We start from the raw sequence: 72,089 nt of genomic DNA, 5'->3' as shown, positions 1-72,089 counted from the left end.
ACATAGTTAGAAATTAGCATTTAAAAAACCTTTGAAATTCCCTGAAAAAACCAAAGGTTTCAGGCACGTTATAGTTAGGAATTAGCATTTAAAAAACCTTGGAAATTCACTGGAAAAACCATAGGTTTCAGGGGCATTATAGTTAGCTGGACTTTTCACTCATACAAAACCATTGAAATTCCCCCGTTATAGTTAGTTCAGCTAACTATAACTCGCGCGCCCGCAATGCCCTACTGATGACGTCACATATTACATCAGTCATGACATGGTTAGTGACATCACTCATGGCATCACTGATGACATCACTGATGACATCATCCTTGTGATAGAGTGGCAGACCTCCTCTCCCCCAATATAACCTTTGATACACACATTCAAAAATAGAAACTAAAATTTTCAAAACAATGGACATACCAATACCAGTTACAACAACCTATTCAGTAATTCTAAAATCCACATACACATCCACTTATTCACCAACAGTCCTATACAGTCACTCATACATATCACACACATAGTTACTCATGCTAATAAAGAATAAAACATCTATTTTAGGATTTTAGTCTCTATTTTTGAATGTGTGTATCAAAGGTTATATTAGGGGGAGAGGGAGAGTCTGCCACTCTATCACAAGGATGATGTCATCAGTGATGTCATTTGAGATGTCATGAGTGATGTCATGAGTGATGTCACTGACCATGTCAGGAGTCATGTAATATGTGACGTCATCAGCAGTGCATTGCGGGCGCGCGAGTTATAGTTAGCTGAACTAACTATAACGGGGGAATTTCAATAGTTTTGTACGAGTGAAAAGTCCAGCTAAATATAACGCCGCTGAAACCTATGGTTTTTTCTGTGAATTTCTAAGGTTTTTTAAATGCTAATTCCTAACTATAACATGCCTGAAACCTATGGTTTTTCAGTGAATTTCAAAGGTTTTTTAAATGCTAATTTCTAACTATGACTACAGAGATAGGACATGTGAAGAAAGAAGTAAAAACGCACAGAAAGAAAAAAAAGAAAGGCAGAAAGAAGCAACAGAAGTCCTCAAAGACGAAGAAAAGTGCAGGAAGAAGGATAAAGTGCAGAAAGAACAAACAGAAGAGCAGAAAGAAGCCTTGTTGCAAAATCATCCTGTACCCTCAACTTTTTCAGACGGATACTGGTGGTAACTGAGTCTGACTAACCAGTCCTAGAGCCAGTGCTATATTAAAAGACACTCAGAATACAGTGAAAACACCTACATGCACTAGGGAACACTATGCGTTGGGGTCCCCCTGTGATCAGCATGACCTCCTCTGTAAGCCCCTAGTATATACTAGGGCAGGGGATTAAATCTAACTCTTAAAACGTGCCACAGGGTGTGTTTGCACACGTCACCTCAGGCCCCGTCCCCTCACTTCCCCACTGTGTAAACACACCCTGTGGCCGTTTTAAGTTGGGAGATTAAGTCCCCTTGAATCCTGAGGGTTCCTAGGGTCCAACTAGACCACTAGGTACCTCCAGTAAGTGCCACAGAGCTGCGTTGCAGAGAGATGTAAAAAGGGGCACGGCCTAGACCACCTCTCTGCAACGCAGCGCAGTGGCGCTTACTGGGAGCACCTGGTGGGCTAGTTGGGCCCCAGGGTCCCTCAGGATTGAAGGGGAATTATTTCCCCAACTTAAAACGCGCCACAGGGCTTGTTTGCACACGTTAACTCAAGCCCTGTCCCATCACTTCATCACTGTGTAAACACGCCCTGTGGCCGTTTTTAGTTGGGAGATTACGTTCATTTGAATCCTGAGGGTCCCTAGGGTCCAACTAGCCCACTTGGTACCTCCAGTAAGCGCCACAGAGCTGCATTGCAGAGAGGTGTAAAAAGTGGCACGGCCTGGACCACCTCTCTGCAACGCAGCTCAGTGGCACTTACTGGAAGCACCTGGTGGGCTAGTTAGCCCCCAGGGGCCCTCAGGATTGAAGGGGAATTATTTCCCCAACTTAAAACATGCCATAGGGCGTGTTTGCACACGTCACCTCAGGCCCCGTCCCCTCCCTTCCACACTGTGTAAACACGCCCTGTGGCCGTTTTTTAAGTTGGGAGATTAAGTCCCCTTGAATCCTGAGGATCCCTAGGGGCAAAATAGCCCACTAGGTACGTCCAGTAAGCGCCATTGCAGAGAGGTGTAAAAAGGGGCATGGCCTGCACCACCTCTCTGCAACGCAGAGCAGTGGCGCTTACTGGAAGCACCTGGTGGGCTAGTTGGCCCCCAGGGTCCCTCAGGATTGAAAGGGGATTATTTCCCCAACTTAAAACATGCCACAGGGCGTTTTTGCACACGTCACCTCAGGCCCCGTCCCCTCCCTTCACCACTGTGTAAACGCGCCCTGTGGCCGTTCTAAGTTGAGAGATTAAGTCCCCTTGAATCCTAAGGGTCTCTAGGGTCAAACTAGCCAACTAGGTACCTCCAGTAAGCACCACAGAGCTGAGTTGCATAGAGGTGTAAAAAGGGGCGTGGCCTCAGAACACCTGTCTGCAACGCAGCTCCCTGGCGCATACTGGAGATACCTGTTGGGCTTGTTGTCCCTCAGGGACCCTCAGTATTGAAGGGGAATTAATTCCCCAACTTACAACTGGCCAGGGGGCGCGTTTGCAGAGTGCTGCAAGGAGGGGGCGTGGCCTCTGGCGCAATGCCGGTCTTTTATTTATTTTATTTTTTTTAAGAAGGAGGGCTGTGTGGCCCCCTTCTTTTTCTAATTTACTGGCCCTGGGAACCCCATCCCCCAGGGCCTGCACCCTAATTTTTTTTGTTGAAAAAAATACATTTGGCCCACCCAAGGCCTTAATCGGCCACGGGGATCCCAACCCCGGGTCATGGCCTTTTTTTTTTTTTATTCTTTAGGCGGGGGCTGCGTTGCCCCCCTCCTCAGGCCACTTATGGCCCTGGGGACCCCATCCCCCGGGGTCGGCCTTTGTTTTTTATTATTTATAGAAACACCTAGGACATGCTGGACAAACCGTACGTACCTATCACCATGACGATTTGCGTGATATTCATTATAAAGGCAACTATGCATAGAATAAATCCACATGGAATGTATTTACACCGCTAGTGAAGCTCTGACGTGTCTGATGTCCTACCGTGCCTATTCCCGGCGCCCCCCCCGGTGGGTACTCTCCAAGTAGACACCCTGGTCGTTTATTTATACAAACATGGGTAGCTATTGACGGGCACATTTAATATACATGCACACCAAGCCATTCAAAGGGGATTCGACAAAAATTCGACCAAACTATGCAAGAAACCCCCCTCACGGTTAATAAAATACTCATCCACCGCCGGATGTGTAATACTTTTTATTTTACTCTCTGGAAAGGAGACGAACCTCACTTGAGAGTCACAGCGTGCTCCTGGCTGAGCTCATTGCTGTGTTACACCCACCAGTGCCCGCTGAGTGCCTCACACCTCTGTGTTGTATTCCACCAGCTAGTGCGTATGCTATGACACTCTCTAGCCCATGTGCACTGTAACACCACCCCGTGAATATGTCATGCCACACTTGCTTCACACGGGTTATATTGCCCCATCTAACGTGCCTTCTTTCGATGCCTATGTTATAACGCACAGCGCTATGTCATACATATTACAATCTGGGATCCATATCTTTGTCACAGTGCATATGCAACGTTACACTCCCCAGCACATATTTTATATTACAACTTTAGGGACTAGTTAGGTTACACAACACTGCCATGTGCATATTACACTCCAAGGCGCATATCTCATAGCACGCGCTAGTGCCTGTGCTATCTCGCGCTCTCCAATGAATCTGTCATTGCGCACAATGTATTGCATATTATATTTCACGGCCCGGTTCATCTTATATCACACTTTTTGGTGCATAGTTTATACCATATACTATATCCAGTTTTCATTTTCAATCGTGCTCTCAGGACTATGTTCTATATAACACTGCGTCCACCTACCCTTTTCACGAGCATTACATTTTGCGATGGGGGTGGAGGGTCAGGGGGTGTTTCTGCCAAGTGAGCCCGGAGTCACAGTCACAAACGTCCTCTTCTTCCTGAATAAAAGTGAGATTATGCTGCATACTTGTTCATATTTTAAGTAGTTCGCACAGACACACATTTAAAAAACAATAAAGTTCCTAATACACACCTTCTCTAAACAGTTAGCTTGCTGCCCCATCCACCTCCTCACTATCCTCTGTTGTCTGAATCCATGGACTAGCCTCCTTCCTCCTGCCATGCATGGTCTGATGTGGTGCCACTGCCCACCATTTAGCATGATGTACCAGTCCACTCCTCCTGCCCTCCATTGCCCAATTCTATGGCCCATCATTGACCTCCTGCTTAGCCTCTGTGCTTAGCTTACTGCCCCTATTCTCCTTCCCCCTGCCCTCCGATGTCTTTGTGCATGCCCCTGCTCCATCCTTTTTGCCCACCATGTTCCATGGACCTGCCACTCCTATCTACGCTGAGTGTTCTGTTGAGCTGCCACTCCCCTCCCTCCTGCCTAGCATTGTCAGATGACTGTAACCTGTCCCTGCCACCTCCACCCTGCCTGTCCACATGCCATGCCCCTATCCCCTTCCTCCTGTCCTCCATGGTCCATTTAAGTGCCACACCCTTCTGCCCTCCCTGGTCTGTTGTGCTGCAACTGCTCCTCCTGCCTGCCCCGGGTGGTCTGTTGTGAGGCCCCTTCCCCTGAACTCTCTTGTCTGTGCCCAGGTCCTGACCCTCACTTCTATCCTCCATGGTCCTTTGTGCATGCCCCTGCACCCTCCTTCTTGGCCATCATAGCCATTGTGCTGCCACTAACCCTCCCACTTGCCATACATGGTCTTCTGTGCTGCCATGGCCCCTCCCACCTTCTCTGTGTGGTCAGCTAGCTGCCCTTGACCCCCTCCCACCTTCCCTCCATGGTCTGTGTGTATGCCATCATAGTCTCATTGTTGCTCTCCAAGTTGTGTCTTGTTTCTAGTGCCCATCCTGCCTGACCTCCATGGTCATCTTGCTGCTCCTGCCCTGCCCCCTTGTCCCCAGCCCTCTGTTTCCATGTGCAGACCCCTATTCCCTCCCTCCTGACTTGTCTGTTCCATTGTAATGCCCCTGATCCGTCCCTCCTGCCCTTTATGGTCTGTTATGCTGCAGCTTTCTCTCCTGTTTGTCCATTATGGTCAGCTAGCTACCATTGCCTCTTTCCCCTCTGTTCTCTTTTATCCATGTGCATGGTCCTGTTCCCTCCCTATTGCTTTCTATGGATTGTTGTGGTGCACTCCCGTCCCGCATGCGCTGTGTGGTGTATTGTGCTGCTTCAAACACTGATCCCTGCCCTGTAGGGACAGTTTGGTGCACCTCTCCATGTCCCTCCTGTCCTCTGTTATCCAAGGACGTTCAAAGTGGAGCGGAACTGCACTCCAGATCCAGGTGCACAGCTGAATGTCACATAATGAATGACTTTTAACATTTCTTTACCGTTTAATCCAAAATTAATCCATGTACTCCAAAGTTTTTAATTTCATTTCATTTTATTTCCTTTGATCTTTCTACACGTGATTAGCATTTACGTTCTTTTTATATAAAAGCTTCTCGTGCCGTGGATATGCACATCCATGCCTTTTTCCAGGCACGCCAAAAGACGTAAAACATCCTCAATTGCTAGTGAATATATTTCCCAATGCATTTCGGGCTTAGCAGATGCCCTTCCTCAGGGGTTCACTAAGAAATAAAAGAACGTGGCTGTTACAATTTAGTTTCAAACCTCTATACATAACATGCCAACACTGTGCTGTATATCAAATCAACCCATAAATGGCGCTTGCCCTCTAAAACAGTAGCTACGATACTGCCATGATTAAACATGAAGAACTCATTAAGCTACCCTTTTTACCGCACGTTTTAAACCCACCTTCACCTTACATAACTACCCCACTGTTTCATCGTTATTCTACTATTTTCTCTGCTTACACATTCCCTCTGATCTCCCCCAAACAAGCCTACACTCAGTGTCGTACCTTTGCAACTGAATTTTCGTTTTCTCACTCTTCACCACGTTTCCCTCTGAATGGCAGCGTTGTAATGCGCGCCATCTTTTTCACCTGATTTAACTATTCTCGAGTTGCCACACCTCCTGAGTTCAGCCTATTATTACCGCTCAATCAACCCTGATGTAATCCCTCCTACCTACAACCCCCATAATACATCTCTTCACAAATCGTCAATCCCGGTAATGGTGTTCGATCCCCATCTCATTAATCCAATCTGTTGTATCCCAATTGTATTCATGGTACCCCGGGGGGTTCAAAAATATGCCCCGTCCACCCTAAAGATGTTCTATATTGCACCATAACATTGATGTCTCCATTCGTCTAGAATATTCATTATGGGTTTTGTGTTATACATTACAGCATCTAAACTCCTATAAACATGACGACGATAGTAATGTCAATAAACTCGTTGAAACCAAACAATATATACACAGAACTTTCTTTTTCTATTTTGGACGTGCTTTTCACGTGCGTTCTCAAATCCATTGAAGTCAATTGTTCGTAATATCCGTTGGGTGCTACTTGCAGGTAGAGCAGTCTTTGAATACTGTAGAAGAATGCCGTGCACACCATTTTTAATGCTTTTACTCATCTTAAACCAATATTTCCAACTTAAGTCTGTATGCGTGCTCACTGGATAACGTGATCTGCCCTCTTATCACGTGAATATAAACAACGTTCAAAGTGGAGTGGAACTGCACTCCAGATCCAGGTGCACAGCTGAATGTCACATGATGAATGACTTTTAACATTTCTTTACCGTTTAATCCAAAATTAATCCATGTACTCCAAAGTTTTTAATTTCATTTCATTTTATTTCCTTTGATCTTTCTACACGTGATTAGCATTTACGTTCTTTTTATATAAAAGCTTCTCATGCCGTGGATATGCACATCCATGCCTTTTTCCAGGCACGCCAAAAGACGTAAAACATCCTCAATTGCTAGTGAATATATTTCCCAATGCATTTCGGGCTTAGCAGATGCCCTTCCTCAGGGGTTCACTAAGAAATAAAAGAACGTGGCTGTTACAATTTAGTTTCAAACCTCTATACATAACATGCCAACACTGTGCTGTATATCAAATCAACCCATAAATGGCGCTTGCCCTCTAAAACAGTAGCTACGATACTGCTCTCCTCTGTTCTCTTTTATCCATGTGCATGGTCCTGTCCCCTCCCTATTGCTTTTTATGGGTTGTTGTGGTGTACTCCCGTCCCGCATGCGCTGTGTGGTGTATTGTGCTGCTTCAAACACTGATCCCTGCCATGTAGGGTCAGTTTAGTGCACCTCTCCATGTCCCTCCTGTCCTCTGTTATCCAAGTCCATGTCCCTACCCCAATTCCTCCTGCCTACCATGATCCAATGTACCATACTTGCGAACATTTTGAACTTGGTAAGAGGGAGATTTTGAAAAAAACTGGGGCATTGATTTTCCCCTTTGAGTTACATTGAAAAAGAGGAGATTGTAGACAGGAGACAGATCAAATAAAGCCCATTTGTGCTTAAAAACATTGGACGTTTCCTAGCCGAAACGGGTCTGTTGGCATGTATGGTTGTACTACCACTGCCTCTTTCTTCTGCCCACAATGGTCTATTATATTGCCACAGCCTCTCTTGCCAGTTCTGTATTGTTGGTTTGTTGCCCCTGCCCCCCTTTCCACTACCCTCCAAAGTCTGTTGTTTTGCCACTGCCCTTCCTCCCTGCCCAGTGTGGTCAAATTGTTGCCTCTGCACTCTCCTACCTGCCTTCAATTTTCAGAGTCCGTGCCCCTGGCCTCTGCCTCTCAACAGTATCCCAATGAACAACTAGATTGCTAACATTCTATATTTATTACAAAAGTGTGGAATGCCTGACGTCATCTTGATGTAGTCAAAACTGTAATACCTAGAGTATTTCCTTAAGAAATTACATATATGAGAGGGTCTTATTTGCATCAAAATTATGGTTAGTGCTCTAAAAAACTAAAATGAGGACATTTTTTCTGAGTTTTCAAATAGCGACAAAGAATTTTTAAATTATTTGTAATCTTTATGTTTTTTTATCCAGTTGACCACTTGATTAAATGTTGCACCTAGGGGAGAGGATGTGGTGTTACTTCCAGAGCTGCAGACTTTGCAACTGGGGAACCAGGTTGGAGTTTTTGCTTCAGCTCAACATTCCTTTTTAAATTAAATGTTTTAAGTGTTACCAGTTTATTCCAATCAAGATGGCTTCAGATGTGCCATACTTTTGTCATAAGTAAGACAGTAAGCGCTCTAGTTGTTCTTAAGAACACTCTGGGACATTCTGTCATTGGGCTATACTTGGGCTACATCTGGGTGATATTTGGGCTACATTTGGGCTCTTTTGTCTCTGGTGGCCAGCTTGGGAGATTTATTTGTTATACAGTTTCCTAATTTCCTCATTTACTGCAGTCTCCTCAGTAGGAAATATTTTCTGTTTTTTATTTTGGTTCCATCAAGAAGACATTCAGATGTGTCACACATTTGCCATAAATTCTGAATGTTAGCACTCTAGTTGCTCATTAGATCACTGTAGTAAAACTACTGCTCACCAGGGAAGACTGCTGCTGGTATTCAAAGTGCATGTTTCAGTCTGCATGTCAGAATTTGTTTATGAAATAGAAGAGGATTTGAGAAGTCAAAATGTGCCCTAATTTTTCTTTCTGCAGAACGAATCATAATTTCTATGGCAAAATGAACCCCCTCATTTTGTTCCTTTGTAAATTAAATGTTTTAAGTGTTACCACTTTATTCCAATCAAGATGGCTTCAGGTGTGCCATACTTTTGTCATAAGTAAGACTGTTAGCGCTCTAGTTGTTCGTTATAACACTCTTGGACATTCTGTCATTGGGCTATACTCGGGCTACATCTGGGTGATATTTGGGCTACATTTGGGCTCTTTTGTCTCTGGTGGCAATCTTGGGAGATTTATTTGTTATGAAGTTTCCTAATTTCCTCATTTACTGCAGTGTCCTCAGTAGGAAATAATTTCAGTTTTTTACTTTGGTTCCATCAAGAAGGCATTCAGATGTGTCACACATTTGCCATAAATTCTGAATGTTAGCACTCTATTTGCTCATTAGATCACTGTAGTAAAGCTACTGCTCACCAGGGAAGTCTGCTGCTGGTATTCAAAGTGCATGTTTCAGTCTGCATGTCAGAAGTTTTTTTATGAAATAGAAGAGAATTTGAGAAGTCAAAATGTACCCTAATTTTTCTTTCTGCAGCACTAATCATAATTTCTATGGCAAAATGTACCCCCTCATTTCGTTCCTTTGTAAATTAAATGTTTTAAGTGTTACCACTTTATTCCAATCAAGATGGCTTAAGGTGTGCCATACTTTTGTCATAAGTAAGACTGTTAGTGCTCTAGTTATTCGTTAGAACACTCTGATACATTCTGTCATTGGGCTATACTTGGGCTACATCTGGGTGATATTTGGGCTACATTTGGGCTCTTTTGTCCATGGTGGCCATTTTGGGAGACTTATTTGTTATGATGTTTCCTAATTTCCTCATTTACTACAGTCTCCTCAGTAGGAAATACATTCCGTTTTTTACTTTGATTCCATCAAGAAGGCATTCAGATGTGTCACACATTTGCCTTACATTCAGAATGTTAGCACTCTAGTTGCTTATTAGATCACTGTAGTAAAGCTACTGCTCACCAGGGAAGTCTGCTGCTGGTATTGAAAGTGCATGTTTCAGTCTGCATGTCAGAATTTTTTAATGAAATATAAGAGGATTTGAGAAGTCACTCAAAATGTGCCCTAATGTTTCTTTCTGAAGCACTAATCATTCTTTCTATGGCAAAATGAACCCCCTCATTTTGTTCCTTTTTAAATGAAATGTTTTAAGAGGTACCACTTTATTCCAACCAAGATGGCTTCAGGTGTGCCATACATTTGTCATAAGTAGGACTGTTAGCGCTCTAGTTGTTCTTTAGAACACTCTGGGAAGCTGCAGTAGAACACAAAGGAATCAACTGACAGTCTCTGCCCTTGTTGGATGTACATGTTTTACTGAGAATGTCAGACTTCATTCTCACATGACTGAGAAAGATAATGTGAATTTACAGAAAATATGCTCTCAGTTTAGCTTATAGATCACCTTCCAAACCTCTGTGGGAAAAGCATGAGAAAATAGTTTTCTCTCAAACATGATTCATGCAATCACAGCAGAAGGCTTTTTCACATGGTAAAATCACCTTAGAACATACCACAATTCCTAAAATGAGTATGGTACCATCAACAAATGATTTATAATGTAATTAAAGTCTTAAAACCTTCTATTAACTGCAATGCTTTTTAATGAGGTGCTATCATGTATATTGGTCCCAAGATGGTTGCCAACACTTCTTGGATGAAGTGCTGACAGCCAATCAAATCTCACGTTGAGATGTGTGGTTAGGCTCTGCCCAGATATATATGTGATTTTACTTTTGATTTTCTTAGGACCTACTGAACGGATTTACACCATTTAAGCAAAAGGCACGAGTCTGAACTGAGGACTACCTCTTTGCCAAATTTGGTGTAATTCCGTTCAGCACTTCGGGCTGTAGCTGCGTCAACAGGTCCTATGGGAAAATGCATGGGGAAAACGCGTTTTTGAACCCCCCTTTTTTCTTGGCCCCCGTTTGACGAATCACCGTGAAATTTTCAGGCTAGGAGCGGACCAGAGCTGGCCAAAAGTTTGGAAACTTTCGCGAAGATTCATCAATCGACACCAACGTTATTCCAAATAGAATGTGCGGATTTCCTATGGGAAATAGGTCCTAACTATAACTACCTACTGGCGACTGCCAGTAGGTAATATGTGTATATATATATATATATATATATATATACACTGAGAAAACCATAGGTTTCAGGGACGTTATAGTTAGAAATTAGCATTTAAAAAACCTTCGAAATTCACTGAAAAAGCCATAGGTTTCAGGGTGTTATAGTTATCTGGACATTTCACTCGTACAAAACCAAGGAAATTCCACCATTATAGTTAGTTCAGCTAACTATAACTCGCGCCCCCGCAATGCACTGCTGATGATGTCACATATGACATCATTCATGACATGGTCAGTGACATCACTGATGACATCACTGATGACATCTCAATTGACATCATCCAGTGAATGTGATTTTGTTTGAAATTTAAATATGTATTATATATATACCAATCTGTATTAAAGAATAAGTGGATACATAAGTGTCTGGATGGTGGATTTAGTAGTTGTGTGATTGACTGTTTAAGTGAGTGTTTAAAAGTGTGTGAATGTCTATATCACTCTGTCTGTTGTTGTGTAACCTACTGCATCAGTTGGTCACTCTCTACATGAGTGTCTATATTAGTTATTGATTAGTTGGCTGAATATTTGTATAGGAGACTGAGTGTGTGTGTGGTTGGGTTGGGCTGGGGGTATGTGACTCGGTGCATAGATATGTAAGTTGTTGATTGACTAGGTGTATGAGGTTAAGAGTGCATGTGGAAACAGTTGTTTGGGTGAGTGAGCGTGTATATGGGTGTGTTGGTGATGAGCGAATATATGTCTCAGTGGTACATCTCCAATGAATTAGAAAAATAAAAGGCAGTGTATGTGAGAGTTGCCTTATATAAATAACTAAACATAAGAGATAGTGATTGTGAGAGTGACTGTATGGATAAGTGTATACTTGTTATAGTGATTTTATAAGACAGTAAGTATGAGTTACTATCTGTATGAATAAATGAGGTGGTGTTTGTATAACTGTGTAGGTGAGTAAATGTAAGTGTGATTGATTGTTTGCATGAGTGAGTAGGATGACTGCATAACGGACTGGGATGAGTGCTGGTGTGTCAATGTCTATTTAGGTGTCTGAGCGCATTTCATAGTGTTCTCTTGATCAGTGACTGCATGTAAGAGTAATTTTATGGTTGACTGAGTAGATGTCTGTGTAGACCCAGAAATCAGTGAGTGGGTATGTAGTAACTGGTATTGGTGTGTCAATGGTTTCTAAAATGGTAAGTGATCAAAGGTTATACTAGTCTTTGATGAGGTGCATCAGATTGTCACATGTATGATGTCATCAGTGATGTCATCAGTGATGTCATTTAAGATGTCATCAGTGATGTTATCAGTGTTGTCACTGACCATGTCATGAATGATGTAATATGTGACATCATCAGCAGTGCATTGCGGGGGTGCGAGTTATAGTTAGCTGAACTAACTATAACGGTGGAATTTCTATGGTTTTGTATGAGTGAAATGTCCAGCTAACTATAACACCCCTGAAACCTATGGTTTTCTCAGTTAATTTCTAAGGTTTTTGTAAATGCTAATTTCTAACTATAACGTCGCTGAAACCTATAGTTTTTCCAGTGAATTTCAAAGGTTTTTTTAATGCTAATTTCTAACTATAACGTCCCTGAAACCTATGTTTTTTTTCAGTGAATTTCTAAGGTTATTTAAATGATAATTTTCAAGTATAATAGTCGTTATACCTATCTTTTTTACTGAATTTCTACAGTTTTTTTTAACTGTAAAATTGTAAATATAACATTTATTAAACAATATTATATACTTTTCTGGAAATTGCAATTCTTTTTTTTTATAAAAGTGTTATATTGTATAATTATTATTATTTTTATTTTAATATAATTATGTAATGTCCTTTTTTTATTATATTTTTTCCCCCCAATTTTTTTGGAGTGGCGCACCCAAAGCACACCTAACATGGCGGGTGGGCGTGTTCTAGCTGCCATTTTGGAAAAGTCATGAAGGATCCGCCTACGGTCAGCGAAGGGTGCGTGGCTTCCAGTTAAGGTACGCGATGTTTGCACGGTGGTGGGCCCCGCGTGATGTCATATATGTGCTGAGGCGAGCTGGGTGCGCGACTCCCATAAAAGTTTTTATATTCTAAAATGATATATATGTGTCTTTAATGTACATATTAGGGCAAGAGAATATCTAAGGTATTCATAAAAATAATATATTTCTACTTGAAATAAACTTATATTATTGTTAAATATATTTTCGCAGAGTAACGTTGGGTACGTTCTTCATGAGCGCAGGGTGCGCGACTCCCATGAGACCTTAAAAAAAAGGATTTGATTGGTTCATAACATTTCCCACTGTAACTATTGAAGGACCCCACCCGTTTTAATCATTCTTGTTGGAGCACCTTCAGAGAAACATCTGTTTTCCTACTTGAACTTCTTTGGCTTTTTTTTGGTGTTTTTTTAAAACTTCCCCAAAAAATGGCATCAGGACAGCAGCAGCAGGAGCAAGTATCTTCAGATGAAGAACTGTTGGAGGAGGCACCACCTAAAACGAGACCAGAATCTGTTGTCTGGAAGTTCTTCACTTTTCCTGCAGGTGAAAAAAAAGTGAATGCAAGAAAAGTGACCTGCACGATTTGCGGCAGGGTCCTCTCAAGAGGGAGTGAGAAAAAGTATTCATGCGGCACTGCCAGCATGTACAAACATCTGCGCACTCAACATCTTCGCAATCTTGCTCGGGAGGAAATGAGGCAAGCTGCTCAAAACCCATCACCAGCTGTGGCAAGCACATCAGGAGTGTCATCAGCAGTACCTCCTATGGACATAAGAGTAAAATTTGCGTTCCTGGAGCAACACTGTGTAAAGTGTAAAAAAATCATCTGCTATGGCGAACAGTCGGTGGATGCTGTTTGTGCTGCCCAAAGAAATCACCGCTGTTAATTTTTTTGTTTGTCTTTTGTTTTTGGAATGATATTTAATTCCAAAAGTTACCTGTTTACTTTGTTCCTTTTTTTGTTCAGTTTTTTAAAAAAACACCCACAAAATACAAAATTGTTCAAAAACTACAAAAAAAACAAAAAAAAGAATACATTAGAAGTGTATGGTGAATTTATAAGTGCTTAGGTATTGGCAGAGTGATAGAATAAGAACATAGGGGCAGATTTAGAAGCCCCCTGCGCCACCAGTATGTCACTTTTTGTGATGTACTGGTGGCGCAAATCAGTCTGACCCTGTGCCTCATGGGAACAGTCCAGCCCGAACTGCCAAGCCATGTCTTCCCTGGACCGGAAACAAACATCCTGGGACCGTTTTCTGGCTAATCAGCCATCATCAGCCAGGCTAGCTTGAATCCAGTGGCAAAGTGAGCAAGGGACCTATGTCTGGGCATACCCTGCCAACTTAGGGCTGAATACCCAGAAACTGGTCTCAGGATGCTTGTTTCCGGTCCAGGGAAGACATGGCTTGGCAGTTCGGGCTGGACTGTCCCCATAAGGCACAGGGTCAGACTGATTTGCATATGGCCATGTCTGAACTGGGGTGGTGGAGTGAGCTAAAGAATGATGATGGATTAAACCCAGATCAGTTGATTGGGGTGAGTGCTTGATTTGTTCAAACGCTCCGTCCATCATCCCCCTTGGTATTGCTTTGTTTGCCCTAAGTTGGCAGGGTATGCCCAGACATGGGTCCCTTGCTCACTTTGCCTCTGGATTCAAGATAGCCTGGCTGATGAGGGTTATGAACCCAAAACCGGTCCCAGAATGCTTGTTTCCGGTCCAGGGAAGACATGGCTTGGCAGTTCGGGCTGGACTGTTCCCATGAGGCACAGGGTCAGACTGATTTGCATATGGTCATGTCTGAACTGGGGTGGTGGAGTGAGCTAAAGAATGATGATGGATTGAACCCAGATCAGTTGACTGGGGGTGAGTGTCTGATTTGTTCAAACGCTCCGTCCATCATCCCCTTTGGCATCACTTTGTTAGTTCTAAGTTGGCAGGGTATGCCCAGACGTGGGTCCCTTGCTCACTTTGCCACGGGATTCAAGATAGCCTGGATGATGAGGGTTATGAATGTAAAACCGGTCCCAGGATGCTTGTTTTCGGTCCAGGGAAGACATGGCTTGGCAGTTCGGGCTGGACTGTTCCCATGAGGCACAGCGTCAGACTGATTTGCATATGGCGATGTCTGAACTGGGGTGGTGGAGTGAGCTAAAGAATGATGATGGATTAAACCCAGATCAGTTGACTGGGGGTGAGTGTTTGATTTGTTCAACAGCTCCGTCCATCATCCCCTTTGGCATCGCTTTGTTTGTTCCAAGTTGGCAGGGTATGCCCAGAGGTGGGTCCCTTGCTCACTTTGCCACTGAATTCAAGATAGCCTGGATGATGAGGGTTATGAACCCGAAACCGGTCCCAGGATGCTTGTTTCCAGTCCAGGGAAGGGAGGGGTCTACTCAGTGAGTAAGACGCACCTCAAATAGAGAAAATAAAATAAACACGCACATTAGTGTCAGCGTAACTCAATTACATACGGTTAGATTGAACACGTAGTATTTAGTAGTTAATCAAAATTTGCCTCATGGTCTGCCGGGGTGGAGGAGCCTAAATAACCTTGACTCGGCTTGCCTCCGTCAAATTGACCTATTGGATCCCATCGGCGGACACTAATGTGCGCGTTTATTTTTCCTTTTTACTTTATCACCTTATTATAGGTCTTTGCACGGAGTGGTACACATGGGGCTGGTCCCCATGCTGTCCTGAAGAAGAGGTTTAGGGGATAACCTCGAAACATGTTGGCTTTCAATATTAGGTACTATTAGCACATTATTACCTAATTCCTCCCTTTTATTAACCCCCCTTTTTATCCTTTACCAACTAGGAGCGCGAATAAACTCATTTACGCTCACTAGCTAGGTAATTTTTAATTTAAACCCAAAGGTGGTTAGAGGTTTATATGGATAGTGCACAGGTGAATGTAGTTGTGGATGGGTAGTGTTTGGATTACTTAATCTTCCCTTTACAGTAGTAGATATCAAAATATTCTAAACATTTTTTTGCAGTTGTTTTTTTATAATTTAAATTTTAAAAAATTTCGAACTTCAGAATTAGGATCTGCAAAAGAAAAGAAAAAATACAGTTATTATATATAATATTTATATTTTGTAAACACAACATAATTTTAGCATTATATAAAGAATATAGTTTGCCTTTTTTTCTGTTGTCAGAATGTATTGAATTTCACTATGGATAGTGATTTCAATGTTACTCATCACCTAACAGCGGGCAATCAATAAGATTGTTTAAAAAAAAAAAACCTGTGTCAAAAATATTTTCAACATAGTCAACTATCTCTACACATTGCATAAAAACAACATCCTCAATAACATAGCATATAATACAAATCTCAAATATATAAAATGCTTCTTTCTAAGAGAATTTTGTCACTACAATATGAAAGTATATATATATATATTGTGTTCGATTGTTTTCCAAACACATACAATAAAATACAATCTCATAAAAAATTATCACAATATATCTAAAAACATTTGTTCACAAAAACAATCTACATTTCATATTAAACAACAGTGTAAATGTGTAATAAATCACAATTATGACCAGCATAATAGAGACAGACATATACGTAAGACAAAAAAGGTTACTGTTCTTTACGGATGCACATCCAATTGGACTTCAAAACATAGCTCCTTAATACATTGATATAATCCGTATTTAATTTCTCTATGTTGGTCCTTAGATTGTGCCTTCAACAGCGTTGACAAGGAACACAACCTTTTTTTACGATTCTCCATAATATGCTGCTGCAGATTTTCTTGAAAAAATATAACATTTACCACTACATTAGCATAGCAGTTGATACCTGAACTATTTTCTAACTGATACCCGACAATCTCTTCAATAGTGTCCTTTTTCTTTTTGGTTGGAATCTCAACATTATCTTGACTTTTTTCTTCTCTTTAACTTCAGTTCAGATATTCTCATATCTCCATTTTCGGCCTACTACACGCTTTTCATATACAGGATATTCACCTAAATTGGGAACATTCATTCTTCTAAACCGATTATACTCTCTTACACAATTTTCATCTGCACTAATCTTTCTCTCATCAAAATCAAACAAATGCAATCCAGATAAAGTTCTGACTCAAGACAAAGCAACTTAAGCCTTACCCTCTTTAAATACGGTACTTCCAATTTTTACCAAAGCACTGTCTACACTTAAACCTTGAGATTTATGAATAGTCACCGCATATGCCAAAGAAAGAGGAAAATGTTTTCTATGAACATACAAATCTTTAACAAGCAAAAAACGAGCAATTTGTTTTACTTCTTCAAGATGATCAAATTTGATTTTCAAACATTCAATTCCATCTTTTTTTTGATAATTAACAAAATCAACAACTTTTCCCATTGCTCCATTTACTAAACCTTTTTCCACATCTAAATTACACCGTAAAATAACCCGACAGTTTACACATACATATAAATTATTTTCTAATGCAGCAGTTTTAGATATAGATTTTTCTAAAGAATCCAATTTTTTTTTAATTTTTCCGTCAAAATAATAGTAATTCCTTCCTGCTCTATTTTATCAATGGCTTCCATTTTTATTATTTGTTCATTTTCCAGCTTTAAAAGTTCTTCATTGAATGTAGAACACTCTTGCAGTGTTGGCATTAGGCAGCTTATTGAATTATTTTCTGCAATTTTTTTGTATATTTTTGCAGGAACTATATTTTAATTTGGAAACAAGTTGGTAAGTAGCCGACTTTGCAAAGCTTGTTTGCCATGTTCTGTCAATACTCCAATTCTTATATCTTGAAGAATGGTTCCATAATCAACATCATTTGCCTGTCTCATATTTTTAATGAGTTCATTGTATTCAAAGTATGACCAAATGTTAATATTTCCAACACTTCCCAAAGACTTTCTGGTGTCTTCATGCACAAGCATTTTAAATACTGGTTGCCCTTTTACAGGAGTAAGTTGCAGTAGATCACCAAAAACTATCACATGTTTTCCTCCAAATAAGACATTGTATTCTGTTTTTAGAATTTGCTGCATTCTTAAATGCACAAAGGCAAGCATTAAGTTTGAGACCATGCTCACTTCTTCAATAATCAGAAGATTCATTTTCTTCAGCACTCTTGAAACTTTATAACAAGCTTCTCCAGATAGCTTGTTATATTCCAATTTATTTTCATGTTCTACAGGTAGCATTAGTAAAGAATTCCTTTAATGTTGTGTGCTGCCAACCCAGTTGGAGCAGTTACAACACAAGACAAATGTGAGTCAGTTGTTTTCCGGTCAAAACTTTAATTAAGAAACTTTTTCCTGTACCAGCTTGACCACTGACATACATTTGGATAGGTTGAAATGATGTGCATGTGCATTCTATCTTTTCATGAAGAAAACCATGGTCGATCTGTTGTCTCACTTGCTGATATATTTCTTTCTGTTCAATATTTAGTTGTTCTTCCATGTTTCCTAAGTCCTTAGTTTCCTAAGTCCATAATATCTTCTTGAGCTTGATGCATTGCTGTTTCCACTTCACTCATGGCGATTGCTGCTTTATTTTCAAGAATTGGTTGTACTAGTGGATTCTGACTCAGAGGAGAAGAACTTTGACTGTCTTGAGAACTGTCTCTAGCAATCTCAGCTGCAATAGTAGCTTCTTGATCAATTTCTTCAGTCAACATTTTGAGATCATTTGCAAAAACTGTGCATTCAATGCTATCTTTACATGCATTGAAAGACTCTTCATAGCACTGAAAATCTCCAAGTAATTCCAATTCCGTACGCCAAGGCTTAAACAGTTGCAAAAGAGCTAAATAGTAAAATTCTCTTCTATCAGGATTGTCACAACTCAGTTTCCTATGATTAATCAGATTTCCTTTACTGTGTTTCACCAAACATCCTTCTGAACCAATCTCTTCATATTTTCCTTCATTTATGTTTTCCGTAGTATTTCTCTTAAAACTGTAAAATTGCAGCACTTCATATGGACATATATTTTAAAGATGACGACTTCTATTTGGATAGTATGTATCCAACATGTTTGTTTTGACAATATCTGTACTTTCCGGTTCATTTACTGCTAAATATTCAATTTCTTGTTTAGATTTAAGTACTCGATTTCGCGTTGCAGCAAGACCTAGACTCACCAAAATGATTGCTCTTGACTTTGAATATAAACTTGCAGACGACACCCGATCTGAGCATTCGTACGCTCCAATCTCTTGATGGGATAACATCTTCAAACTAAAACTGTACAATTTCTTACTAAGACTCTTCTCGAGAGAAATTTCTTCCCACATTTCTTTCAACTCCGTCTTTTCTGATTTTGTTATGTATGATGTTACATACCAAGCAACAGCAATGGAATTATCCGCAACATACTGGATATCCATATTAGCATTCCACATCGACAGAATAGCTGGATTATAATCATTGATATACTTTGATTCTTCAGTTCTTTTCAAATTGTAAGTATTTTTGGGTGATTTTCTAGTGATGGTATGTCTCACTGCTGACATGAAACTGTTTACTCTTCCTTTGGATATTACTGGACGTGGAAATCTAAAACGACATTTGGTATAAACCTTTTCCTTCGATTTGTATTTCCGTCGACAGTATTTGCCACATCGATGACTTCGGAATCATAACACTTGTTGACTTAAGGTGTTTTCTTCTGTCCTTTTTGGTATAGCACATGTGACATAATCTTCAATAAAAGATAAAATAGTGTCACCCGAATCAGTTCAAAATTTGGGTGCATCCTTGATCCATAAAAGCATATGTGATGAAGAGCTTGATACTCCTTTCTCCAAAAGAAATCAATAACTTCTCTAAGAGGAGGATTCTTTTTTATAAAGACATCATAGCTTCAAACCTATGATTGAAATATCTGCATACATTTCAGGATACAAAGAACACAATTCTCCAGGTGTCCTGTATTAAATATTTTTAATATTTGAATTTGCTTCTCGAAGAAATTCAAGTAAATCATCCCAAGCGTATCCAGCACAGCTTAGGGTAACAAACCAAGTAGGAGTTCCTAAGTTCCTTAGCATGCATTTAAAGTTCTCCATGACGACGATACCAATACTCATTAGTACCGTGCTGACATGCCATCAAATTAATCAGTTGAGATTCGAAATGATCGTATCTCTGATGTACTTTATCCATAAACTCCTTTGCAGAAACATTTTGAAGATGTACTCCTGTTTTTAATATGTGGTTGACTGCATATGAAAGTCCAGACAAGTCACTCTCAAACAAAGGATGAAATATATATGGGATACATTGTTGAAATCTTGCATCTTCTGCATACAATCTTGTTGTCCGATATTCTGATGCAGGAATCTGTACTGATCGTTCGTCATATCGTCCACCTTTTCCAGTTGGGAACAGCTGTGGAAAACAACGAGCTTCCAAACTTTTTTCCCACTCATGGGAGTCCCCTTCACGTTCTTCATTTGGAATAATTAAATAGTATTCCCCATCACTTCTTTTGAATGAAGTGGATGTACACTATAATGTTCATAAATTTGTTCACTTTTGGACATGTTCACTTTCTCAATTTGACCACTTGACATTTCACTATCATCTCCTAAAAGAATGTCTTCTTTTTCCACATACACATTTTTGTAGTAATCATTGTTTTTTATAAGATATAATGTTGCCTTTTGCACTTTCCTGACATCCACTAATTCCTGCCAGATTTTCTTACGCTTAGGGGCCAATTCCGATTCCGGCTGCAATACGTACAGACCGACACGGGCCCGGAACGGAGACCGACCGACACGGACCGGTGCCGTACGACCCTTGCAGTACGATGCAACGCGTGTGAATTACAACCGACACATACGGAATACAAGTCGTACGACCGAGCCATAGGGAAAACAGTGATTTGGCCGGAATATGGACGCGATTCACACCGACACGTACCTGGAATGAACCTGACCGACACGTACCCACGATGTCTGATCCGTGCAGTACAATGCGTGTAAATCCAGACCGACTCGCACGGAGACCAAACCGAATGACCGACACGCACAGAAAACAGGGAGCTTAAGCAATAGAGATCTCCGCGCCCGACACGTATGAAACACAGAAGAAAGTCAGCGTGAACGAGCCGTAGAAGCCCGCACGAGCCAACATCAGCATCCGTCTTGGTCAGAACAACGTCTCCTTCATGCCTAGAAAACCTAAAGAAAAAAATACAAAAAAAGGACCAAACAAGCAATGACAAAGCCAATAAATACATTAAAAAAAATCTGGAACAAAGACACACCCACAACTCCACCTATATAAAGGACATCAATCACTACCATGATCCTTTGCAAATAGGAGACAACAGCCAGCAGAAAACACCATCACACAGCAACCACAGACACACTCACAACTCACCCATCACACAACTTTCACACCATTAGCACCTCACCAAAAGCACACACACATACAGCTAGCAAAACCAACACTAACCCACCCTCATTTGCACCCTCACACACACATGACTCACACCACCACCCATCACCATGCCCCCAAAGAAAAATCCAAGTTCACAGATGATGCTGCTAGACGAGATCATCAGAGTAGAGCCACATTTGTTTGGTCCATTGGTCCAAAGGACCCCCATGTCTCAGAAAACAAAGATGTGGGCGAGGATTGTGGACAAGGTGAATGCACAAGCACCAACTTTGCGCACAAAGGACGATATCCAGAAAAGGTGGTATGACGTGCGCAGGAGGGTCAAGAAACTCATCAAGAAAGATCACGCATTGAGTCAGCGCACCGGCGGTGGCCCTCCTGCCAAACCAGTCTACTTCAGGACCTGGGAGGAGAAGGTGCGGGACATCCTACCACCAGAGAGCGTCCATGGTCTAACAGACATACCAGAGCCTGGTGAGTACACATACTCAATATTGTGTGGCAAGGGAACAGTGAAACCATGCACCATTAGCAAAGCCACAGTAACTAATAGATAATCATCCCAAGATGTGTATGCTAGTCAGACAAACACAATACCTGTCATCTCATAGTGACTTGGAACTGCGTCATGACATGTACCAACCTACAAACAAATAGAGCAAGGCAGTGGCACAAAGCCAAATAAACACTGTCAGACAGTTTGCCAACACAAACATGCTACCTCACAGTGCAGCTGACTGACAGGAAGGAATAGTGGGTATGCAGGTGAAGTGAGTGTATCCAAAAGCATGATGGGGTTTGTAGTCAGAGATAATGCTCCCCCTCAAAATTGGCCCATCCAGACCTCTCTGAACGATGCCCACATCACAGGGAGTGGAAAATGGCTGACAAGATGGCTGACACTGAATCCTGCTGTGGGGAGCGCAAGGCCCTAGTAGGGCTTGTGCACCAATCAGAAGCAGGACACCACTGACTGACATCCTGAAAGACAACTTGCATGCCCTCCAATGGAAGCACGTTTCATGGTGGGATGTCTGGCTGGGTGGGAAGGAAGACTGACAGCTCTGACCATACTTACCAGCATGTGGAGACACACACACTCCTCAACACAAACTCCACACTACTCACCGGAAAGAATGCATTGACTCACACCGTAGTGAAATATCAGCCAAAGATACACCGTACTGGGTGCTGCTGTGTGAAGCACAGGGGCTCTCTTTGGACGTGTAGCCAAACAAACACAAGGACTTCACAGTCAGCCATCTTGCCACACTCCCTCACAAGGAAGCAGACTCTAAAGGAAGGAAGTATGGGCATGCTGGGAAGGGGGTGTAGCAAAAAGCATGATGGGAGTTGCAGTCACAGACATTCCCGTCCCAACCACATGGCCCAGCAAGCTCACACTGAACCATGTTCGCCTCACAGGGAGTGGGAATGGACTGACAAGATGTCTGACACTGGGCTCTGTTGTGGGGACAACACGGCCATGCTGGGAACTGGGCACCAACAAACACCAGGACTGCACAGGCAGCCATCTTTTCATTGCTGTCACACTCCCTCACAGGGAAGCAGAGTCAAAAGGAAGGATGTATGGGCATGCTGGGAAGGGGGGTGTAGCCAAAAGCATGATGGGAGTTGCAGTCACAGACATTCCCCACCCCACCACATGGCCCAGCAAGCTCACACTGAACCATGTTCGCCTCACTGTGAGTGGGAATGAACTGACAACATGTCTGACACTGGGCTCTGTTGTGGGGAGCACAAGGCCATACTGGGAACTGGGCACCAACAAACACCAGGTCTGCACAGGCAGCCATCTTGCCATTGCTGTCACACCCCCTCACAGGGTAGCAGAGTCAAGAGGAAGGAAAAATGGGCATGCTGGGAAAGAAGGTGTAGCCAAGAGCATGATGGGAGTTGTAGTCACAGACAATCCCCACTAGGCCTAGGCAAAAATGTCGTTCCGTTCGCGGAAATTGCGATAATTTGACATTTTTGCGTTCCGCGGAGAGCGCGAAAATGTCAAAAATTCCGGTTTCCGCAGCTTGGCGATAATTTGTTTCTTGCTCGCGCTGTAAAATGATACATTCTCGCGCGCGCGCGATCGCCTTACCTGAATCCCTGCGTTCGCCGACAAGTTTTCTTGATCCGGTCGCGTTCTCCATGAGATGTTGTATTGTTTTTAGCCATTTGCGCTGTCTCGCGACAGTTCGCGCCCGCAGTGACGTCATGCGTCGCGCGATCACGTCTTTCTTCTCGCGATCATGCACCGCGAGAACAACTCAAAACAAGATGGCCGCGCCCGCAAGCAACCACATGGGTAAGTTGGCGACCCGCAACCATGCAGAAAATCTCGCGAACATGCCGGAAAAAAACTTCCGCATCTTCGCGATATTTCTGCTTGTTTGCGATAATTTTAAACATTCTCGCGATAATTTGCGAAGGTTAATTCCGCAAATTCCGCCCACCCCTAATCCCCACCCACACACATGGCCCAGCAAGCTCACACTGAACCATGCTCGCATCACAGGGAGTGGGAAGGGACTGACAAGATGTCTGACACTGGGCCTGAGAAATGATGTGGCTGACAATCACATATATGCACTGGCCAAACAAAACACAGTCACACACACAGCCATTACAACCATATGTTCAAACTCATTGTCTGGGGATGCAGTGTCCAGGGGTGCCCCCTGGACGGGCTGGGGAGGTGTGTCTTGCAGATGACAAATGTCGAGAGCCATATATGGTACATTGCACAAAACACACAGGAACTCACATATACATCATTGACAGGGAACAACTGACAGTGAATGGAATGGACACACCAATATAGCAGACACCATAGCATGGTCTCATTCACACTCGGTGCTGTTGTGAGCTGCATTCCACTCCTACATCGTGCTGAAACACATGCATCCTTCACAGAACACACCACTCACTGACATAGACACTGTAGACACAAGGTTGAACCTGGACTGCATTGGAGTAGACATGCTTCTCACAGCAGTCAAACTGCAACACACATACCACCGGCCCTCACTGTCATGAGCATTGAAAAGCCAGAGTGCTACTTTGCCCAATCCATGTCACCATGGAGAACATTGACAAGTCAAATCACATATGCACATACAAAACTCAGCACCAGACTCATTAACAATGGTGACATCATCACTTGTATGAAATGAGATGGGAACTAGGAACACTGTAAAAAAACACTTCCTCCAAAGAGATCACAGGCATACCGGACTGTGACCATGTTGTACCAATACACCAATGTGGCACACAAAGACTAGCAAAATCTGCTACCACACATGCCCCAATACTACAACATATCCTCAGTGGAATAGCACGTATGTCCTTGTTAAAGCTCACATGTGTACAGGGATGACACACCTGTGTCAGCAACGTGATGGCCCTTGAGTAGTAATGGTCATGTACAGACAAATCTATACATGAGCTGGGCATGCACACACTTCGACATGCACATTGAAATTTTTCATTTTGGCTGGACAATGTGCAACAACAATATCAATCTCTGTCCGTGACATGCCTGGACAAAGCAGTGTACAGGCAGGCATCTGGACGCACAGTAGAAAATGTCATGTCTGTGAACCATTGATGCCTGTAGAAACCTAACTTACATTGTGTGTCTCTTCCAAACACAGGTGGTGCTGGGGACACAGCCCCAAATGGAGAGGAGTCCCAGTCCCAGACTCTGGTGGACCCCCAGCTCTCTGGTTCGAATCTGTCTCTGTCCTCTTCGGATGACGACAAACAACCTGGCACCTCCGGTGTGAGTCATCATGCAGCACCAGCAGCACCAACGTCTGCACCCCCTGTACCCACGCCTCCAGCATCTGGAAACAGACAGGGCACCCCGCCAACATGGACAGACCAAGGCCACAGCACACCGACAGCACAGGGACACAGGACCCCCAGGAAGCTACAGACAACACCACCAGCAACACCACCCAAGGGGTCCAAGTGTCACTTGTGCGTGCCGCCACTGGTCCTGCCCGTGTGGATAGGGGTGCTGGGAGGGGTGGGAAGCAGAGGGCATGCCTTGCAGAGGGGTCTGGACTGCATGATGACCCCCAACTGGCACGCATCATAGATGCGTACCAGGATAGCACCGGAGGATTTGGACAGGTAGTGGGGATCCTCAAGGACATTCAACAGGAGCAGGCTGCCCACCATGCCCGCATGGAGGCAAAGTGAGATGCACTTACTGCGGTGCATCGGGACATACTCCAATGCCTTCGCCAGATCAGCACAAACATGTCCACACCTCTATGTGTGGCCACAACATCTGTTGCAACACCACCTGCTAGTGCCACAGGGAGGGAGGATGACTCTGGTGGAGAGTCCCCTGCACCGCAGAGGCCTGCACCTGAGGATCCCCCCCCAAGAAGAAGAGGGGTTGTCCGAAGAAGGACATATGAGATGCAGATGTCCCAGCACATCCCCCAGGGTCTCTAAACCTCTTCTGAACAATGTTCTTTGTGCGCAACCCATTCACCTTGTCGTATCTGACACAGCTCGCCTACATGACATGGAGGGTTCATGTTGGTCCAATGTAGCAGATGACTAGGGACTTTACTCTGGACATTTCATCTACGAACACTTCCAACTCTACTGTGACTTTGGTTTCAAAACCCAATGTACAGCACACACTATCCTGTGCACTATCCTCACACATGTTTGTAAATAAACTCACCAGTACACCATACCTGCCTCTGTTGTGATTTCAACTTGTCATGTGTCATGGAGATATTGATCTGCTAAACAACACAGTGCATGCCAAATACTACAACAATGTGACCACCGTTATGTGAGTCATGGTGATGTGACACATGTGAGGGAGACACACCACTATGGCACCACAACACATACTCACCATGTCCATGTAACTCATCACACACAATGATGTTGACCTGAAACACATTGGTATGCACAGACACAACACCTATCCACAGTCAGTGGTAACAAGTCCACAGGTGAGGTAAGCAAATATCACTCAGATGTGGAAAGACAGACAACGCACCTAACAAAGCATAGCACAGGTTCATTACACATCAGCAACATGTTTATTACAAAAGAGTTGCAAGGAAATTGTATGTTACAGTGGACACACGGTCACAAAGTGTCTGGGAATTGAAGTCCAGGGGTGTGTGGCACATCACTTGATGGGAATTGACAACTTCCACAAAGGTGTTGGATTCTGGGTGTTGGAGGTCAGTGTTGCCCAAACAACAGGCAAAGTACCCTGGGAAGGACAGACACAAGACACAGACAAAAGCACAGCAGAACAGGAGAGAAATGCAATACACATGCATAAAACATGTCACAAGAAACCTACCCAGAAACAAGTTAGTAGTTCTGCACTATTGTGGAGTACAGACCACCTGAATGGACACATCACTGCATGCATCCAGTCAAGTGGCACACAGACACACTCAAACAGCAACAGAGCAGCCACAACACATTTCATGCTAACTCTATACATTGACATAACAACCCTGTAAACTCACATTCAGGTGAAGAAGTTGTTGATGAGCTGTGTGCGGACGTTGCCCTCATCATCATCATCACTGGCATCGTGTCCCAGGCCTGGATCCTCCACAGGTGGTGGAGGTCGGTCATCGTCATCCTGGATGAGAGGCAACTTCTTCCGCACTGCCATGTTGTGTAGTATGCAGCATAAAAGGATAATTTTGCACACCTTTGCAGGGTCAAATGGGAGGGCCCCTCCGGTCTTGTCCAGGCAGCGGAAGCGGCTTTTCAGGAGACAAAATGACCGCTCAATCACCCTCCTGCTCAGACCATGTGCCGTGCCTCATTGTAGCGCATCTCAGCTGGTGTCACAGGGTTCCTGAGGGTTGTCAGCAACCACAGCATGTTGAGGTGTCCGGAGTCACCTACACACAAACAATTGAACAATTAGCAGAGTTTTGAAGGAGGGCGGAATACAACATTGCCAAACACACACAATGGTAAACAGTCAGTACACACTGACAAGCCAGGCACGCTGGTCTGGCATCTGTGACATCAGCATTGCAATACCACTACTCCTCATGATGAAGGCATTGTGCGCAGAACCGGGGCAACATGCACACACATGTGTGATACACATGTCTGCAAGACATACCACCAGAGCATTGATGGAGTGGAAATGTTTCCTGCTCCGGTATGCCTGCTCATGTGCCTGTGGTGGTATCAGGGCCACATGTGTACCATCAATGGATCCGATGACGTTCGGCATCCTCCCCAGTGTATAAAAGGCATCCTTTATTTCAGGGAGTTGAGCTGGGCTAGGGAACTTGATGTACAGGTCAAGGAAATGCAACATCCCCTCCAAGACATCGCGTAGCACATGACTAAACATAGTTTGCGATATACCACCAGCAGTAGCCACAGTGTACTGGAAGATATCAGTAGCAAAGAAGTGCAGGGCTGCAATCACCTTCACCTCTGGGGTCAGTGCTGTAGGGTATGTCCGGCCAGTTAGCAGATGGGGCGCCAACTGCTCTGCCAACTCCTCAATCAGTGGCCTGGTGAAGGGGTACCGTCGGATGCAGTCGTATTCCTGCATGGTTTTAAGGTCTGGGAACGGTCTATGGACAGCTGGTGCCCTGTAGAACAGAGATGCACAAAGGACGATTGTCGGTTCATCCACCCATGTGGCTATGACCAAGCAAAATATCACATAATACATCATGCCAATACACAATGTACTGAGGTGTGTGCTGTTGGGCATGGAAACATATGTCGCCTACATGCCCATCACCTTACATCTCAAGACCACATGTCCACATAAGTACCATGTAGTGCAATGGCCAATCATTGGGCTGTGCCACCCTACCTATGTACTGCTGTGACGTTACAAACACACACAATAGAGTGACAAGTGAGGCCTGATGTCTCCCAGGCATCACAGATCTTTGCCATGCAGATACCCAGGGTCCCTGTATTGCCACATGGACACTGGCATGACATGGCGTATCATGTACAGGCCTCAAGGCAACCGTGAGTCCCACAGGTAGTGGCCACTGTTGTGACTGCAGGCCCTACATGTACGTCTCTTAGACACACACACAACATCAATGTTGATGCACAAACCACATGTATGTGGAGACTGTCTCCCAATGGGCACATTTGATCAGCCACATATGAGACACAACATGCACAGAGACTGTGGGTGTACATCAGAATTGTGGCTATAGGTCTCACTGTGACGTACATACCATCACCCCCAGGACTCAGGGTATATGTGACAAGTCGTAAACATATCCAACCTGAAACTGTGTCAATGACTCATGCCCATAACTTTACAGTTGCACATCACAGTGGTAATGTACACAACACACAAAGGATTCTGTCCCCATGAACACGTGAACAGCCTGGGAGTGGCTGCACAAATGTGCCACACAACAAACCAAATGTTGCCCCCCAAACACACAGGTAATGCAGCCTTACATGCCATAGGACACTGTGTGGCCAATGCTGTAGTGTGGTAGGTGTGCACCTGAGTCCCTGGCAAGTAATTGTGTGTTGAAGCCGTCAAATAGTCACACCAATGAGGTCCGACGCGGGTGACTATGCGTACACATTGCACAGTTCAGGACCGAGCCCTGCGTACGCTTAGCCATTGACTGCAATGAGGTCCGACGCGGGTGACTATGCGTATGCATTTAAAGTTCAGGACTGAACAGTGCGTACGCTTAGCCATTGACTGCAATGAGGACTGATGCGGGTGACTATGCGCACGCATTGCACAGTTCAGGACCGAGCCGTGCGAACGCTTAGCCTTTGACTGCAATGAGGACCGATGCGGGTGACTATGCGTACACATTGCACAGTTCAGGACAGAGCCGTGCGTATGCTTAGCCATTGACTGCAATGAGGACCGATGCGGGTGACTATCATGCATATGCGTCGGGCAGGCATGGTCCAAGACCGGCGTACGCCTTGGCCTTTGAATCGTATGGAGAGGGGTGCGTGTGTATTTTCCAACTACGCGTGGTACAGTCAGTTGACCGAGCCGGGCGCACCCATTGGCTCTGGACTGTCATGGAGACGGATGCAGATTCAAAACTTGTGCGAGTCGTGCGCTGGAAATTCAGTTGGATGCCTACAACAATGTTGCAATTCCTAGGGTTCTATGAAGGTGAAGATTTGAATGATGCGGAAGACGTGTACGAGTCGTACATTTCCATGGATTGGCCAGATTCATAGAATGCAACCGTGTTGGACCTAACACTTGGGACACATGGCACAGATTCTGCCTCTGCAGCACAGATATAAGGCTGGCTGACCCCCAGGGAGCTCACTTGCCTGCACTACATGCTACTGGACCACATCCCTGCAACCACTGCTGCTGTCTCTGCATCCTCTGGCTACTGCTCTGGCAAGTACGCTGGAGAGGGCTCCAGCCTTCACTGAGGAGGAGAACCAGGCCCTGCTGGACAGGCTTCTTCCACAGTACAACAAGCTGTATGGGAAACCAGGGGATCAGGTGAGTGTGCAGTCCACTGCCTTCCTAATTGTGCATGTTGTCTGACTAGCAGTAGTAGCAATGTGTACACCAGTGGCAAGCATACTCACTGAGTACTTTCATCCCCCAAAGTGCGTAGGTACATGTAATGAACAGGTGTTCTGCAGCTAAAGTGCATTTGTGCAAGCTTAAACTTCCCAGGTATTGTTAATATGTCAGACATGCAGGGCATTTGTCCTTTTCCATGGGTGCACTACCTGTGTAACTCATTTTCCTTTGTGATGACGTCATGTATATCCAACTGTGTGCAGCACAAATATGGGCCATGTGTGGTAATGGACTTTTAACTTTGTCATCCTCACAGGTTGATGCCCACCAGAAGCAGGAGATATAGCTGACCATCTCCCGGGCAGTTCGATCAGTGGGGGTCTACAAGCGCCAGATCCGCAACTGCCAGAAGAGGTGGCAGGACCTTCGGGCTGGACCCGGAGGCTCGCAAGGGTCCAGCTGAAGCTGTCGCCTCCTCGCAGGAGGGGTGGACACCGGATCCTGACCCCCCACATGCACAGGATACTGGCGGTGGTCTTCCCGGACCTGGATGGGCAGCTGAAGCCCATACAGCAGTGAGGAGGAGGTAAGTCCATTCCTAATCTGTGTACTATGTTTGACATGCTAATTGCAGTCTTTTGGCCTGGTCACACTTCCATATTACGTAGGTCTTGTAGTCCAATACTCATGTCCCTCAATTGTGTGATGCACCCTCCTCATCTGATCCACAGGTGTGGCCCCTACAGTTTGTTGCTTGTGTCACTAGGGCACTGTGTCCCCGCAGTCAACTATGCTTCAGCTTCCGGACAGCATCTGTTACCGTGACTCTGTTGTGTGTTTCATGGCTGGGTCAATTGTTTACACAATGCCCGAGATCTGACATGTGATCTGTGTGTGCCCTTGATATGTGTTACAATTGCTTGTCTGACTCGCCACATGTGGCTGGGGTATTTCAAACAAACCCATGCAGCAGGGGACGCCAATGTGTGTGCCTTAGGAGTATGTATATCAAGTGTGTCACACTTGCTTAGCCACCTGACTACTGTCCAGGGCTAAACACTGTTTCACGTAGACCTGGGCAGTTATGCCTACTCAAGGGCATTTAGAAACACTCTGTAATCCCACTCCTGTGTATCAACTTACAGGTTGTGCTTAGTGACATGTGCCTTCAGGTGTCTGCCTCTGTGTCATTGTGGTGTGGCTTTCTGTTAGGTACAACTGGGGTGTTCATGAGTTTGAGGGTCAGCAGGACAGCTGAGATGTGACTATGAGAGACAAGACCTGTGTGACATATAGGTGTGTGAGCACAATGGTGTATGCAACTGTGCACTTCAGGCAGCTGGGTTACATGCACAGCAGACTGTTATGTGCTAATGTACAGGGAGTTGTGCTCGCAGAGACTTATATGCCTGATTTGCATGATGTGGGGTCTTCTGGGTCAGGAATATTTTGTTTGCAGGGGATAGGCAAGTGTACTTGTCAGCTGCAGAGTTTGCTTTACCCCTGAGCTATGATTGTGACACTGTTGTTGTCTGGATGCCCTGCCCCTGTGACAGGAGACAGTGTTGACTGACTTTCCAGGCATGCCAGTGCCATGGCATTTAACTTGCTATGAGTGATCCTGCATTGTGTTCAAGTGTGCTCCATGCACCCCATTGTGGCATTGACTATCAGGACATGAGACCATCATAGTGTGTGTTGCTGGAATGTATCACAAGCATGTGAAATGAGTCTCTGGCCATCCCTTCATCCTGACACCTGTACTGAGTCAGTGGCAAGAGATGTGCTGTGTGTATAGTGACGTACTCCTACATGTTTACTTGCATATCCAACAAATGTGAGGCTAATGTCAGCACATTGGGGTATTAGCATCCAACATGCAACAGACATATGGTTGCAAGTCCAGGAGGGATACAAGTGCCATGGTTGATGGTGAGACTGACAATTGGCTTATTCTAAACAGTGTGAGCACTCTGAGCAGTGTTCAGCTGATGATGCCAGGGCTTGCCCTGTGATGTGATGTGCTCACTGTGGTGTGTGCAGTCAGTGCAGGTGACTGATGTTGTTCTCTTTTTTCCTAATTCTATCCAGATACATCCACGGCCACAGGAGGAGACAGCTCAACGGACCAGGAGGAGCCACAGAGCCTGACTGGGACAGAAGGTGAGGAGTCGGAGGGACCCAGTGGCACGGAGGGCGAGTGGAGCCACACCGAGGAGTCCTCAGCATCATCCACCCCAGCTGAGGGCCACAGCAGCTCGGAGGATGACTCCCTTGTGGAGGCGGGTGTCAGCAGCCACCAAACCCCAGCTAGTGAGGCTGTCCCCGCCACCGCCCCAACCACCACCATCACCACCCTCCCATCGGCTCCCATCCCAGAGGTCCGTGGAGGCTCCCGTGTTCGGGAGTATGTCTCCTTTGTTCCAGGCACTGCACCCCCTGCCCCTGTGTCCCCTGCTGCCCTGAGTGAGGAGTCTGTGGACTTGCTTAGACAGATCCATGTAGGGCAGACATCAATGCTGAGTGTCCTCCATGCACACACCAGTCTGTTGACACAACTGGTGTCGTTCATGGAGGGCATATCATCGGGCATGTCTGCCTTACAGAGGACCAATCAGTCCATGGCCTCCTCCCTGACGGCAGCAGTGTCCCTCCCCCAACAGTCCTGCACACCTCCTACTCCTGCACCACCCACGATTCCCAGCACCCTACCTGTCCCAAGCACACACACACCTGCACATTCTCACAAACCCACAGACACGGGCAGCACACAAACACCCAAACCAAGGTCTAGACGTGCACACAAGCAAGCGCAGGGGACTGATACCACACTCACAGGGGATGGTTTGCAGACACATACACAGTCATCCACAACCACTCTGCAGCACTCCGATACCTCTCCCTCCCAGCCCCCTTCCCTTACCTCACCTGCAACCCCCATCTCCACAGAAGCTCTTCCTCTGTGACCTTGGCCTCTTCCCCACCGACCCAGCAGATGCAGCTTACAAGGGGAAGAGGAAGTCCCCACACACAGAGGGGAGTGCCCCTCACACCCAGACACCCTCCCCCAGGCACAGTCAGACTGAGGCCCCCACCCGCAAGTTCCCCCAGAGCTGGAAGAGCAAGACCCCACCCCTGCCACGCAGCTCCACGGCGAAGTCTCCGTCTTCCATCCCCCAGGCCACCACTCCAGAGGTTCCCCTGCTACACCCTGCTCCAGGTTCCCCCACCCACAGATACACCATCCCCAAAATGCTGAGGCCCTCCCCCCTACCACTTGCTCTTCCACCCCCGGTCAGACAGTTAGTGCCACTGATGTGGGGACCGTGTCCCCCCTCTCTGTCCTGCCGACCTCACCTGAACCCCATTCATCTCCCATTGAGTTAGGCACTGCAGCGGTGCTCTGGAAATCTGATAACCTGCTGTTTTTTAATACTTCGAAGGTAGTTCCAGTCATAACCAACGCTAGTTGTTATAAATACTGCTGAGTGGAAACGCATTTTGTACACTTGTTTTAAATCATTTTAGATATTGCACTGTACTCACCAGTCTGTCTGTCTTTTTTCATTGCTTACTAGATAGCTGCCTCTGACCCCGGTCCGTCACGGCTTGTGCCGGTTGAACGGAGGGTCGCTCTTGGCAGTCATTGCTTCCGGTTCTATCACCGGAAGCTGTCAGTTAGCGCTCTAGCTTTTTTCCACGCCGTTACCTACTTAATCGGGTGAAGGGCGCGGACGCGCGCAGCGACGCGCTGGCGGCGCGCTGAAGGCAAGCCTGTCTGTGCCCATCCGTGCCTGACAGTCGCCAGACGCCAGAACCCCTGCATCCTTTCTCTTGTTTCTGAGCAATCTATACTTCTCGGGACATCTTTCGATCTAGAGGTAATATGGCACATATTAAATATTCAAGTAAAGAAATAAAAGACTTAAACACCCCTTTTATAGAACTTACTGATGCACTTGTAAAAGAAATATCTAGTATTCCAGAAATCAGGCGCCCAGTCAATCTCATTAGTCCTAAGAAGGCCATTACATCTTTCTGTCCAAATCAGCTCACTGCTCCCAGTCAACTCAGCGCAATCTATTTTAATGCGGGCTCCATCTCTAAACATTCAGTAGAGACATGGAGCCTTTTAGATCTAGTAGCCCCCGATATCTGCTTTGTTACGGAGACTTGGCTACATGAGCATGCCTCCCCTGATGTGCCCATTGCCTTCCCTTCGCAATACAAAGTCACTCGAATAGATAGGAAAGAGACTAGAGGGGGCGACCTATTAATTGCCTCTATACATGTTCTAAATATCACTGTCTTAGAAAGTCTCATCCATAGCCATATTGAAATAAGTATTTTTAAGATCAATGGCTTCTCTAATGGCTCCTGAGAGGGGCCTTAATTTATCAACCCCAGGAACAAAAGGGGACTTTACTGATAAATTGTTAGAAAGTATTGCACCGCATGTATTAGCCTCAGACAATTTTCTCCTAATCTGAGATTGTAATTATGTAAATGTAAATGTACAGTATTTGTAAAGAGCGAACAATTACCCGAAGGTGTCAAGGCGCTGGGGGCTGTTGGGAAGATTAAGCGAGCTATTGCCCAGAGTCACATGGTGCTGGGCAGACCCTTGCTGCCGGAGCCGGGTATCGGACCGAGATCCCCAGCATCCAGCGTCAGTCGCCCTGGCCGCTGTGCCACACCTTTTCCCTCTTTCTATCATGCAGAAAGGCTATCCAACCCTGACACTGAGAAACTATTCTCTAACATGAACACCCTTGGTCTTGATCAGCTGGTCGTAGGTCCCACACATAGCGCAGGCCATACTCTGGATCTTCTTTTTACTAATTCGTCTGGAATAACGATGGAGCCCCCAACGCCGTTATTATGGACAGCCCAATAATTATTGAAATTCACTATTCCCATAACTGCGGCTAAAACTAACTTGGGGGCATATCTACAACGCGGCGATAGAAAATTATCGCCGCTTTTGCGGACGTTTTCGGCCGAAAAGCAGCGATAATTTATCGCCTAATTTGCAAGGTCACGCTAACGCGTGAAACCTTGCATTAGCGCAGGAAATCTTAACGCCCAGCTTTGCATCTCTAATGAGATGCAAAGTGGGCGTTCCTGACCTAACATGGCAGGAGAAATGTCGCTAAGCGACATTTCTTCTATCATTAAGCCCAAGCGTCAAGAAAAGTAGCGATAACCCCGGTTATCGCTACTTTCCTTACGCCTGCTTCAGGACTGACTTAGCCATGATATCCTATGGAAGGTGGATATCATGGCTAAGTTTGTGAGGCCCTATCGACAAGCTAACGCCACATTTCGTGAGATTATCGCTGGGTTTCCAGCGATAATCTCACGTTAGGCAGTTAGCGCTAGGATTTTTATCACTTTTGATATAAGCGTTGCTAATAGCACGCTATCTCAGCGATAAAAATCCACGCTAGCCGGTGATAATTATCCTAGCGCTAAGTGTGCTTAGCGATAATTATCACCGGTTGTTGCTGACATGCCCCTTGGAGAGTGAACTCATATTGCGCAGATCATGGCGCAAAGTCACCTTGCCCCTCTTCTTAAAGCATTTCTGCCCAGAGCAGATAGACCCAGAAGCCAGCGTAAATCAAGCGGCACAACATCTTGACAAAGCTATTCTGACTGCATTAGAAAAAATTGCCCCTTTCAGTAATGTCAAGATCAAGACAAGAACTGCCCCCTGGTTTACTGATCAATTAAAAATGACAAAATTCTCATGTAGAACCGCTGAAAGACAGTGGCGCAAAAGCAAAGATCTGGCCGATCGTGAAAAATACAAGAAGCTGCATCATGGCTACATGAATGAAATAAAACTGGCAAAAAAAACATTCCTTATAGATCGGATACATAAGGCAGAAAATTCTTCTAAGGAACTTTACCAAATTTAAAAAGAATTTACAATTCCCAGTAATCAGCCATCAATGCCTGTCTCCCAAAATTGGACTGATTATCTATCTAATTTTTTTGAGGAGAAAATTACAGCCATTCACCATTCTCCTATACCTTTACACAACAGTACTTATCCTGAAGATCTGCCTTGCCCTTTACCCGATCCTCCCCATAATCTGAATGAATTTGTAAAATGTGACTGTAAGTCTGTTACCTCTGTCAGGCAAAAGATAAAGTCGGGTTCCCCTACAGACCCTGTCCCTCCCAAATTTTTCTCCATCATCGCTCCAGTATTATTGGAAAGATTAATCGGCTTATTTAAGAAGTCATTTTCAGAAGCGGACTTTACCACAATGTGGAAAGCAGCCAGAGTAAGGCCGATCTTTAAGAAACCGACGGCTGATCCAAAACTTCTCCTAAATTACCGTCCTATCTCTCTACTCCCCTATTTCGGGAAGATGCTGGAGTCCCTTGTTAACCAACAGCTTGTTGACTATCTTGAAAGCCATGGACTCTTAGACCTCTCACAGTCTCGTTTTAGGATGGCACACAGCACGGAGACAGCGCTGGACGAGGTCACTGATAACATCAGACTAGCTTTAGACAAACACCAGTCAGTCGTCCTCGTCCTGCTTGATCTGTCTGCCGCCTTTGACACCATCTCCCATAACATTTTAGAACAGCGGCTTTGGGAGATAGGTGTCAGAGGGAATGCCCTTAAATGGTTCAATAGCTACCTATCCGAACGCATAACAACTGTTCAGATGGGAAACAGCATTTCATGTGAGAGACCGGTCAAGATGGGAGTCCCGCAGGGCTCCATTTTGAGCCCAACGCTTTTTAATTTGAATGTGACCCCATTGGCTAAGGTTATCAGAACCTATGGTTTTGATGTCATATCCTACGCAGATGACACTCAGATTCTGATCACCTTATGCCCGGACCCCACTGAAACCAAGCTGCATTTCAAAAATTGTATGACTCATGTTGACAAGTGGATGAGGGCTAACTATCTCCAATTAAATTGTAGTAAGTCAGAGATTATGATCTTTGTCAAGGCAACGGAACATTGGACACATGATTGGTGGCCATCTAATTTAGGCCCTTGCCCAACCCCCAAGGATATGGTTCGTAATCTTGGTTTTTATATGAACAATCAACTGTCCATGAAAAGCCAAATAAACCATGTCATTGGCACTTGTTTTGACGTTATGCACAGTTTGCGGAAGGTTTTTAAATGGATCCCCATTAAAGCGCGGAAGCCACTAATACAGGGATTGATTATTAATTGAATGGACTATAGAAATGCCCTACTGCTCTCAATAAATGAAAATCGTTTAAATAGGCTCCAGGTTCTGCAGAATACCGCAGCCAGGTTAGTCCTTGACCTCCCGCAAAGAACTTCTTCTGCCTCCTGTTTAAAAACTCGCCACTGGCTGCCAGTGAAAAAGCAAATCCTTTTTAAAATCCTGTGCTTGACTCATAAGCATATGTATGGAAATGGTCCAAAATACTGATCGCAAAAGCTACGCTGGTATCAACCACCCAGAATGCTCAGATCCAGCAATGAGGCATTGCTTACTCCCCTTAGAATTCAAACTGCCAGGAAAGGGGGTCGATCTTTCTCCTTTCTGGCACCGGCATCCTGGAACAAAATGCCCTCACATCTGCGTAGCATTTCTGAACATAGCTGTTTCCGCAAGAAGTTGAAGACTTGGCTTTTTGAAAACTAAGCCGTTATCCTTTTTTCAGAGCCGTCTGCAAGCGCCATGAGACTCTTCTTGGAGTGATATGTGCGCGATACAAATGTCCCTGACTTGACTTGACTTGACAGTGGAGTCCACGACCACCCCATCTGACTTGGGCACTGTAGTGGGGACCCAGTCCACTCCATCTGACCTGCTCACTGCAGTTGTGCCGGCACACACCCCATCTGACTTGTGCTCCACAGTTGTGACTGCATACACTACTTCAGTCAACTCCACTGCAGTTGCCAGTGACTCTCCTGCTTCCACCACCCCTTCACTGCCTCCTTCTGCTGCACCCTGATCCTGTCCCTCCGGTGCCTGGCCGGCCCCCATGTATGCCACTCCGAGGGAATTTCCCCTGTCCTTACCAGTGCAGGCAAGCAACGTGTGACAGTTGTCACTCAAGTTAACTTCTTGTCATTTGGATATGGACTGGCCATTGGCCTTTGTTTTGAAAGGACTATGAATTTTTCATCTGCTGAATAAAGCTTTTTTCTTTATCCTTGTAATTTTGATTTAGCTGTACATTATGTTGATGATGTTTAGCATGACCTTGCAGTTGTAATGCTGGATTTCAAATGTTGAATACTGAGGTGTTGATGTGAGGTATTTCATGTGGTCCATGAATATGTATCCTATTCTGGTTGTTATTCATATCATCCTTTGCAGCTAAATGGTTGTGTCATGATTAACAATTTGTGGACACTCTGTAAACATTTCATTTGCATGGTCACGTCTGTGGCTTGCACACATGCACATATGATGTGCTTCCCATTGTCCAATTTGTCTATTTCCCTGTCTGTGGGTGCATCTCCACTGGACATGCATGTGTGGGCATCATTGGTGTAGGAGCAACTGGGTCCTCTTTGCAACTTGCTGGACATACGTATTGAGTATGTGCAGATGACTTAAGGGACCCTGCCGTACCCAGGCTGTTGTGACCAGAGCCTTCATTGAGTGGTAACTGATGGATGATTGAGTGGTAACTGATGGATGACTGACCAAGTGTTCTGCTGACATGACTGAGACCTGCTGGGGCTATGTTGGGGACAGCTGAGCTTCCACAGGAGTTGAGTCCCCTCAATTAAGTGTGTTGTTCCGTGACATTGCCTGGGCCCATGTTGTGTGTTGTGTGGGCATGTGTGTGTGTGTCCAAAATCCAAATCCATTTTCATACACAGGTAGTGTTCCCTTGATATGTTCCTGTTGTTGATGCTTGCTGAGTGGTACTGTGTTTTTCCCACAACTTTGCCATGGGCTACCAGATGTGTGGGTGCATGACACACTACTGTTAATTGGTGTTTCATCATTGGGATTTGTCTGTTCTGAGTGGTGATGATGTTGTCAGACGCAGATGGGACACAGTCAGGGGTCCTCAAGGCACTTGTTTGTTCGCAATATCATGTCATTGCCTCTAGGTGGTACCTTTCAGTGATTGAGACATGTGTGTGTAACTGCTCTCACTTGTCCAGTTCAGGGCTGTTGTTTGCAGGTGTCAGCATGTGTGCCTTGTGGTTCTCCTTGGCTTCTGCATTGTCCCGGGACTGTGGCAGGTATTCCGCAGGTTACGGGTAAGGTTGGGCGCAGTGCTCCGCTCTGCCCGCGGAGTGTGCGTAGTGCTGCCTACTTCACGCTTCGCAAAGTAGGCGTAGCAGGGGCAGACTACGCACATGCCGCGGCGGAGCAGAGTTGCTCGCCACCCGCCTCCCTCCCGCCCTCATTTTACAATTACTTAGAACCTTACATATAAAGAAAATTACTTACCTGAACTGGCGCGTCCCGGGGCTCCATCGTCCTGCTTCCTGGCTAGCTTCTTCCTCACGAATGCGCATGCATGTCCCTGTGAGTCATATCAAATCATTCTGCACATTCATCCTGGTTGTTAGGTGCCATGGAATGGGAGTTTGTGACCTGACACCTACAGTCTACACAGGTTGTTTTGATTTGTGTGTCTATATTTGTGATGGTCACTTCTGCTTTTGTGTCATTGTACACTGTATGAATTGTCAGCCCCCATGGGTGGTGCTTGTCAGCACATGGCCGAGAGTATGTTAGCTTTTCACAGCACTGTTAGCCTCACCACATCTCTGTGGATATGGGACACAACCACTACTTTGGCCCAAATGTGTTTCATGTGTTTGGACCAGAAATAATACATGCTCTTTGGCATTTCCAGCTTTGACCATGATGACACTTACCTTTTGGTCACGGTGATGAGAGGGGTTTTGGACCCCATCACCACAATGCTCAACATCTGCTGCAGTTTGGAAGCACACACTTAACTTTTGTTCTACACAGTGAGGGGGTGTTATTTTTACATTGACACAGTGCTAGTGATGCTTGCCTTGTGTAGGTCACATGTGATGGTAGTTACATTGCATGTTCGAAGTCATAATCACTGTTGTGGGCATTTATCACAGACTACACACTGTTGTCATGATGTTAGGAGGGATGTATTTTGCTGACATACCTAATGTTGGTGTATGATGGATGTGTGGCGCATCACCCATCCTATGAGTGGGGGTGGCATTAGTGATGGGCAACATAGGCCCTAAGGGTAGGGGTGGCAGTAGTGATGGGCAACATAAGCCCTATGAGTGTGGGTGGCAGTAGTGATGGGCAACATAGGCCCTATGGTTGGGGGTGGCAGGGGTGCTGGGCAACAGGCCCCCTATGGGTGGGGGTGGCAGTAGTGATGGGCAACATAGGCCCTATGAGTGGGGGTGGCAGGAGTGATGGGCAACAGGTCCCCTATGGGTGGGGGTGGCAGTAGTGATGGGCAACATAGGCCCTATGAGTGGGGGTGGCAGTAGTGATGGGCAACAGGTCCCCTATGGGTGGGTGTGGTAGTAGTGACGGGCAACAGGTCCCATATGGGTGGAGGTGGCAGTAGTGATGGGCAACATAGACCCTATGGGTGGGGGTGGCAGTAGTGCTGGGCAACAGGTCCCCTATGGGTGGGGGTGTCAGTAGTGATGGGCAACATAAGCCCTATGAGTGGGGGTGGCAGTAGTGATGGGCGACATAGGCCCTATGGGTGGTGGTGGCAGTAGCGATGGGCAACAGGTCCCCTATGGGTGGGGTGGCAGTAGTGATGGGCAACAGGTCCCATATGGGTGGGGGTGGCAGTAGTGATGGGCAACATAGGCCCTATGAGTGGGGGTGGCAGTAGTGATGGGCAACAAAGGTTCTATGGGTGGGGGTGGCAGTAGTGCTGGGAAGATTATTATGGACAGCTCTAGCAGGCATTTTATTATCGTCTAATTTGTTATAACAATATTTACAAATACGCAGTACCCAAATCAACGCAATCCTCTACCAACAAATACGTTGCAAATTCCTTCCACTTATCATTATTTTCTCTTTCACTTTTTAAATACAGATCAACAGTCCTAGTCTGATTTTTATAGTGAGTTTGTCAACAACAAATACAAGTATAATTTGGCCTCTCACACAAAATTACCTTAAACGTTGTAGTTTGTTCTTCAAAATTCTCTGTACTACTATTTTCCACATTTTCTTCAACACCTACTTCTATCAATGTCTCACATGTGATGGTAGTTACATTGTATGTTCGAAGTCATAATCACTGTTGTGGGCATTTGTCACAGACTACACACTGTTGTCATGATGTTAGGGGGGATGTATTTTGCTGACATACCTAATGTTGGTGTATGATGGATGTGTGGCGCATCACCCAACCTATGAGTGGGGGTGGCATTAGTGATGGGCAACATAGGCCCTATGGGTAGGGGTGGCAGTAGTGATGGGCAATATAAGCACTATGAGTGGGGGTGGCAGTAGTGATTGGCAACATAGGCCCTATGGGTGGGGGTGGCAGGGGTGCTGGTCAACAGGCCCCTTATGGGTGGGGGTGGCAGTAGTGATGTGCAACATAGGCCCTATGAGTGGGGGTGGCAGTAGTGATGGGAAACAAGTCCCCTATTGGTGGGGGTGGCAGTAATGATGGGCAACATAAGCCCTATGAGTGTGGGTGGCAGTAGTGATGGGCAACAGGTCCCCTATGGGTGGAGGTGGTAGTAGTGGTGGACAACAGGTCCCCTATGGGTGGAGGTGGCAGTAGTGATGGGCACCATAGGCCCTATGGGTGGGGGTGTCAGTAGTGATGGGCAACATAGGCACTATGGGTGGGGGTGTCAGTAGTGATGGGCAACATAAGCCCTATGAGTGGGGGTGGCAGTAGTGATGTGCGACATAGGCCCTATGGGTGGTAGTGGCAGTAGTGATGGGCAACAGGTCCCCTATTGGTGGGGGTGGCAGTAGTGATGGGCAACATAGGCCCTATGAGTGGGGGTGGCAGTAGTGATGGGCAACAAAGGCCCTATGGGTGGGGGTGGCAGTAGTGCTGTGAAGATTATTATGGACAGCTCTAGCAGGCATTTTATAATCGTCTAATTTGTTATAACAATATTTACAAATACGCTGATCAGTACCCAAATCAACGCAATCCTCTACCAACAAATAAGTTGCAACATTATTTTCTCTTTCACTTTTTAAATACAGATCAACAGTCCTAGTCTGATTTTTATAGTGAGTTTGTCAACAACAAATACAAGTATAATTTGGCCTCTCACACAAAATTACCTTAAACTTTGTAATTTGTTCTTCAAACTTCTCTGTACTACTATTTTCCACATTTTCTTCAACACCTACTTCTATCAATGTCTCAGTTTCTCCACTCTCTTCTTCAGGACCAAAGTAACAAAACTCTATTTCATCACAAACTTTTTTAACATCTGATACTGACCCATGCAAAAGAGCACTGTTTAAGTCATTTAAAATTATTCATGGACTTTTTGCGTAATACAATCTTCTGACTAACTTCTGCATTTGAGAATGATGTACTGCTAACATTCTAAAATTATGAAAAACACTTTGACTTACTTTTCTAGAAAGACAAGCCAGAGAATGACCTTGCAAACCAGTATTTTTTCTCACTCTGCAAGGATCCAGTCCTTGCAACATCTTAATCTTTTGTTTAACACTTTTTTTACTATACTCTCATAAGAAATTCCGTAAAATATCAATAGATTCCTGTCATATACTGCATATACTACTACAATCCCAAGTATACACTGGGGCTTTAGTACGTCTACCTAGAACTTCATCAGATATTACTTCTTCTACATTTCTGTGAATCATCTTTTCTTTTTCAATTGGACAACCGTTTTTAACCTAATAAGCACGACCAGAGGTATCAACTGCAGGCAATAAAGTGTTGGTTTGAAAATAACTCTCTCATTAAAAAAAAGCTCTGAACTTGAACTGTGTTTCCATTCACCCCAAAAAATATCACAAAAGTTAGTTCTGTTAATTACTCTCTTCTTCTTACTTTTGGCCTTCATAAAATGTATTGGCTTATCTAGTGATCGAATTCTGTTTAAAACTAAAATGAATAATTTCCTTTTTAATTCATAAGCCTTCTCAACAATAGTTTCAATCTGTTTCTTCTTTTTATAAAATGCTGATCTTCTTTTATATTTCTTTACATTTTTCAACAAATTAAAGACAACTCTATTGTAAAACATTCTCTTTCTAAATTTCTTTATACTGATTCTTTCTCCTTTTACCATACATTGTTTCTTTAGAACGTGATTTCCCATTATTTTTGTTTTTTTTCTTATTATTCATTTTTGTTGCTGAGGCATTCTTTCTACTTTCCACAATGTGCATACTGTTTGAAGCCTTAGAAAGTTTTTAAATAAATTATTTTGTTCTCTTACCGCAAGACTTTTTTTTTTTCCCACATGTTGAACTTCATCTAATTCTTGCTGTTGTGTTTTTCTTCAAATAATACTCCTATTTTTTGTTGTTTCCTCTTTTGTGTTATTCTAGTCATGGTAAGATTTTTTAATGATTATCAACAATATCTGTTAAAAAATATATATATGACATTATTAAAATAAAATTATAAAATATACTATTGTATTAGTAAACAAATACGTTGTATATAAAAACCATTTAAACACTTTGTTTTAAAATCACAATCTATGTACTGCAAGACACAGATACTAACTGGATAATTGTAGAACTGAATAAGTAGTATTTATGTATTTACAGGACTGCATCAATAGTGGATAGATGATTGTAATACTAGATGTATTAGTACGTGGGTCATTATCTAAGTACATGGATACTGACTGGAGCATTAGAGTACTGCAGCGAAAGAGAATGGTGAATTTATAAATGCTTGGATTTTCGTGCAGTGATTAGATAAGGACATGGTTCTGTCAGGATGATTGCAGGAGTAGACAGAGAGTGACAGTGTGGTTGCTGGACTACATAGCTACTACCTAGATTTTGGCAGGAGTGAATCAGTAGTCTGTAGGGAGTTAGGGGACCGCATACATTGTGCACATTTGACTGTAGCACTGCATCTCTTAATGCCTGAGGCATTGTACAAGTGCATGGACAGTGACTGGATAGGTAGAATGCTGGTAGTTGACAGCAGGGTGAGTTTAAAAGTGCTTGTGTTTCGGCACAGACATTAGATAAGCACATGGTTCTGTCAGGATGATTGCATGAGTGGACAGAGAGTGACAGTGTGATTGCTGACTTGCATGTCTACTACCTGGAATTTGGCAGGAGTGAATCAGTAGTCTGCAGGGGGTTAGAAAACCGCATAGGTTGTGGACATTTTACTGTAGCACTGTGTATCTTAATGCCTGAGTCATTGTACAAGTGCATGCACAGTGACTGGATAGTTAGAGTGCTGGTAGCTGACAACAGAGTGAGTTTATAAGTGCTTCTGTTTCGGCACAGAGATTAGATAAGGCCATGGTTCTGTCAGAATGATTGCAGGAGTGAAGAGAGAGTGATAGTGTGATTGCTGACTTGCATGTCTACTACCTGGAATTTGGCAGGAGTGAATCAGTAGTGTGCAGGGGTTTATGGGACCGCATAGGTTGTGCACCTTTGACTATAGCACTGCGTGTCTTAATGACTAACTCATTGTACAAGTGCATGAACATTGACTGAATAGGTAGAGTGCTAATAGTTGATAGCAGCGTGAGTTTAAAAGTGCATGTGTTTCAGCACAGTGATTAGATAAGGACAGGGTTCTGACAGGATGATTGCAGGGGTGCACAGAGAGTGACAGTGTAAAACTAAAGATAGCATCTCAGCAGCGTATTTGAGCCAGCCTCTGCAGCTCTCCTTAGCCCCCAGCTTCTGCCACTCTGAATTTGTCAAAGCCAGAAGGCCTTCCTAATTCCTCCTACCTTGCAATAATTCACTCTATTTTGTAAAATAATTTCTCCTTTTTAGGCGCTAAAAAAAATTATCTCTATTCCCAGATTATTAAACTACATGTACTGTGAATAATTCACAAAACGTAATAACACCCATACCAGTTTTTAGAATGAATGCTCATTGTAATCTTATGCAATGGTACACATTTCATCAACCTCAAATTAATGAACTTCTCAGTAGGCCCAGTTTAAGTTAGAACATTCAACCCTGATATTGAAACAAGCCGTTGTACTGGCACATTGACTCATTGAATCATAAGAAGGCACAACCTGTAAATATATATCAAACCTAAATGTATGTATTTACTGAAGCCTGAGACACTTTAAAAAGTACTCTGAATGAAAGAAAATGCAGTTTAAACAGTGTTTTTACCCAAATTCGACTTTGATATTTCAGGCATTAAAAACGAATATCCTACAATTTTCTTGCATAATATGCATTACCAGAATGTCTATTACATAACCCATGAGTCAGGCATTGGAAATAATAACTTATACTTTATAAAAATGAGTTTGTTTGCGCCTGCGCCAAGGGAAAATTGTACACGCGAATGCTTGTCATTTTAGTGATGCAACACAACTTAAATCAAATTTTAATGCTAGGAGGTCATAGTATGAGTATTAAGCTTTATAAATATCAAAAAACGATTTTGAAAAGCACTTATTTTTTTTAAAATAATTTTTCCATGATTAATGATTTTCTTTAAAAAAATCCCAATTATTCGTTTTTGTGATAATTCTATGTATAACAAGCAAGCTGCATCTCTTGCCTATCATTTTAGACACATTACCTCACAAGCCTAAGCGCATAAGCCCAACTTGACACCCGTCACATTTTTGCGCCACTTTCATTTAAAAGGACGGTTATGCAAAATTCCACCCGTGTTCAACTGGGAAGGTGCTGGCTGAATGAACATTTCTATCAAATATACTGCAGCTGAAAAGTTTGCCTGTGAACATCTAATACAATGCATCTAAGGAAAATGCTGTAAATTTATTTTATTTTTGCAAAAATAGATAATTTCGTTTTTGGGGCCTTATTTATATCTACTGAATGTGTTTCTAATTTTATCCTTTAAGCATTTAACGGCAGTTTTGTATATGTTAACAAACGCTCATTCTATAAATTAAAGAGCACCATATAGCTATTTTAGCACATCACATGGTTCATTTCTGGATTTCTTTTCTAAGTTTCTACTTGATATTAATTAACCAGCAATTTACTTAACAGACTGAAAACATCAGAAGACCCACAAACACACATTGAGCTAATTTCAGACATAAACGGAAAGGGGGTCAAACAGACAATACAGCGCGCTTTAGCGATTTTTCATAAATAGCGCCGTCGCAATTTACTTACAGAAGTTGCACTAATGAGAAAACCACATAGACATTTAAACACACAGTTGACTTACAAACCAATACGCATGACAGAAAGAAAGAACAGCTCACAGACTATACTTGAACCAAACCATTTGCAAATACTAGTTGTAAGTCATATTTACAAGAAACGCTTCTCAATAGTATTCCAAAAGGCTGCATAAACAGCCCAACAGACAGATGTATGTCCAAGAAGTAGTGAATGCGCTCAATTCACTAGCTTTGCCTAGCAGAACACCACACAAAATCGTTCTGCATATTTTTATTCATAAAACTGCGCAGAACGAAGGATCCTTGCTTTGTATTATGTCATATTTTAATTCCCTGGGGGTACAAAATCACCAAGGAAGAAATATGTTTTCAAACTAACCGTTTCTAACTATGGTACCTTCCAAAAAAGCAACACATTTTGCCATGTGAGCTTACAAACAGGCATGTCAAAAATACTGCGGAAAACGCAAGTATTATAATCAAAATGGTGCTTAAGGTATTTTTCGTACGAGCACCGTTCAACTAAACCAAATGGAGAAATATCTCCTAATTACCTGCCTACACAAATTGCAATTCGCATATCAAACCTATACAAACCAAAAGTTGGCCAACACAAATTTCACAGTTCCAAAGCTACATTTCAAACTTGCTAAGATCAGTCATCTTATAGCTCACTAATCTAGCTTCTAACTTCAAGGGTTTATCTCTACCAATATACTCGCAAATATGCGAGACCCTTGGGTATGGTAATTGCAATGACCAAATCAACAAACCAAGAAACCAACCCCTCGGCTTTGGTAATTGCGATAACCAAATCAAAGACAAAGAACCAAAGCACTTATACTTAATTCTTATTTTTACTAATCAAAAGGTTATCCAAATTCTAACTGTCAAGTTTTACATAACCAAACGTCTTTTATAATACTCACGCCAAAAAGGGTTCTAATCGGGAGTGACATCTTTTGGAGAGTCAAAGTGTTAAAAGGTACAAGGTGGATATTTAAATGAAGATCCTGAATCCATTTGAAGATAAGAAACGGTTTAATTGTAGATGCAGGTTTAACAGCTAATCCATCCAACTGCCAGCAGGTTCATCAGCAGAAATCTACCCACAGCATTCTATTCTACCAGACCAAGATGGGTTCACTCTAGAACCTTAAGAGCTCACCAATGTCATGAGTGACATCACACATACAAGCATAAGCACATTACAACATATCTCCCTCCTTTACACATAGCATATACACAAAAAACAACAGAACTTCAAACAATGTAATCTTTCAGATAAGAGGGAATGCGTGAAACTCTACTAGGTCTCATCATGACTGGGGGAACAGTTTCCTTTCCTGATAAATCTTGAGACAGTAAAACATCATCATTTCTGTTAGATAAAGAAACACGACTCAAATTCCAAACCCTGTGATCAGCAGTTCTTATTGCATTATGAAACACTTTTATCACTTTGATGGGTTTCGAATATTTAGAACCAGTGACACAAAACCCAGGTTTTTTAATTCTGACCATTGCACCAACTGAAACTTTTGTTACTTTGACGGCATGTCGTACATCATAGTTTCCTTTACTTTTAAGACACTTTATATCTTCCTTGTTCTTCCAAGAAGTGTCATCCTCAATTCCCCCATTCACCGAAAGCAATTTGTTTACCCAAGGAGGAAAGTATCAGGATTCCGTCCCCGAAACAAAAAGAAAGGAGATTTCCCTGTTGTCGTATGGGGAGCAAAACGATAAATGCAAACCCTCTTTGAAATTTCCTCCTTCCAATCAAGCCCATTCTGCTTTGCCAAAAAGATAGTATCTTTTAGCACCCTGTTAAATCTTTCCACAGTGCCATTTGATTCGGGATGATACAAAGCACACTTCTTATGTACAATTCCACAACCACTTAGAAAATTTTCCATGTCCCCAGAAACCAATTGAACCCCATTATCTGTCAGAATGGTTTCAGGAATACCCTCCTTAGCAATGAGCTTCTTTAAGCAATCAATAACAGTTACTGTGTTCACATTTTTAACACAAAATATCTCCGGCCACCTAGAAAACAAATCCATGACCACAATAACAAATGTGTCCAACCCATCCCATGCACAGGTCCTAAAATGTCCAAAGCTATATCTTTCCACGGACCACTAGGACGAGATCTTTTCTCCATGGGTTGAGTTCTAGTTTAAGACCTTTCTCACTCAGAGAACATTGAACACACTCTCTAACTAAATGTTCAACTTGAGTATCTACACCTGGCCACCAATAACTTGAACGTATCCTCTCTTTTGTCTTGGAGATACCCAGATGTGCCTCGTGAGCCAAATTTAGTAATTCTTTTCTTAGAGAAATGGGCGGAACTAGTCTATGACCCCTCAACAACAAACCATCACAATGAGAAAGTTGATCCTTCACTGACCAATAATCTTTGACTAACAAACCACCCTGTTCCTTGTGATGCCAACCATTACAAATGAGACTCAATACCTCTTGGATGGAAGCCTCAGCTTTACAAGCATCCAACCAGCGTTCATGAGAAATCACCTCATAATCTACTCCACAAACAAAATCCTGAAAATTACCAAAGTCAATATCCGTCTGAGAATCTGATAATCCCTGTTCAACTGATGGTACCAATCTTGAAAGTGTATCCGCCACAAGGTTCTCACTACCAGGAACATACTTAACAACAAAATCAAATCCTTGCAAGCCAACAACCCATCTTGAAATACGTGGTGATATTGAATCAATACCCTTGTTAGATAACACTTCGCATAGCGGTTTATGGTCAGTTTTCACTACAAATGATGTACCCCACAAAAACTTCTTGAATTTTTTAACAGCCCAATAGACTGCCAAGGCTTCTCGCTCAATAACAGAATATCTGGTTTCAGCCCCTTTCAGACTTCTTGAAATAAACATAATGGTGTTCTCAGGAGCTGAACCCCCTTGATACAAGACCGCACCAAGTCCTTTTAAACTTGCATCAGTAGAAATAATTGATGTTTTGGTGGGATCAAAATTTCTAAGATTCGGTGCATTTTGTAACATTAGTTTTAACTCACAAAACTCTTTCTCACAAGATTCATCCCAACAAAATCGCACACTCTTTTTAAGTAGATTCCTTATATTGTATGTAACTTCAGCAAAATTCTTTATGAATTTATTGTAATATTCGGCCATACCAAGAAAGCGCATTAGCTCCTCCTTAGAGGTTGGAGCCGACAAATCTTTGATAGTGTTTATCAGATCAGCTTTTGGAACCACACCCTCAGCACTTATGGTATGTCCCAAATAGTCAATCTTTCCACAACCAAATTTACATTTCTCCCGCTTAATGGTCAGATTATGGGCAGCAAGTCTACCTAACACTTGTCTAATTCTCTTCCCATGCTCAGACACATCAGATCCATACACCAGAATATCGTCCTGGTATACACATATACCAGGTATATTGACCAAAACCTTCTCCATGACACGTTGAAACACGGAAGCGGCAGAAACTAACCCAAACGGAAGTCTTATAAACCTGAACGTCCCAAAAGGCGTAACAAACGCAGTCAAATCTTTAGAAGACTCATCAAGCAGTATTTGATGATACGCAGACTTCAGGTCAATAGTACTAAATATTTTCGCCCCTGCCACCATACTCAACAATTCAGATATATTTGGAAGAGGATACTTATCAACCAGTACACACTTATTAAGCTGTCTCAAGTCCACACATAATCTCAGAGAGCCATCGGGTTTTCTGGCAGCCACGACCGGAGCTAACCAGGATGTTCCCTCAACCTCTTCAATGATGCCCTGAGTTTTGAGTTTGTCAATCTCTTTAAACATGTCATCTTTAACTGTAAAAGGAACATTCCTCACCTTGCACGACACAGGAACAGATCCCGGGACCAACTTTATTTTATGGCAGTAGCCCTTAAGACAACCCAACCTTTTACCAAACACTTGGGGAAACTCTTCCATGAGCTGAGAATCCAAAGAGTTATTATCAATGGACCCAATGACATTCCTCTCTTTGAGTATGACCGGAGGAGTATTATTTGGATCTAACATGACACCCAGATCTTTTTGATGCCACCAACTAATAATACTATCACCCTTTTTGGAAACATAGATCTTCCCAGAGGTGAAACGATCCTCAAACTCAATTAATCCCACAAAGTACCCTCTCAATTCTATGGGATCACCACCATAGGAGGTAGGACGAATGTCAGGTTTAGACAGTTTCACTTTGTTGCTCAACTTGTCAGAAAAGAATTTGTTGGAAACAATGGTAATCTTGGCTCCCGAGTCAAATAAAACCTTAGTTCGCTGACCCTCAACTAAAATAGACTCGAGAGGCCCATCACTTCCGACCTGGACCACAATCTGTCCGCATTCAAAATCATGCAACTCTGCATCATCTTCTTGAGAAACCTCATTTACAACATTTCTAGAAGCTTTGATTCTGCATGCATTCACATTGTGACCTTTCTTTTTGCAAAATGAACATGTGGTATTCAGGGCAGGACACGATTTATCATTTGCCCAGTGTGTTGTGCTGTTACATCTGTAACATTTACCAATTTTTTTAAACTGAGCTCGAGATTTGGTATTCAACTTATCTTTAGACTGAGATTTCATTAAAGAATCAGAAGGCTTCTGAGACACATTAGCATTAACCACTGTAACGTCCGAACCAACTTTGTTGAGATCCTTTTTTATCTCTTTCACACATGCTAGTGAATGTTCAATTCTTTTAGCTATTACCAAGACCTCATCAAGAGACGGTTCATCTTTAAGCCAAAGTTCATCCCTTACTTTCTCAGAGATACAACCGAGCATAAATTGATCTCTTATCCTTTCCTCAATTAGGACATCAAATTTACAAGTGGACGCTAGACGTCTGAGATCTGTTACATAATTTTCTATGCTTTCATCCTCCTTCTGCATACGTCTACCAAAGTGGTAGCGTTCTAAAATAGTACTAACTTTTGGTAAATAGTGTGCATCAAGCTTGTACATACATTGTTCAAATTCATTCAGACCTGTAGCAGCACTGGCAGAAACATCAGGAAGATGATCAAACACATCTTGACCCTCAGATCCAAGACAGTGCATTAGTAGAGCCGTTTTCCTCTCAACACTGAGCGAAGTTCCGCACACACGAGCATATCGCTCAAAAACTTTCTTCCACTTGGACCATTTAATAGGTGGATCTCCAGGCGATTGTAGAAAGAATGGTGCAGCCGTAACATTCTGCATGACTCAGAAAAAGAAATAATTAAAATTGTCTATTTGTAAAAGTTAGTACTGCATGACCAACAATGTATGAAGACTTTTAAACAGGACTTGCCCACCGTTAAGAGGAACTCTCAAAACTTACAAGCTGTGCGTGTCAGCGTAACTTAATAACACACATGTATTTGCCGCATGTCAGGACTGCTTAGTTAATGTTAACTTGTAAAGTATACTCGCAGCACCCTACACATTCCGAAGGAGAATCAGGATTGATTATATATTGGTCTTGTCGCAAGCTGTGCGTGTCAGCGTAATTTGAAAGCAGACACGCAGCGTATTGTACGTCCAATAAAACAGCTGTGCGTGTCAGCGCTGTTTGAAATCACAAGCTGTGCGTGTCAGCGTGGTTTGAAAACAGACACGCAGCATATAGTACATCCAATAAAACAGCTGTGCGTATCAGCGCTGTTTGAAATAAGTTAAAGCCACTCTCACAAGATACGTTACAGTGCTTCAAACCCTTCGTTGCTTGTGGCAGAAAACACGCAGAATAGGGTACTTACAGTTGAACTGCTGTGCGTGTCAGCGCTGCCAGATCAAAACGCAAAGGACACTCACAATTGCCAATCGACGGCGTTCGTCAGTACCTGTGGTCGAAGCACCGCCAAACAAAGAACAACAAACAATTGGCTGAAGTGCGTCAGAACGTCATGCGCTTCCACCGTGGTTCGTCAAACGCTGACTGAGGAGCGTGCGTCTCAGGGTTACCAGGACAGCAGAAAACGTTGCGTTCCAGGTAGAGATCTGACGTAGATCGTATGACCAATCCTGTTCTAACCGAAAACAATGGAGGAACAGCAGGTTGACGAACACATTAAAGAACGTTGTGCTCGAGATAGGCAGTGAAAGCGCGAGCAACTGACAGGCAAGTCTAATTCAAATAAAATGTCGTAACTGGCAAGTTTTTCCTTAAGATACTAAATCGGCAGTAATTTAAGAAAAAAAACTTCAGCCTGTGCCAGAAGAATAGTATCATTGTAAGATGTTTGAGCCCTTACGAGGATTTCAGTTAAAAATAACACCCTTAACGTTTAAAATAGTCAAAGTTAAAACGTTATACCAGTGATGAATTTCTCTGTAGCACTGCGATGATCGCCAGATGAAATTGACTAGACTTAGTCAACACGCGCTTAGAAATAAGAATTTCAGTCTTACTTGACGAGTGAATAAGTTCGTTTTTCCAATCTTTAAAGACACTGTAGTGTGGAGTTGAGCTGTTATCCGTTATCCCAGTCGTCGCCAGTGTTAAAAGGTACAAGGTGGATATTTAAATGAAGATCCTGAATCCATTTGAAGATAAGAAACGGTTTAATTGTAGATGCAGGTTTAACAGCTCATCCATCCAACTGCCAGCAGGTTCATCAGCAGAAATCTACCCACAGCATTCTATTCTACCAGACCAAGATGGGTTCACTCTAGAACCTTAAGAGCTCACCAATGTCATGAGTGACATCACACATACAAGCATAAGCACATTACAACACAAAGTCAGAAAGATCAGAGATATACTGGGCTGCAGAGACAAAGAATCCCCCAGAACCTCGGTGCTCAGAGTACCTGCTTAGTGGATTTCTGTCCTGTTCTTCCCAGTAGATTTCTGTCCTCTGACAAGATCGCTCCTCCAGATAGTCACTTGTATTGATGCCGCGCTGTCGGGCGCCAACTGAAGTACCGGGGATTTTAGGACCCCAGCGGTGCCAGGGGTAGCACCCTATGACTTCGTTTTCCATGTTGGCGTAGTATTATAAAATTCCACTCTCATGGTAATATAACAAAGAACTTGGCAAAGAAGCTGAAATATGAAAATACATCTTTATTAAACTCAAATGAGTGAGACTACGTCGCACAGAAGCCTTAGCAACTGAATGAGGCAGTCTCCAGAACAAAAACCAGTCTTCTCTTTTATACAGAATATTACGCTTTGGGCAACACCGCCCCTGTTTCACAAGTGGTCATTCACAAATTTTGGCTTCAAAGAAAAGGCAGAGTCATGATGACAATCCCACATTCCAGTTCGTTCAGGCCTCAATCATTTAACCCAGCAAGGCTCAGAACCCTCATCAGATATCAGCAGACCCCAATAAAACGGGCACCTCCTGCTCGTAAAACAAGCCATAAAGTAGGAAACAGAGTCAGATGTGAAAGAGATTAGCCGGAGGCTTGTGTGGGATGAAAAGGCTTTATGGTGTGTCAAACCCTGATGCTAATCACAGGTGGCCATAGGACGGGGAGCTCGTGAGACCGGACTGACCTGGGGCAGCGGAGCCAAGCTGCACAGGTCAAAGAGAAGTCAAACAGAAAGTACATGTGTTCTAAAGGCCCGTACTTGTTTGTAATGTGTAGCCTATGTGAGGGCAACCATAAGATGGCCACCGCTCTAAGATGGAACCCATGAAGTCAATGTATAATATCGTATACATAGTGCATTTATCGATGAAATGTAATGAAAAGCACTTGTACATAACGCATTGGCCATTCGCGGTTCACTAATACCCGAATAGACTGGGGTAGTGCCCTGCCTCCTACGCGGTCCCAAATTTCAAAGTACCACAGGCATTGCACAAGTGCATGGACAGTGACTGGATAGGTAGAGTGCTAATAGTTGACAGCAGGGTGAGTTAAAAGTGCTTGTGTTTCAGCACAGTGATTAGATAAGGACAGGGTTCTGTCAGGATGATTGCAGGAGTGGACAGAGAGTGACAGTGTGATTGCTGACTTGCATGGCTACTACCTGGATTTTTGCAGGAGTAAATCAGTAGTCTGCAGGGGGTTAGGAAACCGCATAGGTTATGGATATTTGACTATAGCACGGTGTTTCTTAATGCCTGAATCATTGTACAAGTGCATGCACAGTGACTGGATAGGTAGAATGCTGGTAGTTGACAGTAGGGTGAGTTTAAAAGTGCTTTTGTTTCAGCACAGTGATTAGATAAGGACAGGGTTCTGTCCGGATGATTGCAGGAGTAGACGGAGAGTGACAGTGTGATTGCTGACTTGCATGGCTACTACCAGGATTTTGACAAGAGTGAATCAGTAGTCTGCAGGGGGTTAGGAGACCACATAGGTTTTGCACATTTTACTGTACCACTGTATCTCTTAATGCCTGAGGCATCATACAAGTGCATGAATAGTATTTACAAGAGAGTTCCAATAGTATGTACCTGGTTATAGGTCTGCATAGATAGTGCACACAATATTGTAACTGTACTTTTGTTAGTGGCTAGGCCATTCCATAAGTACATGACTAGTAACTGGAATAATTACAGTGCTTCAAACAGAGTGCATTATGAATTTATAAGTGCTTAGATATTTGCGAAGTGATAGGATAAGTAGATAGTACTGGATGGGTGATTGGAGAAGTGCATGGGACAGACAGGAAGATTCCTAGACTGCATGGGTACTAACTGGGTATTTAGAAGAGTGTATCAGTGCTGCAAACAGAGAGCATGGTGAATTTCTAAGTGCTTAGGTATTGCTGCATTGATAGGATAAATAGATAGGGTGAATGGGTAATTGAAGAATTGCATGGCACTGACAGAGACATTCCTAATTTGCATAAGTACTAACTGGGTATTTACAAAAGTGCATCAATAGTATGTAGCTGGTTAGACATGTGCATGCATTGTTCACAGAATAACATACCTGTAGAAGTGTTACTGGCTAGAGCATTCTTTAAGTACATGACTAGTTACTGGAATAATTACAGTGCAGCAAACAGAGTGCATAGACAATTTATAAGTTCTGAGGTATTAGTGCACTCAATGAATAAGTGTATGGTACTCGATGGTTGATTGGAGGAGTGTCTCAGTGATAACAGGGCAATACCTGTTCTGCAAGGACACTCCTTATTGCATTAACAGACTGCATAAATCTCTACTGATACTTTACCTTTCTACAACTACTTTTAATATTACACATAGTCAAATACAAAACAGAAACCATTCACATTTCTCTGCTATAAGTCTCACCATATCACTGAAAAACATAAATGAGTGTCGCTCTACCGCAGCACTATCTGAAGGACTGGGTTATTCTAAGACCCAGCGGTGCCAGGGGACAACACCTGAAACCTTCGTGGGTTACCTGTTCTGGCGTACAAAACACAGAGACACGGGACACTTCCTGCAACGTCAAAGATCGGCATTTATTTACTGCAGGGATACAGAAATCGCAAGAAGTACACAACGTGTAGGTTCTGGGAGACTGCTTCGAATTACAAAAGTGGATCGCTCCTTTTATACACATTTTTGCCATTGCACAACATGGCAAACAAAGGTTACAACTCAGTTCCCACAATAAACTTCAAAAGGGTCGCGTTCATGTTTCAGGAGGCCGGAACATAATTACAGCAGCATTGCCGGTTCCCAACTGTAAAAACATATTATCCCCACAGTTAAACACATTCGATTCTGACTGTAAACACATTAGGAGAAGGGAAAAAAAAAACAGATGCAAAGAAAGAACAAGGATGCACAACAGATTGGAAAAGAGTGTTGAGAGTAATAACGGAAACTTGATTACCGGATCAAAGACCTCGTGCCCAATGCATGCACGACTGAAACAATAAACCAGCACGGCAAGATGAGCCTTGAGTGGGGCCATCTGCCTTGCCGTGTCATTTCCCCTATCATAAAAGTCACCCTCAAAGAAACACGTGTCCTTAGTGTGAGCTTGGGAATCCCAGGGTCACAGAGCGGACAAGGTCCGTTCGCTGGCTACTTGAGGGCAAGAAACAAAATGGATGCCGCATCTAAAATGGAACCCGAGGGTTCGGATGGACAAACCCAAAAATGAGACGAACCATGCGTGGTTGCGTAGGGAAACCGCGTACACCCACTAAACTCGTCATTTGCGGTTCGTAGATACCAAACTCGTCCATATTCGAACACACCCAAAAAGTGTCGTTCCGATTCGCACGGAACCTCAGACGCTCCTTTTGCCCTCATGTAGGCAAGCACTAGTCGAGATCGGAATCGATTTCAATATTCATCAAATCGTTCAGCTGCTGCTGGAACATCATTCTATCCATCAAGGTCTCCTTGGTAACAGATGGCCGTCTTATACACGTTGTAGCACAAAGACCACATAAGGCAGGACCACACTGCACACAAAGACAACACGTGAATAGAAACGTTACAACAACCCCTACGATCATCAGAATCTTCCAACCCCAAGTGGATATCAGGCCCCAAAACCATCCTAGAAGTGTCCAATTACCTTCGTCCACGTGTATGGACTCGGAAATCTTATGCAACTTCGAGATGGCTTGGTAAACAGTTGGAGCATTGTCAGGAATGAAAATGCAACAGCTCGAATGGATAACTTTGCACACACCACCTCTATCTGCAAGAACAACATCTAGAACCATACGGTTCTGCAACGTCATGAGTCTATCCGCCTGAAGTTCCGCTGTTAAATTACCAAGAGCACTCGCAGTTATGTTAGCAGTCGACTCGACTACACGGGTCAATTGTCTTAGGTTCCTGCTATTAACCATAGGTCCCCAAAACGGCAAGAAACCCTTAAAGAAGTCTCCTGCTTCTTGACCGGCAGTATCCTCTTTGCTAATAACGCCTCTCACAATTCTAGTCTTGTGATAGTCTGAGGCAACCGTAAAAGTCGGTGGTAAAAGATTTGCAATATAACAGGTACCCGAGAAGTCACGGGGTAACCATGTATATGCACGTTCATAACATACGAAATAAGTACCCTTGGCAGTCAGAAAAACAGGGGAAAAGAGCATCGGTAGGACATACGTATCAGTACAAGCACTGTTCCCAAGTTGTGCTCTCGGATTTCGACCCAAACCTTTCAAGCAGAAATTACCGAGGTGGGGTACGATCCATATTGGAGACGAGCTCTTGAGCTGTCTATCACCCACTGACGTACTATACTCAGCCTCACTCAGATCCTTATAGGCTTGCACCTCTTCGTCTGGAATAAGCGATGCATCAAAAACATCTCTATCTAAATCAGCAATCGCTATCGCCAAAGGTTTGTGGTACGGACCAGGACCAAAGTTTGCAGAGCGTGGCTCTCAACTGGGGTAGGAATCTAGTGCACTACGGAACATAGTTTGGAATGCTCGAGCTGACCCTTGGGAGCTATAAGGAAGAACCAGATACAGAATACCCCTATCCATGGTATGTGGCATTAACCCACACACCCAACAGTTGGTAGTATTCATCACCAACTGATGCTGATGTAGGAGTTGAACGAAGGAGTTATTCATGAATTCCGCACGTCTAACCTGTTCATGTTGAGGCAAGGGATGAAAAGAATGTGGAGAAACAGTGGTAATGGAGCTTAGTTTAGGAGAAAGAGTAGGTGAAACAGAAGGCAATAACGACTGTATTCCAAAATACACTCCGCCCACCAATAGCATAGACACAGTCAGAAACAGTAGGAATACCTGAAACAGAAAACATTTTGTTCGTACAATCTTATGCAATTTTGATCCTTGCGCCGACATCCTTTCTACTTCCAACAGCTTAGAGAATGCCATCCTCTAAAAACCGTCCGTGACGTACTTGATGCACTTCGTTCTGAGTAGCGATTGTCAATTCCCAGGAGTTCCCAGGAGTCGACAAAAGTAACCGACCTAGTGTCAGAAACCTGCTATCAGAAAGGAGTACCCGCACGGCCCTACGGTTAACCCGGATGATAGGTTTTCTTAAACACTCAGCTTTAATACAAATCTCTTAGCTGCAAAAAAGGCACATAAAAAGAAACTCAAAAAGAAAGGATGTAATTGTTCGCAATGTTCGTAGCACCAGTAAAGGAAAATATAAGACAAAATTTTATTAGTCCTTATTACGTGGACGAAGAAAGTATCGATTTCTTCCAGGTCGAGTCTGCTCTACAAACAATTGTTCAGCTGGTGAAACAGTGTTCGGTGGATTGGACAACGATTCAGATCTTGAGTTCTCTACGACTGATGACTCAACAGGTGTGTCTGGCAGCGATGAATTGTCTCCTACAGGTTGAGCCTCGCTAAACGGCACAAAGCATAAAGGGGTCTCAGTTTCCGTTGCCGCAATCCCAGTTCTCACCCAACCATCTGTTGGTGAGGGGATCGGTACTTTCTTAGTGTGGCCGGCGTGTACCCAGTTCTTTCTGCCTTCCACCCGAACTGCAGTCCTCGTTGTCAATAACACTTGGAAGGGTCCCACAAATCTCGGCTCCAAGTTACGTTTTCGGCCAAAATTTCGGGTAACGACCCAGTCACCTGGCCGGAGCCGATGTCCAGGACCCTCTGTCTGTGCCGGTAGAGCTTCAAAGACCTGTTGATGAATTAACCTTAGTTTAGTAGTCAGATCATGAAGATAATCAATCAGCATTGGATACTCAAGACTATCAAAGGCCTTAGGTCTCGGGACTCCCCAAATGTTCGTGGGGCGGCCGAACACAATCTCATATGGGCTGAGCCCTACTCGAGAGTGTACAGTCGCTCTGGTTGATAGGAGAGCCAGAGGCAAGGCATCAGGCCATGATAAACCAGTCGTAGCTTGTATCTTTGCAAGTTTCAGCTTCAGGGTACCATTGTACCCTTCAACTAAACCCGCTGCCTGAGGATGATTAGCGCTATGGAATTTCTGCCGAATTCCAAGGCCCTTACATACACTCTGCATCACACTCCCCACAAACTCACTTCCATTATCTGACCACACGATCCGTGGCATTCCATACCGAGGAAAGTATTCCTTCAGTAGGACTTTCGCTGTGGACAGGGCAGTGTTATCCTTAAGAGGATAGGCCTCAATCCATCTGGAGAACGCACAAACCACAACTAAAACATACTTCAGATTATTGCATCTCTCAATATGGATGAAGTCCAGTTGGATAACTTCAAAGGGACAGACAGGGGGAGCAAAATGACCAGGTGGAGTGGGGGTGCCCTTGCCAGGATTATGCATCAAACACACCATACAATTTCTAACCACTCTCTCAGCACATTTAGTAATACCATCATTCTTCCATACCGGGGACAATAACTTGCATATACCTTTCGCACTAATGTGTGACAACCCATGAGCCATAGTCACGACAGCTAATACATACGCATCCGGTAACATCCACCTCTGACGTTCCGATAAGTCAACCCAACATCCATGCATGTCCAACTTTCCCGTGCTTTCTTTCCACTTGGTCTTTTCAGTTTCAGTGGCCTCATTCTGAATTGCTTTCACACTCTCAACAGTATCTTCACACATACCAGTTTCCGTCGGCCATCTCACTGAACTCGTAACATACATTCGGGTTGCAAGATTCTTTGCCGTTTCCTTAGCAATCTCGTCCGCAAATGCATTACCACGACCAACATCATCCGTCACTTTCCGATGTGCACTACATTTAACGATCGCCACCTGTTTAGGCAATGTAAGTGCATCCAAAAGATCATTCACGAGCTGCCCGTGTTGGATCTTCGTACCATGCGATGTCATAAATCCTCTTTCTCTCCACAATCGACCAAAACTGTGCGCAACACCGAATGCATACTGACTGTCGGTAAACACATTTACTCGCTTTCCTCTAGACAAAACACATGCTCTTGTCAATGCAACCAACTCTGCCGCTTGCGCTGAATTCTGATTCAATCTTGCAGTTTCCACAACCGTGCTCAACGTCACTACAGCATACGCAGTCGTCACATCGCCATTCGGCAACTTAAAACATGAACCATCAACATACAAAGTACCATCGGGATCTGTCAATGGAGTGTTTTTCAGGTCCACACGACCCTTTGTTTCTTCCTCAGTTCGTAAATAACAATCATGTGGTGGTACATCATCTGATTCCATATTAGTCGGCAACAATGTCGCCGGATTCAGTACATTACAACGCTTGATCTGTAGATGACTTGCCAAAAGGGTCAGCTCATACCCAGACAACCTTGCACTCGTCAGATGTTGAGTTTTTGTCCGATTCAAGAGAGTGTCAACTGCATGCGGAACCATCACTATGAGCATATTATCCATGACCAGACCTGCGGATTGTCGAATAGACGCCGCAGCTGCCGCCGTCGCCCTCAAGCAACTCGGCAACGCTCTAGCTACCGGGTCTAAGGTCGAGGAAAAATATGCACACGGACGCTGCTTACCACCGAATTGTTGCGTCAAAACACTCAACGCACAACCTTCCCTGTCGTGAACGTATAGTGTAAATGGCTTACTGTAATCAGGAGTACCTAACACGCAGTTCAGAAAAACTTTTCTGACATTCTTCCGTCCATGGCAAAGGAGTCGAAACATCCTTGCACGTGAGAGCTATCAATGGCTTTGCTACCAGTGAAAAATTTGGAATCCACTGTCTGCAGTATGACGTGATACCTAGAAAGGCACGCACATCTCTCTGGGTTGTTGGCACAGTCATTCGTGCGATCACTGCAATTCTTTCTGGAGTCAACCTTCTTCCCGCCTTTGACAATAAGTGACCTAGATAGGTTACTTCTTGACAACAATATTGCAGTTTAGAAGGTGACACTTTGTGATGTAAGTCACAAAGATGCTGTAACAGTGATACTGTAGCAGTTTTGCAAATCTGTTCAGTGTCAGCAGCTACCAACAGATCGTCAACGTACTGAATCAAGGCCGAACCAGTCGGCAGCACGAACGCATCAAGTTGACTCTTAAGAGCTTGGCTATAGATCAATGGACTCTCACAGTAGCCCTGAGGTGCACGTTTGAACCTAAAGCTACGACCACCTAATGAGAAACCGAATAAATCTCTGCTTTCCTCAGCAATCGGAATGCTAAAGAACGCATTCTTCAGATCGATTACCGAGAACCATGATGCAGAGGCTGGAATCAGAGTCAGCAAAGCTGTAATGTCGGGTACCACGGGAAACTGTGGAACAACAATTTTATTTACCTTCCGTAAATCAATAACTAAACGGTACACAGGAGGCTTGGAGGGATCAGTTCGCTTCAAAATAGGCAACACAGGACTATTACACACGTTACCTCGTGTTTCCTCAATGACATCTTTATCAATCAAATCGTAAATGATCGCTAATAGTGCTCGTTCACCATCAAGAGAGATACGATACTGGGGAATGCGTGGCAGTCGCACGTTGAATTTCAATTGAACGACATAAGGTGGTATATCCAGCAGGCCCACATCATTGGGACCTGTCGCCCACAAAGAAGCCGGAAGAGAACTCAATTCCGGTGGGAGCTTATCAATCGACAAATACATAGGAGAGATCACTCTCTGACCCAATGTAAGCTCCACTCCCGCAGGAGAGCAATACAAAGTCGCATGTAACCGTTTCAACAAATCCAAGCCCAAAAGATTCTCACCACAACCAGTAGTCAAAATCAACGGAGCTTCTAACTCACGAGACCCAATTGTAAGGGGCAAAGGGCTAGATACTGGATTGCTAACGGGGGCGCCAGGGAATCCAACGGAAACATTCGTTAAGCCAGACAAAGGCGCGCCAGGGAGTTTCGAATGCATGATGGAACTTTTCGCTGCACCAGTGTCCAACAGAAAAGGCTCAACTACGTCCAATGTGGCAACTGCGACATAAGGCCCTCTCTGATCAACCGGAACTGATACTTCTCCCTTCCTCTGTCTACGGCTGTCCTAGTAAATACCATCCGCATCAACATCATGCTCGACATAATAGTCATCCACATGATACTGTGCAGATCTACCAGACGAGGGATCGCGTCGATCAAAACAATTTTGCGAGTCTGAGGAAGTGGCAAGACGCTCGGTCTGATTCTGGGTAACACCGCGACCTCTACCACGTGAAGCTTGTTGAGGACCACTACGACCTCCTCGAGCCGAAACACCATTGTTCCTGTCACGTAAAACTGGACAATTAAACTTCAAATGGCCCTCACCCCTACAATATGCGCATTGATTATACCCCAACACAAAGCGAGGTGCAGAGGAGTCATTACGCAACTGTGATCTAGAAAACTGCGATTGTGATCGATTTGGCTGTTGCGAGTCATTGTGATTCAAGCGCGGAGGATACGCTTGCTGCAATAAGACCTTAGTTTTTAGATCCTTCGTTTTCTTATCTGCGCGTTCGCTTTCTTCCTTCTCTCTGTTTTCGTAGTATTGGGCCGTGGCTAATCTCTGAGCAGTGGTAGAAACAGCCCACAAACTTTCAGAATTCTTCAACTTGTTGCTTAGTTCAGGCAACAAATTCGATACGAATTTATCAACGAACAACCGCTGACCTCCCTCAGAGCTCATGTCCTGACCACTATGATCAATAAATGCCTCCTCAAATCTCGTAAAGAAATCGGAGACACTCTCATCCCTCTTTTGTTTGCACGCAGACAACTTGTCCCAATTAAGGCATATTGCTGGCATAAGTGTCTTCATAAGGGTAATTATCCTCTGGGGCAAATTCGCAATAAGCTGTTCAGGTTTAGCCGCACCAACTTGCTGGGCGTCTGCCGCCGCAAGAGCAGCCCAATCACCGCCTAACTCAGCCGCGTGATTCTCTTGACGGATTTTCGCCCAAATCGGTTGAGGCACTACATTACCAAACAACATGTCAATATCGGCAAGGTTCATAACGGTAGCATCCACTAGTTGGGACAACTCCTTATAATAACCTACAGGATTTTTACGGGGGTCGGGCAAGGTTTGCTTTACCTGCAAAACTTCCAATCGCTTCCATGGGATGTGTATCCAAACTCTCTGAAAACGCGCTGGAATAGCAGGATTAGCATTTGGATCACCTGGCATCCATACTGGGGGAACTTCCCGCATAGGATACTGACCAGGTTTTGCCATCCACTCTTCAGTCTCGTCCTTAAACAATGCTCGAGGTTGCACTGTACATCGAAAAGATAACAGACGCTCTAGAGCACATCGAACATTATCACCTACAATCACACCAGTCGTAAATTGATTCTGGAGCTCAGAGACCTCGGGCGGTACATTATCAACCGCATCATTATCCCATTCTTCTCTCAAAGATTTACACATTTCCTCGAACACGAATCTTTGTGTGGGCGCATTAAACTGAGAAAATGTCTCAAACACTATACGCGAAGTATACTTCACAGGATGGCGAATCCATTTACGCGCCATTTTTACCAACGACTCACGTTCCCTACCATCAGGAATTTGACTGCGCCTCTGAGCAACATCAGAAAGAGTCGACCCGAGTATTGGCCCAAAAAGCGGAGAATAGAGAGTAGCAACAGCATTAAAGATACGGCTACGAACAGAAGGAGAAGAAGAAGGAGGTACAGGAGCAACAACAGTAGGAGTAGAGACAGTAGCAGTGGACGGGGTAACAGGAGTAGTAGTAACAATAGGCTGGTGAGGTACTGGCAAAGGAGCAGTAGGAAGAAGAGCTGGTAAAGGAGGATGAACAATTTGCGGCACAAGAGGATTCGGGAGAGCAGGAGGAACGACGGGCTGACCAGCAGCCGCCAGAACAACAGGTTGAGGAATAGGAAGAATCACAGGACCCACGGTATCTGGAGCATAGGGAGGTGGTGATTTCAATAGATAAGACAATAACGAATCTTCTATCGCTTCCTCTCCTGTCTTATCAGAATTAGACGGTAACACCGGATAACATTTATCCACCGCCATATGATGAAGTCAAGCACTAACTTCCTGCTCCTTCTCATCTTTGTCTCGCTGATACTGTTCTGCATTTCGCATCACCGTAATAACACCTTCTCTCTTATTTTTCTTAATCTGTTTGATTTCTTTCTGCTTGGCCTCTTTGCGCCATAACCGAAAGGAATCAAACATGGCCAGCCTAGCCTTCCTTTTAAACAGTTTAGCTTCAAGATTATCTAAGACGGCAGTTTCGAAACTACCATGTGATGGCCAACTAAGAACACCATCATTTTTAGTGGAACGAATCCAATATTCATTATATACGATAGGACCTACGCCATGGCGACTATAGAGCTCATAAATTGGGGTTCTGTGGAACGGAGGCGACCCCTACCCCGTTACAGCGGTGTCCGGCCGCGGGGATCCTGTCCCCCGCGCTAGGTCGATTAACGTCCCGGTCACCCAGGACGCCCTCTCTTTCTCGTCCCCTGCAGGTACCGGCCCCTGGACTTGGTGAACCGGAAACACTCGCCAACCATCCCGGAAGCAGAAACTGGGCGACCTCGATCGACCCGGAAGCACCCGGCCCTGACCCCGGAAGTGGGCGGTCCGACAGCAAGCAGGGAGCTAGAAAAGGACCCGAGGACGACGGAGAGGCGTTCGGAGCAACCGACTCGTGGCAGGAGACAACGGAGAGCGACGAACCCCCGACCGAGAGCGGCGCAGCACGACTGGACCGAAGCAAGGAGGAGGACGAGGACGTTTGGACGGAGGACTGGTGGCATCCTCAGGAGGAGGCTGGAGAGCGGCCGCAACTCGGACGAGAGTTGCGGCGGGGCACGTGAGTACCCGTCACCTTTCTCCGTGCTCCTCTTGCACTTATACTTGTAAATATAGGAACTGTAAATAGCATAGGAGACACGCGCACTCAGACACTTATACTTATCCCCCTTCTCACGAGCACTGTATAAATCCCCAATCACTGCCCAGCACCTGGCACCTCCATTCCCCCCCCCCTTACTTGCCTCTTCCACCTCCCCGATCCTTCCCGCCCTCACATCAGTCTTTCGTAACCCCTCACTCTCCGGTGTCGGTGGAAGTACTGCGACGGTGTCGCTCAGACTAAAAGCCCTTACGCTTCTCTCCTTTTCTCAAGCCTCCGTGGAGCCCAGTACCCTACCGAGGGGATCGCCAGCTGAAGAGGGGAAGCAAGACTTGATCCCGACTCCACCACGCCGACCGGGGTCACCAGCCAAGTCTACCATCTCTTCCGGCATTGGGACTCTGTATCTCTGTTTATCTGTCGATTAAAAACTCAGACATTGCTCACTATATTCGGCCTCCCTGCCTGTTATTCCGGTCCGCCCTTCCCACACGTCCACAAGTGGTGTCAGAAGTGGGATCATCCGGAGGCATGGAGGCCGCAGTCAAACAATTGGCAGAATGCCAGGAGCAACTGGGGAAGATGATGGAGAGATTCCTCAAAACAGCGGAGATGATAGGGGGCAGCTGCATGATGTGTTGAAAGGCCAGGGTACCGCGCAGGATCAAGCCCTCGAGAAACTCACCACTGTCATGGGACAACAAAGACCTGTCACCACCCTGCCCTCAGTCGTGGTACAGAAGTATGTACCGGGAGAGGACCCCGATTACTTCTTCACAAATTTTGAGCGCCTCGCTCAGGCAGCTGCCTGGCCCGAAAACCGGTGGGGCCACTACTTAGGTCCCCTATTGACTGGAGAACTGCAGGCCGCCTACCAGCAGGCCAATATCCAGGGACAGACACCATACGCCGACATCAAGACCTGCATACTGGAGCGCCTGGGGATAGACGACGAGACATATAGGGTCCGACTCCGTCAAGCAAGGGAAGGACCCCAAGAAACTCCTAGGGCTCTAGCTTTCCGTATTCAGGATCTGGCCAATCGGTGGTTAAAATCGGCTACAGCCACTAAGGAAGACATTCTGTCCAAAATATATTTGGAGCAATTTCTGGCGTCCCTATATCCAGCCACTCAGAAGTGGGTACGCCAACATTCACGTCTAACGCTCGACAGTGCAGTGGAAATAGCCAGCGCCTACAGCAGAGCCCAGGAGTCTCAGCGACCCAAGGAGGAACATCATTCCCGTATACCTCCGGGGACCCATCCCCGGGTTACCCGACCCCCTCAGGTGGTCAGGAAAGCCGAGCCTGCTGCCCTCATGCCCTATCCTGTCTTGCCTCGCCCCCATCCACCTGGACCCCAGTGTTTTCATTGTGGTGGATACGGACATATTGCTCGCGTCTGTCCTCAAAAGGTGGAGCTCATGGACATAGGGATCGCTAAAAACTATGTATGTCTCACCGCTGACACCACCCCCCCTCCGTTTCGATGCCCGGTGCGGATTGAAGGACACAGGATGATGGCACTGGCCGACACTGGCTGCAGACAAAGTGTCCTAAGACCCCAAGAACTACCTCACCCTGTCGGTCCAGTGACAGGAACCGTGGCTATCAAATGTGTCCATGGCGACACCAAGCACTATCCAACCGCCCAGGTCCATGTCCAAAACCCCACGGATACGGGTAGTATGTTGACGGTGGGCCTTATACCTACCCTCCCCGAACAAGCCATATTGGGAAGTGATTACAGTGGTCTACCCCCTCTCCTTCAAGACACCACCGAATCTCTAAGGAAGTGGTGGGCCGAAGCTCCGTTTTTCCGCGAATCCCCTCCGGGGTGTCCAGCGGTCAAACCAACCAAGACCAAACGACAGAAGAGGAACGAAAGGAAGGACTTTGCTGTGGCCTTTCCTGCCCAAGTCGATATCCACCCCTGGGAAACCGACAGGGAATTCCGCGCCACGCAACAGGAAGACCCGGTGTTACAGGAGGCATGGTCGCGTGCGCTGGACGCTGAAGATCCCCTACATGTAGGTCCTTATTTCTTCCGGAAAAACGGACTCCTCTACAGAAAGGGAGGACCCCAACAGCCTCCCCAGCTGGTTGTCCCCGGGTTGTTTCGTGATAAAGTACTGTTCCTAGCACACAGCCACTTGCTGGGAGGGCACTTCAGTGATGAAAAAACCGGTCACACCATCTTAGATAAATTTTACTGGCCTGGGGTCCACGCACAGATCAAACAGTATTGTCGGGAGTGCCCGGTCTGCCAACGGAACAGTCGATATCGGCCCCCCAGGGTTCCTCTTCAGCCCCTCCCCATCATTGACGTCCCTTTCACAAGAGTCGGCATGGACATTATAGGACCCTTGCTTCCGTCGAGATCTGGATGTAGATATGCTCTCGTACTGGTGGACTATGCCACCCGCTTCCCGGAAGCGGTACCCTTACGCCACCCCACCACTCAAAACATTGCCAAAGCCCTCATATCCATTTTTTCGAGGGTGGGTTTTCCCCGCGAGATACTGACTGACCAGGGGACGCCCTTTGTATCTTCCCTGATGCGCCAAGTCTGCTCCCAGCTAGGAATCAAACAAATACGAACAGCAGCCTACCACCCCCAGACAGATGGACTAGTAGAGCGATACAATGCCACCCTGAAGACGACCCTGAAAAAGCTTTTGGGCCTCGAAAGTAAAAGATGGGAGGAGATGCTTCCCCTGGCGCTGTTTGCCATCAGGTGCAAACCTCAAAGCAGCACAGGATACTCACCATACGAACTATTGTATGGAAGAGCCCCACGGACGCTATTAGATATGGCTAAAGAAGCGTGGGAAGCCGATCCCGACAGAACCCGGCCCTTACCTGAATACGTAGACAACCTAAAGACCCACTTGGAACAGATAAGGGTCATTGTGAGGCAAAACCTGATAGCCGCTCAAGACACCCAAAAACACCAGTACGATAAGGGAACCAAAGCCCGGCAGTTCAATCCTGGCGATCTAGTACTGTTGCTCTTGCCTTCTTCCGATCACAAGCTACTAGGGCAGTGGCAGGGCCCCTTTTCTGTCCTAAAAGCCGTGACCCCTGTCACCTATGAAGTCGAAACAGAACCCACCCGGGGTATCACGCAGATATATCACGTGAACCTCTTGAAGAAGTGGGAGGGACCCCGTCCTGTCCTTTCCAATACAATACCCCCTCCCTTTGAAGGGTGCATTGACCCTGACCTCCCCAAACCTTACAAACAGGATCTCAGGCGAGCCCTGTCCTCGGTACAAACAGTCTTTTCCTCCCTTCCGGGACACTCCAACATGGTTGAACATGCCATCCACACGGAACCAGGAAAAACCGTGAGACAACGGCCCTACCGCATCCCTGAAGCTCGAAGAGCCATCATCAGAGAGGAGACAAATCAAATGTTGAAAATGGGCATCATAGAGCCCTCCAATAGCAGCTGGAATTCCCCTATAGTGCTAGTACCCAAACCAGATGGCTCCACCAGATTCTGTATAGACTTTAGAGAAGTAAACAAAATATCCGCCTTCGACACCTATCCCTTACCCCGAGTAGACGAAATGGTGGAACGCATAGGCAAGGCCAAGTATATAAGCACCCTGGATCTCTGCAAGGGTTACTGGCAAATCCCCCTCAAAGAAACAGATAAACCCAAGACCGCCTTTTCCACCCCTGAGGGTTTGTTTCAGTTTAAGGTGATGCCTTTTGGGATTCACGGGGCCCCGGCTACGTTTCAAAGAGCCATGAACTTGGTACTACAGCCACACCTAAGGTATGCCGGGGCATACCTGGACGACATCGTCATTTATAGTGACGGTTGGGAGCAACACTTACAACACTTACGTTCGGTAGTGGCCTCTCTGGGGAACAGTGGCTTTACCATCAACCCTTCCAAGACCACCCTCGCTGCCCAGCGTGTGAAATACCTTGGATACCTGTTGGGGGAAGGGCTCATACGACCTCAGAACAATAAAATCAAAGCCATTCAGGCCATCCCCTTCCCTCACACCCGAAAGGAACTTCGTGCCTTTCTGGGTTTATTAGGATACTATAGGAGGTTTATCCCGAATTTCTCCCAAACCGCGGCCCCTTTAACTGATTTGTTGAAGAAAACCACGAGAACTGAAGAACTACTCAGACATCCCTCAACCCTGCTGGTACACGCCTTTGAACGACTGAAAGAGTCCCTACTCTCGGAGCCGGTGTTAGTCAGCCCAGACTATACCCAGACTTTCATCTTGCAGACCGATGCCTCTGATCAGGGCCTAGGGGCTGTTCTTTCACAGAAGGACTCGACAGGGATCGAACGACCAATCTTATACCTTAGTAGGAAGCTTTTTCCCCGAGAAGTAAATTATGCGGTGATAGAGAAAGAGGCCCTAGCCATTAAGTGGGCGGTGGAAAGCCTTAGGTACCACCTGGAGGGGCGTGAATTTATATTATACACCGATCATGCCCCTCTAGAGTGGATGGCTCGTAATAGGGGCCACAATGACCGAGTCCTTCGGTGGTTTCTCTCCCTACAGCCCTTTAGGTTCACAACCTTACACAGGAAAGGATTACAACAGGGCAACGCTGATTATCTGTCCCGGTATCCACCTCCCAGCCCCCCTACCAGAAAGACAGCTAGGGAAAGGGGATGTGGAACGGAGGCGACCCCTACCCCGTTACAGCGGTGTCCGGCCGCGGGGATCCTGTCCCCCGCGCTAGGTCGATTAACGTCCCGGTCACCCAGGACGCCCTCTCTTTCTCGTCCCCTGCAGGTACCGGCCCCTGGACTTGGTGAACCGGAAACACTCGCCAACCATCCCGGAAGCAGAAACTGGGCGACCTCGATCGACCCGGAAGCACCCGGCCCTGACCCCGGAAGTGGGCGGTCCGACAGCAAGCAGGGAGCTAGAAAAGGACCCGAGGACGACGGAGAGGCGTTCGGAGCAACCGACTCATGGCAGGAGACAACGGAGAGCGACGAACCCCCGACCGAGAGCGGCGCAGCACGACTGGACCGAAGCAAGGAGGAGGACGAGGACGTTTGGACGGAGGACTGGTGGCATCCTCAGGAGGAGGCTGGAGAGCGGCCGCAACTCGGACGAGAGTTGCGGCGGGGCACGTGAGTACCCGTCACCTTTCTCCGTGCTCCTCTTGCACTTATACTTGTAAATATAGGAACTGTAAATAGCATAGGAGACACGCGCACTCAGACACTTATACTTATCCCCCTTCTCACGAGCACTGTATAAATCCCCAATCACTGCCCAGCACCTGGCACCTCCATTCCCCCCCCCTTACTTGCCTCTTCCACCTCCCCGATCCTTCCCGCCCTCACATCAGTCTTTCGTAACCCCTCACTCTCCGGTGTCGGTGGAAGTACTGCGACGGTGTCGCTCAGACTAAAAGCCCTTACGCTTCTCTCCTTTTCTCAAGCCTCCGTGGAGCCCAGTACCCTACCGAGGGGATCGCCAGCTGAAGAGGGGAAGCAAGACTTGATCCCGACTCCACCACGCCGACCGGGGTCACCAGCCAAGTCTACCATCTCTTCCGGCATTGGGACTCTGTATCTCTGTTTATCTGTCGATTAAAAACTCAGACATTGCTCACTATATTCGGCCTCCCTGCCTGTTATTCCGGTCCGCCCTTCCCACACGTCCACAGGTTCCAACCGGAGGTATCGGACATGAATCCTCCAGCCGGGAATCCGTGCTGCAACATTTAAGGAAACCAAACAAAGTACTACGGCCAGGCATCGTGCACACTAACCGAGTTTACAAACTTCAAGGGCTATCGAATTATGATGTCCTCGCAAAAATGCAAGACCCTCGGTTTTGGCAATTGCAATCGTCAAATAAAACCCAACAACTAAGAACCAACAACTAAGAACCACAAATGCAATGGAACCATGCAAACAACAAGGTAACTCTGGGAGCGACCCACAAATACTTAACTGAAAGAGCAATGGCGTCACCAGGAAGGTCCGTCTATCGTCTCGCCGTGCAAAGGACTACGCCAGGCGCCAAAACAGGTCGACAGTCAGGGCATCAGTCCGTCGCAGCCGTCAGGAGGCGGGAATCTTCGCGGGAAAAGACTTCGGGCCACTTATTTCGAAAACTGGATCGATGAAGCGGGGTGCACCTTCCCTCGGAGATTTCACACGAAGTTCCTCACGATCGTCGGGCTTTGGACCGGTACCGCTGATGTCGCCCCACGTTGGGCGCCAACTGAAGGACTGGGTTATTCTAAGACCCAGCGGTGCCAGGGGACAACACCTGAAACCTTCGTGGGTTACCTGTTCTGGCGTACAAAACACAGAGACACGGGACACTTCCTGTGACGTCAAAGATCGGCATTTATTTACTGCAGGGATACAGAAATCGCAAGAAGTACACAACGTGTAGGTTCTGGGAGACTGCTTCGAATTACAAAAGTGGATCGCACCTTTTATACACATTTTTGCCATTGCACAACATGGCAAACAAAGGTTACAACTCAGTTCCCACAATAAACTTCAAAAGGTTCGCGTTCATGTTTCAGGAGGCCGGAACATAATTACAGCAGCATTGCCGGTTCCCAACTGTAAAAACATATTATCCCCACAGTTAAACACATTCCATTCTGACTGTAAACACATTAGGAGAAGGGAAAGAAAAAAACAGATGCAAAGAAAGAACAAGGATGCACAACAGATTGGAAAAGAGTGTTGGGAGTAATAACGGAAACTTGATTACCGGATCAAAGACCTCGTGCCCAATGCATGCACGACTGAAACAATAAACCAGCACGGCAAGATGAGCCTTGAGTGGGGCCATCTGCCTTGCCGTGTCATTTCCCCTATCATAAAAGTCACCCTCAAAGAAACACGTGTCCTTAGTGTAAGCTTGGGAATCCCACGGTCACAGAGCGGACAAGGTCCGTTCGCTGGCTACTTGAGGGCAAGAAACAAAATGGATGCCGCATCTAAAATGGAACCCGAGGGTTCGGATGGACAAACCCAAAAATGAGACGAACCATGCGTGGTTGCGTAGCGAAACCGCGTACACCCACTAAACTCGTCATTTGCGGTTCGTAGATACCAAACTCGTCCATATTCGAACACACCCAAAAAGTGTCGTTCCGATTCGCACGGAACCTCATATCTACACCACAAAAATTCACAGAACAAACTTCAAATTGAAACCAAACACCAAAAATTATGTCGCATATTTTAACTGTACCTCTTTGGAGACTTATAAAAACTA

This window comes from Triturus cristatus, chromosome 10 (genome assembly GCF_964204655.1).
Source record: "Triturus cristatus chromosome 10, aTriCri1.1, whole genome shotgun sequence".
Taxonomy (NCBI): Eukaryota; Metazoa; Chordata; class Amphibia; order Caudata; family Salamandridae; genus Triturus; species Triturus cristatus.
Note: the sequence above shows the minus strand (reverse complement) of the source record.